This window comes from Neolamprologus multifasciatus, chromosome 4 (genome assembly GCF_963576455.1).
Source record: "Neolamprologus multifasciatus chromosome 4, fNeoMul1.2, whole genome shotgun sequence".
NCBI lineage: Eukaryota > Metazoa > Chordata > Actinopteri > Cichliformes > Cichlidae > Neolamprologus > Neolamprologus multifasciatus.
The window spans coordinates 29,271,839-29,332,786 of NC_140442.1; the positions used below are offsets into that span (position 1 = coordinate 29,271,839).

A 60,948-nucleotide genomic window follows, 5' to 3' on the forward strand; every position below is an offset into this window, starting at 1 on the left:
ATTTCTCTCAAAAGGGGAACTCTGGGGCTTCAGCACAGAAGAGAGGAACAAGTAAGTAATTGGCAAGGCTGAAAGGCAACAGACACGTCTCAGTAACATGGTTACTTCAACGCTCAGGTCAAGACTGAAGGTTCACTCCCTCCTTAAGTAGTGAAAGTCCCACAGGATCCTAGCTCGGTCATTCTCCACCACCCTTGGGGGCGTCTCCTATTTTGACCTCGGGACTTCCAGGCCATATTCGGCACAGATGTTTCTGTATACAATGCCGGCCACCTGGCCAGGGGTATCTTTACACAGCCTGCACCTGGGGTGTTGCCTGGTTTGAGATCTATCTATCTATATAGCCATTGCAAATGTAGGCTTTTGAACTGAGTGCTGATAACAAGTCCCTCTCCATGTTTTCCAAAAATCTAAATCAAATATAGATTTTTCTGACCAAAGTTTTCCACTTTGCCTCAGTCCATTTTAAATGAGCTTTGGCCCAATCCAGTGTTTCTGGATCATGTTTACATGACAGAGCTTTAATCTTTATTCACAGACAGTGAATCCCAGACGTGTTCCTGAGCTCGTTAAGTGATTTATGACACAATCACATCTGTTTTTAATGCAGATCACAATACTGATTTTCACGATTCTCCTTTCTGCACAAAAATTTCTCCAAATTCTCTCGAGTCTTCACGATTTTACATTGAGGAACATTATTCTGACATTGTTCCACAATTTGTACTTGTTTAATAACATTTGGTAAAAGAGAGTAAAAACACAAATGAATGGTTAATTCGATTAAACTAACACACGCAGACAAACACAAACAAGAAGCAGGATCAGCACAGCACATCTAGAGTCTGATCTCAGCTCTGCTGTACGGTGTAGTTTTGGTCTGCTGACTTTATGACTGGAGGGATGTGTGTGTTTGTATGTGTGTGTTTCGTATTTTTCAGAGTTCACTTCGTTCTGACCATTTGTGTTTGTGCCGTATGAGGTTTTGTGTCAGTAATGAAATGTGTGTGTTCCATCTGGGTGGTCAGCCAATAGATTAAGCAATGCAGATGTAAACAACAACCAGCTAATGAGGCACAGTAGCCATGAACCCGATGTTTGTTTGTATAGGGATACATCAAAATGACTGTGTCAGCTGCAGAACCACCTCATGGAGACACTGAATTCTTTTCTGTTTTACTCCAAAATAACTCATTGCCATAGAAACTTTAAAGAAAAAACACTACACAGTGTAATAATCACAACGTCTCAGCAAAAAAGGAGGACTTCTACTTGGGAGAATACAGTAACTCCTAACTGTCCCTGCTGTTTCTAGCAAAGTAAATTGTAGATGAACAGGAACAGGCACGGAAAGAGCCCTTTAAGAGGAACTTCAACTGGACAATTCAAAATAACTAAAAGATAATTCCTGTTTAGTTAAACCTGATGTTAACATGGCTGCTGGGTCTCTATAGGTCAAGGGGGGCTCAAAACAATATGAATTTGGGTTTGTACGGATCAGCTGCAGGATTATTAGGTCAGGCAGCAAGTAACCCAGATAGAGATCCCAAATGCACTTGGTAAAATTTCTGTTCTACTTAAATAACGCCAACTAACTAGCTTCAAATCCTTGTTTCCCCAACTTTTTACAGTATAAGTGGAGAATGCAAATTATTGGCCACAGGTGTATAAAATCAAACACCTAGGTATGCAAGACATTTTTGGACAATTTCATGCACTCAACTGTGTTGGAAAAGTTTGGGTATGGCCAGTGTTGGGAAGGTTACTTTTAAAATGTATTCCATTACAGATTACAGAATACATGCCCCAAAATGTATTCTGTAACGTATTCCGTTACGTTACTCAATGAGAGTAACGTATTCTGAATACTTTGGATTACTTAATATATTATCATGCTGTTTACAACTACATGAATGTACTATTGCTGTGATTTATTACTGTTACTGAAGGTCCGCGGCTCCGAACCGTAGTAAAGGGACCTCTGGCTAATACGGTGGGTTCTGTGTCGGCTCGTAGCCGAAAACTAGCTTTACTTTGTTGTCTGGGTCAACTTTGCTAGCAGAGACAGAGAGAGGCGTTGAAAGGCTGCTCCAACAGAACTTATTGTTTTTGGAGGAAAACACGAACACGGTGTACAGTCGAGTCTTAATAGCTTACTTACAACTGGGCTCGTCAGGCTCTCTTCTTGGCTGCAGTGGTTATTATTATATTTACATGCTTCCAGCTCCCGTTTCTGCTCGATGACAGCTCGTACTTTTCCTTTTTCTCCCTCCCTCGCTCACAGACACATAACGTGTATGGCAGTCCATTCTCCCTGCAGCACGGACTACACTGCCTATGATGCTACATTCTTTAGAGCTATACCTGTAGCATTCTGCCTATTAGCTTAGCACAATAACAACAAAAAGGCCTCTCTCACCCAGGAAACACGCAGAGCGTCACCCTGTAACCATGGCAACCGTAACGCTGCCGCCTGGAACAACAGAACGTAGCTGTCAAACAAAACCCAAACAGTCCTGACCCGCCACAATATGAAACAGGGAAGTACCGCCGTGTAATCCATTTATTTCAACAAAGTAACTGTATTCTAAATACCACCTTTTTAAACGGTAACTGTAACGGAATACAGTTACTCATATTTTGTATTTTAAATACGTAACGGCGGCACATGTATTCCGTTACTCCCCAACACTGGGTATGGCTCTTTTCTTGTTCCAGCTTGACTGTGCATCGGTGTTAAAAGCAAGGTCCATAAAGACATGGATGAGTGAGTTTGGTGTGGAAGAACTTGACTGGCCTGCACAGAGTCCTGACCCCAACCCGACAGAACACCGCTGGGATAAATTAGAGCAGAGAATGTGGCCAGGCCTTTTTGTCCAACATCAGTGTCTGACCTCACAGATAGGTTTCTTCTAAATATTGTAGGAAGCCTTCACATCAGAGTTGAAGCTGTTAGCTGCAAAGACTTTTGGCAGTATGGTGCCAAAAGTGCCAAAAGCTAAATGGCCAGGCTCCGGTATCTGGAGCCTGGCCATTTAGCTCTCCGTCAGTGCTAAAACACAAATGTTAAAGCAAATCCTAAAATCTTTTGGGAGTTAGTGTAAAGAGTATAAAATAGAAGTGATGTGAGCTTGCTTGCGAAAACATGTTAATCGTTTGGGTGCAGAGTTTGTATGACTTGGATTCATGAAAGACATTTCATGCTTTTTCCAAGTGAATCTAAACACAACACATGACACAGTTACATGAATATTTTTTTAGTTCAGCCAAAGAGACTATGTTGTACTTTATGTGACCCGTGGTATGTACCTATTTAAAATAGGACAGAGCCGTAGGCACACAGTCAGTTAAACAGGGTTTAATTTTAATACAAAATAAAAGTAACCGTGTAACAATTAAAAACTCTAATTTATTAAATATGATTAAAAAAAAAACGATAAAATTGTATGATTGCCCGTGAGACAGGATAAGCGCTGCGGGGAACCAGTTAAGAACAAATCCACATATCACCACGTTAACAAAGGATGGCAACTCACACAGAACCCCAAATGGGCACTATAAAAAAAAAAGGCAAATTTCAGCGCCGTCTTCACTCAGGCCCACCGCGGTGCATGCAAAAAAAAGGATTTGTTTTCCATGCAGCGCGTTCATTGTCTGCAACAATATCGACAGCCGCAGCAGTCAGTCTGTCCAATTACACCAGCTTAAAACAAGTTAAAATACACTGATGTGTCGGGTCCAAAGCAGCAGCTCAGTACTCTAAATAAAGGCAGATGACTTACGCTGGACAGTAAAACGCAGCGGGAGTATCCCTCCAACTGTATTGTTTTTGGTACCTGTCCACAAGTTTGTATCACACCCTAATAAATGTGGGTCAGTGGCGATGAAGTCCACTACACGTTTCTGACAGGAGCGCAATGTTTCCCACCTACAAGGGTGCAAATAACTGTAAATCTCTGCCAAACAGCCAGAACTCAAGTGGTACATTTTTCTATAACCTACCGTTCTAACAGAAGGCTAGGGGGCCGCATCAAACTTTCAAAGAAAGAAGTTAAAAGTGCCAACTCGGCTTGGACCAAGCACTCGCAGCTTCAGGTTTGCTAGAGAATACCTAATTGCCCACACCTGAGCTTATGAAAGGGACACAGACCAGCTCCGTCTACCAGGGACGGCTCCCAGACCCAGGTCTCACCTGTCACATTTAGAAATGTTCCTTATATGAAAGAAATAGGAGCAAGACATAGATTTTATATACAAATGACACCCCATAGAAAAAATAAATATTACACATTTCATATTACAGTTTGAATGCTGGACCAGGAGCCTGACAGATTTCAGGATATAATTCAGGAGCTATAATCAGGGTTTCAGTCTTGTTGGCATTCACAGCTATTACTTGAGAGCCAATCACTAACCTGTGTTAAAGGAGAGTGTAAATCAGAGCTTGAGGGGGTAAGAGGTGAAAGGCTAAGAGAGGAAATCTCTCTCACTCTCTCTCTCCGAAAAGACTGTTTAATTAAGAGATTAAAGTAAGCAAGATGAGATTACCGGAGAGAATCTGTGGATTAAGGTGTTCAAACATGACTGCTAGCTAAGGGCACAACATTTATGAGAACCGTTTCAGCTTTGTTCTGCATTGTAAAAATGAAAACTTCCATTTCCTACCTGAATTTTGTCTTTATTTCGATGAAGAAACCCTTTTTTCTGCCTCCTTTTCTTCTGAACAAAGCTGAACAAATGCATGTACCAGCAGCAGCTTGGATAACTGCTCGGCATTAACTCATGTTGTCGATTCCATACTGTGTCTAAAGTTGACTTTGGCTGACATAATGGACAAATATACTGGGCCACAACGCTCAGTTTGAATTCTAGTTCAAACTGAGCACATCTGCCTTTACAAACATTTGTGAAAAAAATGGGTTGTTCAAAAGAGCTCACCAAATTCAAAGATGGTACTGTAGCAGGATGCCAGTGTTGCACAAGTCAGTTGTAAATTCTTTTCTCTCCTGGTAGTAAAGGGTTTTACTGCAGAGTGGAAGTCTTTAAGAACCACTACAACTCAGCCACGAATGGGCTAACCACATGAAATTACAGAGCAGGGTCATCGAGTTCAGAGGCACAAAGTGTGTGAAAGTCGCCAACACTCTGGTGACTCTGTAAGTGCAGATTTCCAAACCTCCCCTGACATTAACATCTGCACAAAAACTGTGCACCAGGAGCTTCAGTGTAGCACGTAGCTCCAGTACATTTTGCCCTACAATGCATTTCAAGTGCAGCTTGTTTTTACTGAGGGATCGTGTGTTTGGCCTGCATAGGTCCATCTGGGTAACCCTGAAGTCTAAGTCATCATCAGTGATGACTCCAATCCTAACCTTATGATATAACCTTACTCACTCTAACCCTATGTTCTGGACAAAAGCAATAAAGGACTTTAAAAAATAAACAACCAATTTATAATTTTTTATTTGTGTCTGTAAGAATCATTATTTGTTTGTCACTTGATTTACAAAATGCTGCTCATTTATTTGGGGTTAGCATCCTGCGTACAGATGGGAGGGATCAAACCACCAACCTTCCAAATAACAGATGAGGTGATGACCTGAGCTACAGCTACCCCAGGGTTAGCCATTACCGTTTAGATATTATCATTTATAATAGATTTTATAATTTGTGACTTTTATTTACCTGGTTTTATTAATCAGATGCAATTTTAAATACATGGTTTAAACAAGTTAACAAAGCAAAGCAAATACCTATAGTAAAATTCTATATAATAATATCCATCCATCTGAAGTTATCCAACACCACGGCGTTCCCAGGCCAGCCAAGATATATAATCTCTCCAGCGTGTCCTGGGTCTGCCTCCTCCCAGTGGGAAATGCCCAGAACACCTCAGACAGGAGGCGCCCAGGAGGTATCCTTGTCAGATGCCTGAACCACCTCAACTGGTCAAAGGAGCTTGCAAAGAAAAGCGTCTGGACTTCTTTAAGTTGCTTGAAGATGTTTCACCTTCATCCGAGAAGCTTCTTCAGTTCTAAGGTCAAATGGTGGAGAGTCCCAGATATAAACCTAGTGGGAGTTTCCCCCCACAGAGGGACAAAAGGACCCCCTGATGATCCTCTAATCACCTGAGCCAAGGTGTGGAACTGGGTGTGGGTCCCAATCAGCCAGAGTTTCGGGTGAGTTCATTGTGAAACCTGGCCCCACCTTATCATGCGAATTCCTGAGGTCAGATGGCCCAGGGTGTGAGTGGGCGTTAAGTCGTCTGGGAGGGATCTCAAAACTGGATTATAGATGGCAGAGAGTTGGTGTCGTAAACCACCGCCTCTGTTCAAAGATGGTCGTTCACAGTGGACATAGATGGCTCACTAGGTTTAAATCTGGGACTCTCCACCATTTGACCTTAGAACTGAAGAAGCTTCTCGGATGAGAGGTGAAACGTCTTCAAGCAACTTAAAGAAGTCCAGACGCTTTTCTTTGCAAGCTCCTTTGACTACAATGACCTGGATGACTGAGAACCTTCACAGACACCTCAACTGGCTGCTTTCGATGTGAAGGAGCAGCACCTCTACTCTGAGCCCCTCCCGGATGGCCGAACTTCTCACCCTATTTCTAAGGGAGAGGTCAGCCACCCTTCAGAGGAAGCCCATTTCTGCCGCTTGTATCTGCGATCTCGTTCTTTTGGTCACTACAAACAGCTCGTGATCATAGGTGAGGGTAGGAACGTAGATCGACCGGTAAATTGAGAGCTTCGCTTTTACACTCAGCTCCCTCTTCACCACAACAGAGCAGCACAGCATCCACATCACTGCGGCCGCAGCACCAATCCGTCTGTCCATCTCTCGCTCCCTTCTCCTGTCACTCGTGAACAAGGTTATAAAATAATATAGTGTGTGATTACAGATAACCTATGCCCATTGTACAGTTTTACTAAAGTAGCACAACTGCCAAATTTTGATCTTTCTTCACGATCTCATCATTTTATAGCTTCTCTGCAGTGGCATCATCAAAAAAAGACGTTTTTTTCCTGTACTTAGCAGTGAAATCTGTGTGAATAGGAGATGTCACTAAATCTTTTCACACTGCATGGTTCTTGTATGTTGAAATATCTTGTGAAAGCAGTGGATCATGGATTGTGGCTATTCTGACTGCTGCTCTGGCAAGTTTAGTCTTGTATCCCTTTCCCCACCCTTTACTTTAATTTTAAAGGTGAATGCACTTACTTGCAAGGGCACATAAACACGTTTTAAGGAAACAGTCTCTGAGCCTTCGTGTAAGATTCTGAGACTAATTTGGAAAAACAAAACTTATAACATGGTAGCAAAATCTGATGAACTCAACTCCGGATTAAATGATGCTTTGATTGTATCAAACCTTCAAACAGGTCGGGTCTTAGACTCCACCTCTCTGGGAACTCCCAGGCCCTCCAAAGTGTGGAGGCCTATCTCCCCTCACCACACTCCCTGCCGGTGACTGATGCCCTCAGGGGTCGGTGTATTGTTGGTTCTTGGTGTCCGGGGCTGGGCGCTCAGGTCATGTGCCAGCTCACTCCCGGTGGCTACTTGGCGGGGCCTGGCGCCTGCTGCTCGGTCAGGCCTCTTCCGGGGCGCGGGGGGCCCTCGGGCCTCCGGCCTCTGTGCCTGCGGCTCGGTTCACTCTGGCACAGCTGGCTGCCGGCGGAGCCGGCGGGCACGCCGGTGCAGCCCCCTCTAGCTTCTGCCCGGTGGCTACTGGGTGACCCCTTGTCTGGGGATCCTCAGCCCTTCCCATGAAGGTGGCACGGATGCCCCTCCGGTGGTCCTCCTTGGGCTCTTGCAGTCTGGGGCCTCTGGATGTCTGGGGCCTGGATCTCCTCCATGCCTGCTTCATGCCCTGGGGGACAGGGCTATGGCTCTCTACATCCTCTAGCAGACCATTACATGGGGAAACCATTTGAATACAAGCGCGCCGATCCACACAGGTGTGCACACGGGTGTTCACTGTTCGTAGACTTAAATCACACCTTTCTTGGCTGCTACTTCAAAGCACATTGTGCGCTGTCTGTGCTGCACAACAACATTCAACATTTAGTATTTACTGCTGTTTACACTTAGCTAGATTAATGCGATGGTGTTGTGTATAGTATGTTGCTTTGTTTTGTTTTTTTTGCTTGTTTTCTCTTTTTCTCTCAACAGGTGATCCCGGAGATATTTTTTCTTCCCCCCTTTTCTCACTGTCCCTCTCCCCTTCTGTTTTTCTTTTCCTTCCTCTTTCTTTCTCCCTTTCCTATCCCTCACTCATGTCTGTCCCGTCTGTAACAACTGAAAATAAAATAAATAATAAAAACAAAGGTCGATCAAATGGACCAATACGGCAATGCCATGATGATCCATTTGGCAAAATAAATCCATTGGGTATCCTTGTTGGTCTTCAGACAACAATTCTGACGGCTAAAGAACCAAATGGGACAGGCGGAAAAAAAAAAAAAAAAAAAAAAAAAAAAAAAAAAAAAACCTTCAAACTGGAAAACTCATCAGAGAACACATTTTCTCTGTGTTCTACCAACAGAAAAGAAACATTAAGAAAAATATCCGCATATGACACAACCAGGAAACTTTTCCATGCACGAAATCACCAAAAGCCAAGCAAATAGTTATCAGCGCAATCTGAATTAGTAGCACTGCTTCACCATCTAACTTGACCAACACCTAAAACACCTTATAACCATGAAACAATCACATTGTTAAGTTTTTTACTTTATAACTGGTTTGTTGCAAAATGGGCCGGAGTCATCTTATTTTTCTCACATTACAATAGTTGGATAAACTGGTCATTTTTAGGGAACTTCTAGATTTATTTGGTGGATATAGGGTTCTGTCATTGCTAAGACATGCTGTGGGAAGTGCAAGTGTATTGTTGTCCAACAATTCAAATGTTTTCATTGACTTCAAGAGCTGCTGATTTTCAAAGTGGTCTGACAGTTAAAGAGTTAAAGAGTTAACTTACAGAATTTTTAAAGCTCTCAACATTATTATTTTTTATGCAAATAAAAGTGAGAAACGTTTCTCTTTTGTTCATGCCTTTTGTAGTTTATATGCAGCATCTGAAGTATGTGATGAAAAGACACAAGCTAATACGTCTCGTGGGGGTGATCTGTTTAACAAAAAGTTAAAGGGAACCTTTAATGCTCATTTTCAGCTGCATTTTTCTTGCAGTTGGAGCTTTGTATGACACAGATGAAAGTAATCCTTAATTTGCTTTTTCTGGGTCATGGTGCAGCTGCTCCGCTCATCCACTGTCATCCACTAGCAGTAAGAAATGATTTCAGCTACTTCCCTCCTCCCTTGAGCCATCTTTGTTCTGATTGGTTGCTATTTGTAAACAGAAGAAGGTTTGAATAACAGGTTAATGCAGCTTCAGCAATCAAAGCCAGAGCAGACCTAACCAGGACATTCCTTATTAAACCACAGAAAGTTCAGTTCAGCAGAGAGTGCTGACGGGACAGTCCACAACAAATAGGAGTGAACGCAGCTAAATAATAATAATGGATTGGATTTATATAGCGCTTTTCAAGGCACCCAAAGCGCTTTACAATGCCACTATTCATTCACACACTGGTGGAGGCATCTACGGTTGTAGCCACAGCTGCCCTGGGGCAGACTGACAGAAGCAAGGCTGCCACATCGCGCCATCGGCCCCTCTGACCAACACCAGTAGGCGGTAGGGTAAAGTGTCCTGATCGAACCGGCGACCTTCCGGTTACAGATACGCTTCCCAACCCCCTGAGCCACGGTCACCAAAAGAAACGACCACAATAGCTCAGGACCTTCTTGCTGTGCGGCAACAGTGCTAACCACCGTGCCAGTAGCTTTTCAGTAAACCTGAACTAAATGTATATCAGACTTAAATAGTTGCATTTTTTTTATAAATGGGAGTTGATTTTGCCAGTAAAATGTTAGCATTCAGCTCATACATGCTGATTGTCCAGTTATGGATTTATGAGAGGACACGCTGCCTGAATGGCATCCATTGTTGAAGCAGTGATTTTGGGAGTTTTTACAGCAAAACAGGAAGAAGCAACGTTGTTGTGGACAAAAGGCTAGCACGTACCTATTATCAGAATGATAGTTAGCATAAATTTGTTCATGGTGTCTTAATGCTTACATAAATAAATTATACTCATACTGAAACCAATGGCTATCTGCTTAACCTCTCTATCATAATCTGTATATTAAAGCTTGGTTCTGCTGGAGATTTCTTCCTGTTAAAAGGGAGATTTTCCTTCCCACTGATCATCTGATTGTTGTGGATTTCTCTCTGTTATTGTACGGTCTTTACCTTACAATATAAAATGCCTTCAGGCAACTGTTGTTGTGATTTGGTGAATTGAACTGAGCTGAATTATATAAAATATGTTGACAAAAGCATAAAATTCACATTTTTTGGCTGCAGCTCTATGGTGACTCATTAATTCAGTCTTGTGAACACAGCCTATGAAACTCAAAGTTCACGTAACAGGACTCGATTTGGTAAGACGTCACCTGGCTGTCCCTGAGAGGACCATTGCAGGTGACATCATGCTGTGCAAAGTGTTGGAAACAGAGCATTTTAAATGCTCAGCATTTGTAGCATTTGGCCACAGTTAATATAAGTTTATAATGTGTACATATAATATTTTATTTGTTGTGATTTGGTGCTATATAAATAAAACTGAACTGACTTGAATCAATTTTTTGGTAGTTTTTGTCGGGGTTTTGTTGTTGTTTTTGGGGGCGTTCTTTGCACTGCATAAAAACTGAGTGCACAGATTTTCCAGTGTGGAAAATGTTCACACTGCTCAGTCGCACACACAATTTAAGGAGTCACACTGATTTGTATCTGTAAGGCTTGGAGTTCAACACTGGACAGGCTGATAAATGGCTGCAATTAGAGCTTTTTCATTAATGTTGTTTTTAATTCGGTCCATCCGCCTAGGGTATTCATCATCTCTCTTTGGCAGGGCGCATGCATGTAGCTGTGTTTGTTTATGCTTGTGCGTGTATGTTTGGACAGTTAAAAAAGAGAAAGAGGAAGAAGGAGACAAAAAAACGAGAAAGAAATCAAGAAACACTGAGAAAGAAACAAATGTCGACTCAGGCTGTTGCTTTTGGCCTCGTGTCTCAGTGGAGGACATGTGGAGTTATAAGCACTGCTTGATTTCAGACACGCACCTGTTAATGTGTCTGTTGTGAGCTTCAGTTTAACAAAGACTTTCATGTTGTTGTTTTTATGTTTGCTTCTTTTTTTCAACCTTTATTTAGCACATTTCTCAAGGCTAATAGTGAATTTTTGATCATTCATAATGTATTCACTGCATAGTAGTAATGATAAAGACTATGATGAGCGCTGGTTAGAATTCTTCTGACAATAAGAAGAAAGAAGAAACATTAAAAAAAACCAGAGGTGATCAAAAAGTAAAATTATGAAATTGTGAGATCTTTAATGACTTAGCTGGATACATACTGCAGTTGTTGCTAATTCGGCACTAGCTACTCAGCATTTTAAATCTCTACCCGGGATTAAAAGGCTTCAGCATTTTCTCCCACTGAAATACGAGTAAGAGGATGATAAATTCAAAACAACATTTATGATTGCTGAGCCAGTATGAACTGGAAAGAATAAGAAAAGTAATTCACAACTAGGGATGGGTACCGGTATCCGGTGCCATTATGGCACCCGTTCTGACATAAACGGTAGTAACCAGACCGAAAAGCAGCGCACATTTCGGTGCTTTATTTTTCCTGAGCTGTGATACACTTTAGATTCTAGCCAATCATTTTACGTTTCCGAGGATAGTAGGCGGGTCCAGGTACGTACGTTCTTTTAGAGCAGAGCTACAGATTAAAAACGCCCAAGGCGAAGCGGTCAAAGTCTGGCTGTACTTCACAGCAAAAGATGCAAACTCAGCAGCTGCAACAAGTGCTTTAAGCTGATACTGTGATGCTGTCAAAGGAGGTAACACCTCGAATCTGATGAAACACCTGGCGACGCATAGCGTTTTTTTTAAAAGCCGAGAAATGCGCCGTATTTGATAGCTTGCTGCGAGACCTCACACCGTGCACATCTACTGCGGGTGTGGTGCCTGTTATCGGACCCGGAGTTAGCAACATCCCCCAAGAACCCGAAGAGGAGCGTCCTGGCCCCTAGCCCTGCCAGTGTAGCAGAAATGATGAGGATGATGATGGAGCAGCAGCCGTTCTTCTCTGCGTGAGTAGCTTCATGTTGTTCGTGTGTAATTTACGTTGAGTAGGCTAACCACGTTATTACATTAATGCATGTAAGGTGAACTGGCAAACACCGTCATAGCTACATGTGGCTGTCTTCTTGTTTGATGGCAGATACTCCCTTCACCCTGGACAAAAAGGCTAAAATGACCAAAGAAAAAGTGGAAAACAGTTAAACATGAGAGGTTTTTGGACAAAGTTTGTGTTTTTTCCATTGTTTAAGCACTGCTTCCAGCCCAGAGTGATACCATATATGCCCCATAGCTGCAGAAAAGGCTAACATTGTTATCTTTTTACAAAAAAACAGCTGAACATGAGAGGTTTTTGGACAAAGTTTGTGTTTTCCATTCTTTAAGCACCGGTTTGAGCACCATTTAAGCACCGGCACCGTTTCAAAAGTATCGGTTTGGCATCGGTATCGGATAAAACCTAAACGATACCCATCCCTACTCACAACATCTCAGATAAATTTATAAGTAAAATTTAAAGGGGTCAAATCATAATTTTGTTTATTATTTTCACTAATCCCAACTCAGTTACAGATATTTGTTGCTTGGATTTTACTCACTTAGCAGTAGAAATAGTAATAACCTGATATGGCTGTAAAATGGTACATTTGAAGAATTCTGATCATTGTTATCGCCAGGTCATAAATACATGTTTAAAGGGTCTATAACATCTTTGTGTGCCAGTGTCATCATTGCTCATAAATGATGTCAGCAATGACACAATGACGAAAACAACTTATAATTCAGAAAAAATGATCTTTTATTGCATAAAATAATGACAAAAATACTTAGAAATTATAATAAAGAAACGTTAATACTCATAATTTTAATGTTTAAGGGAAAAATGAATTACTACTTTTACTAAAGTTTTATAAACAATTGTTATATATTAAGTGACCAGGGCGATTTTGATCAAACCAGAAGAAACATCGGGTTGATTTTTATCATTTCATAGAAACTAGTTAGCATGTTTCACTAAACTATATCACAAATCCATCAGGTACATCCTGGTGTATACACAAAGGGTAATGTTTAGGGGTTGAAATGGGCCAGAACTCCTGTTGGAGCAGAAGCCCAGACCAAATGGCAATCCAGCTGATATTTGAAAAGTCTAGCAGAATGTTTTTCTTGGGAAAAAAGCTGCTTATGGAACTGTTTGAAAAAGTAGCTCAAGAATATTTGTTGGAGCTGAATACAGGCTGAGTCCTCCTTACAGCCCTTAGAGCATAACGGGACCCGGTGTTATAAAGTGTCCTTACAGTTAAACATTTCAGTAAAGTCTCTCAATATGAACAAATGAAGTAAACTGAGAACATTAGTAGGAAGTTGGCATAAATCTGCTTTATCCATAACATGGAGTGCCAGGCTGACATCACAAGGAAAACCCTGACAAGCTGTAATGACGCCATAATGGCACATGTCAAACATGCCATCCACATTAAAACATCAAAACAGCTGTTACATGACAGGAGGACCTGGAAGCAACCAACAGGATACTGTTTTCTTTTTTTATACACGATGCATGTGCATAAGCATGCGTCACATTAATAGCCATTAACTATTAATTTGATGAACAGCTGCAGGAATTAGTAGCTCCCACACTTAACTATCCAGTTAATGAATGCATTTAAAAATAAATAAATAAATAAAAAAGATGACTCCAAGAGCTTTACATTTGTTCAGGTACCCCTGAACCATCCTTTAGTTGTGCTACTACAGGCTTAGCCTGCTGGGGGACTTTACCTTAGTACTTCCTGTCTCATCTCCTTTATGTGCTACTTTCTCAGGCCATTAACTTTGGTGGATTTTTTTCCTGTAATTTGTGTTTGTCTTGTTTGTCTTGTTTGCTGTTTGCGGTCTCCCTGTGCTCCTCTTTTCTGTCTTCTCTATCCCTTCACCGTCAATCCATGAACTTTATTGTGGAAGAAGTCTTTCTATAAAAGGGGATTTCTCCCTCTCCATATTCTTGGTACTATCATTTGTAACTTCACAATATATACCCCTATTGTGCATTGCCTCTTTCTGTGTGAAGACACTGACCTGTGTTCTTCTTCTAATCTGCCCGTGATATCAGTTATCTAAATGCACCTTCAAGTGAACCAGCCCACCAAACCCAGAAACCATCCTGATTCTGACATCCACACATACTCACAGGATTTGTAAATAGAAACACGTTCCCACCCAGTGAAACACGCACACCTACAAACATCAAAGCTAACACACCTGCAGCCTGCATTCACACACCTTGAGAAGAACATAGGGTGTGGAAAATTAAAATGAAATACATCAAAGACAATTACAGAAATTCCTGCAGAACAAACTGGGTTAGAGTATCTCGGCTTTTGGCCTCAGGGGAAACGTGAGGTGACATCCAGCCAAAGATCACTGTGTTCCAGAACATTTCTTCAAGGACGTTACAGAGTATTATATATGATGAGGAAGTAACTCATGGCTTACCTGCCACACATTTAAAAGTGAACAAAAAAGATGTTTGGTAAGGCTTTTAATTGTTCCAAGTCGTGCTCTAAGTAATGCCTTTCTCATCAAAGTGCAGCAGTTTGCTGCTGTTGCCAGGAAACAATGTAGCATCTGGTGTGATATTGTGTGGGTGTGGGTGGAGACAGAAAAGATTTTATTGTCAACAAAGTCAGTTCACAGTGAATGTAATAATTGAATCCACGCTGATTTTATGGATTTGATCACATTTATTCCAACAGAAACCGACCGTCAGAGGTAGAGCAGGGCGATATGGCCAAAAATATTTATCACAATATATATTTGAAAATTTGCGATAATGATATAACTGACGATATCATTTCTGCGAGACAAAATACAACTCCACAACTTTACTAGTGCAAAAAAACCCCCATCCATTTATTTTACTTAAACAAGCAGCTGTTTTTTATGTGCATTAAAGCTATATAAACATTTAACAGTGCAAATGCAAATTCTTTGCTGAAAGTTTAACCAAAAGGCATTTCCAGTAGAAATGGGCTGACATATCCTGAGCATAACCATGTATAATATCCACTGAAGTTAAAAAGAGGTGCTTTGCTACATTAAACTGCAGTGTGCCAAATAAAAAAGTCAAATATGTATTTTTCGGACCATAAACTGCACGGGATTATAAGACACATTAAGTGAAACCAACCAGTTGTTGCAGTATATTAATGACTAACCTCGTATTGTGGAAGGATTATCTCAGTTGTTCTCCTGACTGAAGTTTGGTCCGTTTACAGCATCCTGCCGTGCGATTGTATTTGTCTCTAATCATCAGGTACCTTCACGTTAACTTTTATCGAGTGGAAAAAAGTTAGTGTTCATCCTCCAGCTTCACTGTTTATGTTATGCTAACATAGCTGTGTCGCTAGCGATCACGTAGCACATCATTATATACCAGCTAGCCCAACTTCAGTAACCCTGCAAACGTCACTGCTGTTTAGTTTTCTGTCTTCATTTATGTTGGAAGTGACAGCAGAGCTGTACGTTTGAATTTTTTCAGAAATCTCTCAGTCAGAACATGCTATCATGCTTAGGTAACTAGCAAAACTAGCGAGCTAACTTCCGCTAACTTATAACTCCGTTAAATGTAATGAATTCTGTTTTCATGGATGCCTGGATGTTAAACATCATAGTTACACCTGGTAAAGCAGCAATGCTGATCGTTTTATTAAAGATGGGAGAATTTAGACAGTTTTAAACTCTCAGTGATGCTGTGTGTTCGTTTGTCTTCAGGGACGTAAAGGATGGAGTTTAGGACCCAGATTACTCCCAGATTTACGAGCACTTTAGTCCGACAAATACGGCAATAACGACGGCCGCTTGCATGTTCTACAAAAAGACTGTGCTTTGGTGGGTATCTGATGGACAAACACCAAACCAGTTAAGTTGCACTATTTTTACAAACCAATTCTGGTTCATCCGTTTCACTCAATAATCTGCTTTCCTCCTTCTCATTCTCCGTTACAGCCATGCTTTTTCAGCACTGCGCATGCGCGTTTTACCCATATTCTATTGCGATATTTCATTTTCTTATCGTTGCCTAGCATTGTACCGGTATTACCGTGAACGGTATAATACGGCCCAGCCCTAGTCAGAGGTCTAAGTTATCATAGGTAGTAACACTAACAACCTGTGATGGGGAAGGTCAAAAAGGACTCTTTTGGGGAAAAAATCAGTTTTTCATCTGTATGTTTTTAATGTAATGTTCAGGTAGCACTTTCTTAGATTGTTTTCTTTGTTATTTTGGCCTTGGTTCAACCCTGGACTTTATGCTTTCAGTTTTGGTATTGTTGGTGTAGCAATAACAATAATCGTCACCATGAGTTCCAAATTTGCAACTGGGTTTTTGATTGTGGGGACCTGAGCAAGGACACCCTTTTTTAATCCCTTGTTGTGCTTCCATAACCCTACACTGGGGCGTAACAGACAGTATGATTATTTACTGGAAAGGCAGAGGAGAACAATTTTATTAAAAACAAAAATTAGACATTTTGATTGCATGGAGTTGTGGTTGGGATAGGAGTCCTCACTGGCTGACTGATGACTAGGGATGGGTATCGTTTAGGTTTTATCCGATACCGGTGCCAAACCGGTACTTTTGAAATGGTGCCGGTGCTTAAACGGTGCTCAAACCGGTGCTTAAAGAATGGAGAACACAAAATTGGTCCAAAAACCTCTCATGTTTAACTTTTAAACATGAGAGGTTTAAACGTTAAAAACGTTAAAGAGGTTTTTAACGTTTTCCACTTTTTCTTTGGTCATTTTAGCCTTTTTGGCCAGGGTGAAGGGAGTATCTGCCATCAAACAAGAAGACAGCTGCATGTAGCTATGATGGTGTTTGCTAGTTCACCTTACATACATTAATGTAATAACGTGGTTAGCCTACTCAACGTAAATTACACACGAACAACATTAAGCTACTCACGCAGAGAAGAACAGCTGCTGCTGCATCATCATCCTCATCATTTCTGCTACACTGGCAGGGCTAGGGGCCAGGACGCTCCTCTTCGGGTTCTTGGGGGATGTTGCTAACTCCGGGTCCGATAACAGGCACCACACCCGCAGTAGATGTGCTCGGTGTGAGGTCTCGCAGCAAGCTATCAAATACGGCGCATTTCTCGGCTTTTAAAAAAAACGCTATGCGTCGCCAGGTGTTCCATCAGATTCGAGGCGTTGCCTCCTTTGACAGTATCACAGTATCAGCTTAAAGCACTTGTTGCAGCTGCTGAGTTTGCATCTTTTGCTGTGAAGTACAGCCAGACTTTGACCGCTTCACCTTGGACATTTTTAATCTGTAGCTCTGCTCTAAAAGAACGTACGTACCTGGACCCGCCTACTATCCTCGGAAACGTAAAATGATTGGCTAGAATTCAAAGTGTACGACATCTCAGGAAAAAAAAAAGCACCGAAATGTGCGCTGCTTTTCGGTCTGGTTACTACCGTTTATGTCAGAACCGGTGCTACCAGTACCCATCCCTACTGATGACACAGACATCTGTATGGATAAAACAACACCTAGATGGTTTGCTATGATGTGATGGGTGTTTGGACTCTAATGGACAGATAACATAAAATAATCATGCACATCTTTTAGATTTTATAAAACTAATTTCACATGATTTGTGATCATTCAGATTTTAAATAGAGCTACATATATTTAAATTAGTTGGAGATGGCAAATACAGGGTTAAAACCAGGCTAAATATGTGCCTGCCCACCTTTAGACAGAGCACCAGATGTGTCAAAGATAGGGTTGATTTCTAATGTTATAAAATGTAAATTTTGTCCAACAATGCTTGCTTGCGACTCAAGTGATGCTGAAAATGAACAGAAAAGCCTATGCTTAAAAAAATCTTTTTTTTTACTTCTGGCTGAATTCCTGGATGTTTGAGCTGTACGTCTGCTCTTCCTTTTTCCCACACTGTCAAACTCAGTTCTAACCAAATTATCCTAGACCACTCATTTTTTTGCCCACCTTCCCCGATCCAATCAGCCTTCGTTCCTCTTCTGTTATTCTGCTTTTTTCACTCTCAGATCTTGTGTGATCTGCCTGCTCTGCATTTCTGCCTCAGCCTGGTCGTTCAGAGCCTCCATCTTCATCTCCACTATCACCAGTGACTAGACTCCAGGAAGTGCTGTCCTAATCCCTATCATTGCTGGGCATTTGTTCTTCTATGTTGGGAAATCGGAGTCTAGTTTTTAAGTTTACTTCTATTTCTGAATAAATCATGTTCAGTTCTTCGAAATGACCTCTCCTTACTGAATTAGGCTGTTAGTAGGACAGTTACTCTGAAACTCTTTTTCTTTGCTCGGCCTCTTCTCCTCCTGCCGGGCAGCTCGATAGTCAACATCCTGTGCCCAATACATCTACTATCCCTCTTGACCTGAGCTGTCCCCCTGATATACTCATTGTTTATCCTGACCATTCTGCTGACTCCCAGTAAAAGTCTTAACATCTTCAGCTCTACTCCTGCCCTCTCCGTTTTGTTAGTGCCACTCAGCATACATGATAGCAGCTCACACACTGCTGTCTCGTGTGGAAACTGGTGCTGTTTCACCTGAAGCAGAATAAGATTCAAGGTTCCCACTGAGGAATTAAAGGCTCTTTAAACAAATTATCCCAAGGAAGATTAGTAAAAAAAAAAAAATCCGGCAATTAAAACTTGTAAAGCTAAAGAACAAATAGCATCTCTAAACCATTTCCTCAGGGGGGAAACGTGATGAAACATTTGATTTGGACAAAGAACTACCAGCATTTCACTGTGGATGTCTCAATAAAAGTTTCACAATAGTTTTGAGTCTGTTTCCTGAATTTTCTTTCTGCCCCAGTGGAAGCAACTGCCTATTTTCTCTTATTTGCATTTTTACAGAGGAGGATTCAAAATGCCCAAACACACGTCAACACACACCAAGAATATTGGACTTTTCAATGAGATTTTCTAACAAGATTCAAAATGTATGTGACATTTTCTTTACTTGTGGTCTCACATTTGTACACCCAGTTGCGGAGACACAGGTTTGAACCACATATGTTAACATATACGGACTTACCACCGAGTCGACTGAAGTGTCATTAAGAAAAACAGTAAATACAGGCCTGAGGGTTTCTGTATTAACAAACGGTTCTGGCTTTGTTCCCAGTAGCTCTTCAAAAAAGTGATAATTATGATCATGAGGTATTTCATTTTGAAGTGGTAAAGCAGTTTAACAGAGGTAAATTACAGGCAACTTTTTCTGAATGATACAAGCACAAACATGGACTCGTGCACAATGGAAAACGTCAAAAGTATTTTGTTGACTAATGTGTAATCATTAAATTCTCTTCACATGAAGATACTTACAGACAATTTTAATCAGTATTTTTTGATCAAATGTTGGGTTTTACATTTATTTCTAGTGAAGTCAAAGCATCACACTAGAAGCTGCCCTCGCCAAGTGTTAATATGTGGAGAGCCAGGACTAAGAATGTTTCATGTATTGTTTTTTTTTAGACTCTTACAGTCAGTAGTTATGGTAACAAACTTGATTCGAGTTTTAAATTAATTGGATTTTTGCTATGATCTTTTTTAATATTAGCGTCTTCTTGGATTATTTGACAGGTCCAGGGGACAGACCATCAAAGGTCTGTTTTAGCTTAGTTTAGTTATTGCGTTCACTCTCCTACATACCAATGCTCATTGGTTTCCCCAGCTAGCTTGCAGTCCTCATTCTCCCATGTGATTAATAAATCTATTTTCTTGACTTTTTTTTAGACTTTAAGCTATCCTACAATTCAGTTTCATAAAAAGCTAAAACACTGTTTAAAACAGTTTAATTAAAAACTAAAACCCGAGGAAGAGGAGCCATCATGGAAGGACATGCCCCTGCACGGTATGTGCCACCGGCAGATAGCGGAGGGGGCTGATACCCATAAATCCTACCAGTGGCTGGACAAAGCTGGAATGAAAAACAGCACAGAGGCACTAATCATGACAGCACAGGTACAAGCTCTGAGCACAAGATCCATAGAGGCTGAGGTCTATCACACCAGGCAAGACCCCAGGTGCAGGCTGTGTAAAGATGCCTCTGAGACAATCCAGCACATAACAGCAGGGTGCAAGATGCTAGCAGACAAGGCATGGAACGCCATAACCAAGTGTCCAGCATAGTATACAGGAACATCTGTGCCGAATATGGCCTGGAAGTCCGGAGGTCAAAATGGGAGATGCCCTCAAGGGTGGTGGAGACTGACCGAGCTAAGATCCTGTGGGACGATGAAACACCTGGTGACGCATAGCGTTTTTTTAAAAGCCGAGAAATGCACCGTATTTGATAGCTTGCTGCGAGACCTCACACCGAGCACATCTACTGCGGGTGGGTTGCCTGTTATCGGACCCGGAGTTAGCAACATCCCCCAAGAACCCGAAGAGGAGAGTCCTGGCCCCTAGCCCTGCCAGTGTAGCAGAAATGATGAGGATGATGATGCAGCAGCAGCCGTTCTTCTCTGCGTGAGTTGTTTAATGTTGTTCGTGTGTAAGCTAACCACATTATTAAATGAATGCATGTAAGGTGAACTAGGAAACACCGTCGTAGTTACATGCAGCTGTCTTCTTGTTTGATGGCAGATACTCCCTTCACCCTGGCCAAAAAGGCTAAAATGACCAAAGAAAAAGAGGGAAACAGCTAAACATGAGAGGTTTTTGGACAAAGTTTGTGTTTTTTCCATTGTTTAAGCTGCTTCCAGCCAAGAGTGATACCATATATGCCCCATAGCTGCAGAAAAGGCTAACATTGTTATCTCTTTACAAAAAACAGCTGAACATGAGAGGTTTTTCGACCAATTTTGTGTTCTCCATTCTGTAAGCACCAGTTTGAGCACCGTTTAAGCACCGGCACCGTTTCAAAAGTACCGGTTTGGTACTGGTATCGGATAAAACCTAAACGATACCCATCCCTACTTGTAACTGTCCTCTATGTCTGCAATGTTGCCTTCTGGTAGTTTGATCCCCTCCGTTCTGACTACCTTCCCTCTCTTTGTTACCATCCGACTACACTTCTCCAGCCCGAACGACATTCCAATGTCATTGTTGTATATCCTGGTAGTGTGGATCAGTGAATCGATGTCTCGTTCACTCTTGGCATACAGCTTGATGTCATCCATGTACAGGAGGTGGCTGACAACTGCTCCGTTCCGTAGTCGGTATCCGTAGCCAGACTTGTTAATGATCTCACTGAGGGGGTTCAGGCCTATGCAGAACAGCAGTGGGGACAGAGCATCTCCTTGGTAGATCCCGCACTTGATGGTGACTTTTGCTATGGGCTTAAGGTTGGCCTCCAGTGTTGTCCGCCACATCCCCATTGAGTTCCTGATGAAGGCTCTCAGGGTCCTGTTGATCTTATATAGTTCTAGGCATTCCAGGATCAGGTGTATATATATATATATTCAGTTCACAGCAGTTACCTCAAGGCATCCAAGGGTAAAGTCCCTACAATGTCGCAAATGTGGTGATTAAGAAATGTAATCTTTTTTTAAAATAAATATTCTCTTGTCTTTCCCAGAAGGTTGACTGTCTGATCTCACAGCCCATTTTTCATTCAGTGGGCTAGTTTCAGTTACTGTGCCAGTGTACTGTTTATAAGATTGGGGAAACCTGCAGTCAGCTGAGACTGACTCACTTGGATGAGTGACGAAACGTTTCTCCCACTGAAAGCGCTACGTCCAGATGAACAGAATCAACATTTTGGTTGATTGAGCATGCATCAAGACATTCTATTGTCTTTGTTATGAGACGGGCAATTTTACTACTGTCTTGCATCATGTGTCCTTTTAAAAATTCTTCTACACCTGCTGTAGAACTGTAGAACTTTTTAAAAGCCATATGTTTCCCAATTGTTGTTAAAAGTTTTAAGTGTTCTTTGTTGTATTTTTCTGAATTGAATTCCTGATGTCTCAAGATGCCTGCAGGACAGTGTTTTTCAGATTTTTTCCAGAGCTCATATATGGACTCCAACTTTAGAATGGTCTCTTTCTTTAAAAAAAATCATTCACCTAAATATCACGACCATTCGGTATTCAGCATTTGTCTGGATTCTCTGAATCTGTTATTATTATTATATACTGCAGATATTGAAATGTCTCAAATCTTTAAAATGTTTACTTTGAAGAATGATACTTGTAAACTGACTCGTCCACTGTGGAATGTTCTTGTTTTACCCAATCATGTTATTACTCACCTTAACCCTGAAATGTTTCACATTTTTAGCTTTACGTAAATCTTCAAGTCCTTTGCTTTCTCCGCTCATTTGAAACTTACTTTTGGAATCAAATTTAAAATTAGCAAATACTTATCAAAACAATAATTTGAATTGTCAACTTAAATGAATCATAAATCCAAATGATTTGAAAATCACATATTTTTGTTTATATTTCCATTTTATACAGCTACCCACCATCTTTAATGTAAGGCTAATGCTACAGATGAACTGTGGCTACTTGGCTCAACACACAGCTCTTCTAGCAGTTAAAAGTTGGCTGTTCATCAGAAAAGTCTGCTTTTCTCTGTGAAAGAGTCCCTGCATCTGGTCCATTTGTCAATTAAGACATGCTTTCCCTCAGAAACACTCTTAGTAGTCTAGTTTAAATTGGTTCCTAAATACCCAGGGGTCAGCTGGGGGATAAGGGCAAGATCTGAGAACACAGCTGCTGAGGCTGTTATCATACGTTCTTTCATCAGTATTTTTTTTATTCTTTTTTGTCTGCACTGCTAAGTTCATTGAATGGTCAAACTGTTTCAGAAAGTCCAAATGAAAATGTGGTACAGTAACTGTAATGTCACAGTACTGACTTTGCTAAATATCATGGATTTCTTTCTCACTGTAGAGGTTTTGGCTTCGTACACAGTAGACTGTAAATTCTAATTAAATGGAGAGTCTAAATGTTTGACTTGACAAGGTGGAATGAATTTCTCACGCTGCAAACTGCCCTTACTTGTTTTGGCACCTGAACACCATCAGCTCATGTTTCAATTCTACGGGATTAAATGCCAGAAGAATTTAACCGGCTATCTAAACAGAGTATCAGCTATACAAAGTAAACCCTCGGTAATAGCATCTAATCCCTCACAGGGATTTCACTTTAAATTTTGTCATAATGATGATGTCTTTGAAAGTTTTAATGTAAACTCATGCGGTTGGCAGATTTCTAGCAGATCTTTTTTCTGGGCTGTTGTTGCTGTTGTTGAGGTGAAACGTCTAGTAAAAACATACTTGGATGGTTAAACATATTCTGTATTCCTTTGGTTCACTGGCTGTGTACTGAAATTTTATGATAGTGTCTTTCAGTGTCAACATCATGTTTACAGTACGCAAAAAAAACAGCACACAGGTTTGTTGTGTGACCGGAGTGAATCAGCATTGTGAAAGTACTTTTTAACAATATGCAAAACACATATAAACAATGTGCAATATGCCAACTATAACAATATCCAACTGTGTATTGTGTCAGTCTATCCCTCTTTAGCTGGAGAGCTCAACTCTCTCCATTCACTCTATAGTGCACGAGGAAGCATTATGGCAGCACCCAAATCTCAGCACACAGTCAGTGTGATTAAATGTGACAACCAGCGGTGAAAGAGGTTAAGCAAACAAAACAATGCAGCATTGTGGAAATGCTGTACTGCAAGTAAAATGTAACTATTGAAACTTCTGTGCCACTGCGGTTGATACTTTGTTATTATATATGATATGTTGCTAAATACACTGTTACTGTTACAGATATCAACACAACATGTAGCCAAAGTTTCAAATAATGAGGTCATATTTCCAATTAATTTTTGTCACTTCAGTTGGTCATACAAAATTTAGACAAAAACAAGCAGTTGTCTTAAACAGTTAGCAGTGCAACCTCCCCGAGGTTTCTTCCTGTTAAAAGGGAGTTTTTCCTTCCCACAGCTGCCAAGTGGTGGCTCATAGGGGCCGTCTGATTGCTGGGGTTTTCTCTGTATTATTATATTATTATTGTTGTTGTCTTACCTTCAACTTAACTTGAGTTGTGGCACTATATTATATACTATATATAGTCAACGGTGCAATAGACTCCATACGTGAAATGTGCAATTCACTTGTATTTTTATTTTTATTTTATTCCTATTTATTCTATTTATCCCCTTTGTATATTTTATCTATATATGTCTTTGTACTTATATAGGTGTATATATATATATATATATATATATATATATATATATATAATATTCTGTAACTCTGTCGGTGCTGTGCTTTTTTGGAAACCAAATTTCCCAGAGGAACCCACCCCAGGGATTAATAAAGTTTTATCTTATCTTATCTTATATATAAAAATAGACCTAAATTGAATTGAATTGATGTGCCCCTTTTTATTTCTCCATATCTATACCGTTATGATGGATGACTTGGAGCAAAAGTGATCAAATGAGATAATATACAATAAAAATCTGCAACCACAGAGAAATGTTGCCATGTCACCAGTTATGTTACATTTTGCCAAATTCTAACTAATGCAACATTGCCATTATGAATGTGTTTGTAGGGAGTACCCCTTACAGACAGCTTCATCTCTCAAGAATAGAGAGCCTTTCTGGCATGTGATAATAGGAAAAGCACATTTATAGATGAACAGTGTAGTTACTGTAACGCGTTATTAAGTAACGCGTTACAGTAACTACGTTATTATTGTGGTAACGAGCACGGTAACTAGTTATTATGCCAAAATCAGGAACGCGTTAGTCGTTACTGGGATTTAGATACGGTCGTTACTCGTTACTTTGTGTGGTGGCTATCGCGGAGCTTCCACAGATTCAGTAACATTAGCAAGTGGTGGAGACCAGCAGGTGGATGAGGGAAAGGGGACGCAGAAGGAAAAGAGACCCGAGGCGGCCGCCGGTCCAAGTGTGAACTGAACTTCAGGTAAGAAGTTATGACCTGCAGTCTATCTGGGTCAGATATAAACCAAGTTTAGGTGGAGTTTATTTTCGTTATTCTGACTTTTTCCGTACTGCGTACTAGCTAGCATGACGGAGTTTCTATACAGCTGTGTGGGTGCTAAGAAGTTAATGATGTTGAACTTTATTTTGTTCATAAGTTATTAGAGTTACCAACCGTCCCGTCTGGTATTCAGAGAAAATATTACGCATTTCTTATTGAGTTGAAAAGGAACAATTTGTCCAAAGACACAAAGCTGGAGTTATTCTGTGTCTTTGCTGCACAGCTGCCTCTTCTTCTCTCATCCTCCCCCCTCCCTCTCCTGTTTCTACTTCAATCATGAAAACTGATCAATGATCAGCTGATCGGCTCTCTTGTTTGTTTATCGCCCACTTTGCGCCAGAAAGAGGAAACCAGCCGATGTCGCGCTAAACAACAGCAGCACGTTTAAGCTTGATCAGCTGTTGTTAGAATTTATTTAATATTAATTTCTAGTATCAGCTGATGTTTGCTGGAGCCACAGCTGTAAAGCTGCTGGTCATGATGGTTTGGATATGTGGTGAGAGGGAAACATGAAGATGAAACCAGGAGATGTCCTTACTGAATCATCAGAGCTGAACAGGTGATGGAGAAACAGGTTTACCTTTTAGGTGACATGAATGAGTTGAAGGGAAGTTATGAACTGTTTCTGAGAGACAAATAACCCCAGGATCCTTTTCTGTGTAGCTGACAGCTGGTAACTGTGCAGGGGCGGGTCTAGCAAAGGTTTGCCAGGGGGGCAGGTAGGGCATTAACAGGGAGAGGGGGGCACAAAGAAATACTTTTCTTTCTTATTCTCATTTAAAATGTCTAGCTTTTAAAAAATAATTATCTGAATCTTACAACAAACGATTGATAGATTGGTGCATATATACCATCAAAACAGTGAACATCACTGTCACAACAGTGTTTGTTTTCATTCAAAGGCTTTATGATTTTTCCTATAATGGTGGGCCAGTCTCTAGTCAAAATGCCCGGGCCAATTTTCTGTCCCAGTCCAGCCCTGTATGCAGCTCATCTGCAGTCTGGTGTTACCTACATCTTCCTATTCAGAAGGCAGAATTTCCGAGTTCTGAGTACAATCAAAGCACCATGACTGTAGTTTTTGTGTTGGATGTAAAAGGCGCACATGACGCTGTGACGTAGGCTAGAATCATGGCATTCTCTCGTGGAAATATGCACATTATCTTTTCCTTTCTATTGGTAGGTGGCACAGTGCACTTGTGGCAAGTAAGCAAGCTAGAAGACTGGCAAAGTTATGGAAGCAACACATTAACAAGAGAATTCTGAGTAAAACCAAAGTTACTTTCCCTAGTAACTAGTTACTTTGAAAGTAACGAGTAACTTGAAGTAACTGAGTTACTTTTGATAGAAGTAACTAGTAATGTAACTAAGTTACTATTTTAAAGTAACTTACCCAACACTGTAGATGAATAATGGTGGATTTACATGCTTCGGTTTTATCACTCTTGTACGCTGTGACACCGTCACGAGTTACTGGAACTCCTGCAAAGACAAGAGTTACCTTAATGTTATCAGGAACACCTGTTCTTTTTCTGCAACAACAAGTCAAAACATCTGCTGTGAAAATGATCTATGGGCCACCCATTCCACCTCACTCAGCAACAAAATACACACTAAACATACAGCCATCCTGGCACACCTGAACAAAGGAGCTGTATCCTTCCGTTCGTATGGACATTTTTATCTCTGTTTATCACGATGGTGAGCCTGGCTCGGTAAACCATACCTGGACGGTCACAGTAGCAGATACATGCAGGTGTGCTTGAAACCTTGACCCTTCTTCAAACTCTCTTGTATACATGTGCAACCTACGCAATGTACAAACATGCAAACCCATCACAGTCTCTCTTTCCTTGTCTCACACACGGCATCCCCCCTTTCCAGTCTCTCATTCACACACACACCTAAGGAGACACACGTGGGAGGGTTGACGCCGGGCTGTCTGCAGTGCATTCAGGAGTATTGTTATTAACTGCAGTGTGAATAGAGGCGGCAGTACATCCCCAGCTCTCCGGCTGCTGCAGAGCTGCAGGGCTCGCCTTTGTTCTGCACTCCATAATGGCATGCCATAATTACAGTCTTAGCAGAAAAGATACGCAGGCACCGTCTACCTTACCCCTTGCCTCACCTCACCTTGCTGGGTAACTCCGGCACATGCGGTTAAACGCCTCTATTATGTGTGAACTCTTGTTAACAAGTACGTTTGTGTTGTGTGTCACTGAGATGTGTTCACACTTACTTATTGGAAAATTCTAAGGCTTGTCCTGTTCCAGCTCTTTCTTTCTCACAGTCTTTTAAAGAAGTCATGACTCAAACATTCAGCACGCTAATCACTAATATGTCTTTTCTTGATACATCTGTATGATTGGCTTATCGATGATGGCATCGCAATTGTAATTCAACCTGGACATCTATTGTACCTAAACTGATGAAACTAAAAGCTTAGCACTATACCTGCCAACTTTGTTGATCTTTTCTTTGCAGCCAAATCAACTCCAGCCCACCAAGATATGACGTCTACATAAGCTTTAAATGTTCCCTGTTATAGAAGCCCCAGGAGATTAGAACATCCTTTAAATAATGTATGTTGCATGATGAACATCATCCAAAATCTAGGTGCAGTGATCCTACAAGTCTTGGTTTTTTTGGAGTTGGTAAAAACTGACCCTAAATTGACCTTTAAGCAGATTTTTTTTTTCTGATGGTTGCTGAAATCCAAAATACGTTGGCAAAAACAAAATAATTTAAGCAAAATGATTTTAAAAAGCTGAAACATATCTAGATAATCACACTCAAAACGTGTTATTACAGTGTATTAAACACTGCTCGCAAAGATTAAGGGAATGCTTTTTAATGGTAAATGGACTGGTTCTTATATAGCGCATTTCTACTCTTCTGAGCTCAAAGCGCTTTACACAACTTGTGCATTCACCCATTCGCACAAGCACCGTCACCTAAGTAGCATTCACACACATTCGTACTCCGATGGATGCATCGGAAAGCAATTTGGGGTTAATATCTTGCCCAAGGATATTTGGCATGCAGACTAGGGGACCAACCTTCCGATCAGTAGATGACCTGCTCTACCGCCTGAGCTACAGCCACCCGTAGCCTTAATCAGAGTGAAGCAACGCCTGGGATATTAATCTGGTCAGTTAAGTAGGAGATTGGGTAGTTGATCATTTCCTGACTAGTTTTGAATTTTGCTAATATCACTGTTACCACTGGTAGCATAAGGGAAATACCTGGACCCTACAGAGGTTTGCACAGGTAGTCATTCTCCTCCAGGATGGCACATGACAGTGACATCACATATGACATCACAGCACAGTCTCAAGAGCATGGAGGAGAATACATCCAATAAGCAAGACCGGTATTTGCTCCTTTGTACAAGGAGGAACAGGATGAGCACTGCTGGAGCTACAATAGGCCTCCATCAGGTCACTGGTTTGAATGCATCTAGAAGCAGGTGGGGCTGACAGTCAGCAGTACCATTTTAAGTTGATACAATGAAAGTTCAGCAAAACAGACCAGAATGCCACTTTTTTTTCACTATGATTTCTGGTTTGTCTTTGAATTCAGCCCTCTGTAGGTTGATCATTTTTATTTCCATCAAACAACATGACACCCTTTCATTCCTAGCACATGACGCTCTCCGTATGAGTATGGATATTCAGACATTTTTCCATTGAGATCTGATGTGTTTTTAAAGTATTCCTTTAATTTTTTTGCACAGTGTAGAAATGAGGACAATGGTGGAGAATGCTTGTGGGTTCTCAGTGATCCAGCTCATAGTAGTCTTGAGCAGTGTTGGTCAAGTTACTTGAAAAAAGTAATCAGTAACTAATTACTGATTACTTCCCCCAAAAAGTAATCCCGTTACTTTACTGATTACTTATTTTCAAAATTAATTAATTACTTAGTTACTTAGTTACTTTTTAAAAACACGATTTACAACCTGAATAGGTGATAAAGCGATAGATCTTTCAGCCCAATTCTACTTTTTCTGCATAATCCATCATACAAAATGTAATCAAATGGAAAAGTCTCTTTTTAAAACTTGTTTTATTAGTTTTAATCTTTTAACTTTATGCATCAAGCAAAAATTAAATTATCTGCAACATTCTCTGACTGGAAGAAATTAGTTTAATATTTAAACCTATTTTCTGCACATTCCAGCACATAAAATATTTTTTGTGTGTTTACACTCAGTCTTTCAAATAGATGCAAGTAAAACACAGCAGAAAATAAATAAAGTCAAAGACTAGCGGTCCTGTTGCTCTATTTTCACCTGTAAAGCAGGAGTGGGGCAGGCGGAGGTTTACCCTGGTGCAGGTGTGCAGCGGTCAGTGGAAGAATCCGCGAGTTTCTCTGTGAGTTTCCCATTACGTCGTAGCTACTCGGTGCTTGTTTGGAAGTTTAGGGGTTTTTTCGCTGTAAAAAGAAGTTTTCTTCCCACGCACAACGGACACTAATGTTTTTGTCACTTTTTATGGAATCAAACTCAAAGTAAGTCAGTACTTCCACGCTTTAAACACTGCACGCTCATACTCTCTCTGCACTCGATATATGATCCATTGTTGATCTGCACACAGCTGTTACATCACTGTCATGAGACATTCTTGCAAAAAAAATCACGGTTTTAGTAACGCAGTAACGCAGCGTTCAAAGTTCAAAATAAAAATGTAACTCTGAATTAGTCTGGTGGATGTTAAGAAAACAAATAATTTTGCAAAGACTCAAAGAAATAAAACTTAAAGGAGAGAAGGATATTTTTAAATTGGTGAAGTCTATGACTTAAGCAGGAAAAAAGGGGGGCATGAGAAATATGCTGAGCCATGTCTGCCATTGAATCTCTGGTTTCTTCTTTGAAACGGTGACATGATAGTAAGATGTCATCTTAAACCAAATTAATGGGGTTGGTTAAACTTGGTTCTAGCTGTTTCTACATTTCTACTTCTCAGCCACTACAGCACATCAAACAGCAGCACACAATGGCATTTGTGTAACATTTTTGGCACATCTGTTTTGCAGTTGAAAAAATATGAGATGTGGCTAAATATATAAATATATTAATAATGTGCTTGAACTGAAATAAGCTTAGTCTTTTTTTAAAAGCCACTCTTCATAAAAACACAATCCATGCCACTTGTATCTTTGCACTGTCCTTGTACACACTTAATAGGAAGCACATAATTAGTCTTGGTTCTTATCTAAGCATTCGATTCAATGTGATTTTATTTATACTGCGTCAAATCATCACAACAGTCGCCTCAAGGTGATGTAGACCCTATAAGCAGCAAGAAGACTGTACTGCCTAGTGACTGACAACCTTATTTTGAAAAGAAAAATACTTCCAACATTGGGCTACGCTCATGTAAACATCTTTTACATGAGTTTTAACCCAACATTTCAAACAAGATCATCATTTGTGCTGTGCCTCTAGCTTTTCTACAACTTGTCTGTCACATATAGTGTTGGGAAGGTTACTTTTAAAATGTATTCCATTACAGATTACAGATTACATGCCCCAAAATGTATTCTGTAACGTATTCCGTTACGTTACTCAATGAGAGTAACGTATTCTGAATACTTTGGATTACTTAATATATTATCATGCTGTTTACAACTACATGAATGTACTATTGCTGTGATGAAATATGGTATCTAACCAGATTCTTACTCTGGATGGCATTACCTTGGCCTCCAGTAACACTGTGAGGAACCTTGGAGTCATTTTTGACCAGGACATGTCCTTCAACGCACATATTAAACAAATATGTAAGACTGCATTCTTCCATTTGCGCAACATCTCTAAAATTAGAAATATCCTGTCTCAGAGTGACGCTGAAAAACTAGTTCATGCATTTATTACTTCCAGGCTGGACGACTGCAATTCATTATTATCAGGAAGTCCAAAAAACTCACTGAAAAGCCTTCAGTTAATCCAAAATGCTGCAGCAAGAGTACTGACAGGGACTAGAAAGAGAGAGCATATTTCTCCTGTTTTGGCTTCCCTTCATTGGCTTCCTGTTAAATCCAGAATTGAATTCAAAATCCTGCTCCTCACATACAAGGTCTTAAATAATCAGGCCCCATCTTATCTTAATGACCTTGTAGTACCATATCACCCTATTAGAGCACTTCGCTCCCGCTCTGCAGGCCTACTTGTTGTTCCTAGAGTATTTAAAAGTAGAATGGGAGGGAGAGCCTTCAGTTTTCAGGCCCCTCTTCTGTGGAACCAGCTTCCAGTTTGGATTCAGGAGACAGACACTATCTCTACTTTTAAGATTAGGCTTAAAACCTTCCTTTTTGCTAAAGCATATAGTTAGGGCTGGACCAGGTGACCCTGAATCCTCCCTTAGTTATGCTGCAATAGATGTAGGCTGCCGGGGGATTCCCATGATGCATTGAGTTTTTCCTTTCCAGTCACCTTTCTCACTCACTATGTATTAACAGACCTCTCTGTATTGAATCGTATCTGTTATTAATCTCTGTCTCTCTTCCACAGCATGTCTTTATCCTGTCTTCCTTCTCTCACCCCAACCGGTCGCAGCAGATGGCCCCGCCCCTCCCTGAGCCTGGTTCTGCCGGAGGTTTCTTCCTGTTAAAAGGGAGTTTTTCCTTCCCACTGTCGCCAAAGTGCTGCTCATAGGGGGTCATATGATTGTTGGGCTTTTCTCTGTATCTATGAAGCGCCTTGAGGCCATATTTGTTGTGATTTGGCGCTATATAAATAAAATTGAATTGAATTGAATTGAATTGAATTTATTACTGTTACTGAAGGTCCGCGGCTCCGAACCGTAGTAAAGGGACCTCTGGCTAATACGGTGGGTTCTGTGTCGGCTCGTAGCTGAAAACTAGCTTTACTTTGTTGTCTGGGTCAACTTTGCTAGCAGAGACAGAGAGAGGCGTTGAAAGGCTGCTCCAACAGAACTTATTGTTTCAGAGGAAAACACGAACACGGTGTACAGTCGAGTCTTAATAGCTTACTTACAACTGGGCTCGTCAGGCTCTCTTCTTGGCTGCAGTGGTTATTATTATATTTACATGCTTCCAGCTCCCGTTTCTGCTCGATGACAGCTCGTACTTTTCCTTTTTCTCCTCCCTCGCTCACAGACACATAACGGGTATGGCAGTCCATTCTCCCTGCAGCACGGACTACACTGCCCATGATGCTACATTCTTTAGAGCTATACCTGTAGCATTCTGCCTATTAGCTTAGCACAACAACAACAAAAAGGCCTCTCTCACCCAGGAAACACGCAGAGAGAGAGCGTCACCCTGTAACCATGGCAACCGTAACGCTGCCACCTGGAACAACAGAACGTAGCTGTCAAACAAAACCCAAACAGTCCTGACCCGCCACAATATGAAACAGGAAAGTACCGCCGTGTAATCCATTTATTTCAACAAAGTAACTGTATTCTAAATACCACCTTTTTAAACGGTAACTGTAACAGAATACAGTTACTCATATTTTGTATTTTAAATACGTAACGGCGGTACATGTATTCCATTACTCCCCAACACTGGTCACATAGCCATATTTCAACAAGAGATGTACCTCGATCAGGGGCATTTTAGAAGAAGAAGAATTGAATTGAATTGAATTGAATTGAATTGAATTGAATTGAATTGAATTGAATTGAGTTGAATGATGTGGTGTGCTTTGGGATGTTTGACCTCTCTTGGATAATGCCAAAAGCCTTACAGTATTACAGCAGCTGCTGGAGACCATACCACAATTACAATGAAAGTGAACGGACGACTGGAACTACAAATGAATGGTAACGTTAGTCCAGGGAAAACAGAATGATTAACTTCATGAGGAAAGTGTATGGAAATTTTTGGTTTGAAATCTTGTTGCCCACAAGTGGCTACAACCGATTACTCACACAGGAAGAAAACCATGTGTTTGTTCCCCCCACCCTTTGTATTCCAGTGGTGATTTTAGTCCCTCAACAGAAGTATTAGTATTGCGAATCTGAAAACACTCACAGACTGTCACAAGCAATCAGTTTTTGTATTTCGATATGAAGATGTGCTGTAGTAAAATAGTGTCAGTTTATCTCACTCATCTTGATTTTCTTTCTCCCTGAAGGGGTAAACTGACCTGCTCATGTCCCCACAAGCTGCCTCATTTGAGTCTCTGTCTGTCTGGCGGACAGTAACTCATCTCTCCCTGACAACCGATGACAAATTACCTTCCTTCAGGCCAGCAAATCCATGTGGGTGCTTGAAAGCTGTTATCGGTCTGTGTTATTTGTTGAATAAAAGGTGCAGGCAGAGTAGATCAGTTATAATTCATCTCGCATCTACTTCATAGTATAGAGTGTGGCCAGAATAAAGCATAGCTCAATTTTGGGTTACATGATAAATTTTTCATTAGACTTCCACTGAAATCAACTAGATGACTAAAACAACTTTTATTTTTCAGACTTGCACAACTGACTCTAAAGGATAACTGCACCTCTATCCAGTCCTGGCAACTCATTACCTTTCCTTTGAGTCTGTATTACAAAGAAAAAAGAAGAAGAAGAAAGAAAGAAAATTTGACGACTTAGCAAGACTGTACGACTAAATAACAGCATTGACACAGCGATGGTGGGTGTGCCTGGTGCTCGGAGAGGTGAAATCAGGGAAGGGAGGAATGTTGGCTGTAGATGAAAGCTGGAGCACAGGCTGGGATGTGTAATAAGTCTCCACATATCAGCCTGTTGGTATAATAAGCCGGATCCTAGAGGCAGTAGAAGAGAAAAGAGAAAGATACATGCCAAGACATCTCTCGGTTGGATGCATTCTCTCCTCCTCCTCTTTACTGTCTTTCTGTATTTGTCTGCAGTGCCTTCAAATTATTGCGTTTTCCAGCTGGCACGGCAAAGGCTATATTGTCAAAACAGTACAGTTTCATTCTAATGAGAGCTTTTCAACAACATTATTTGATATTTGTTGGTTCATGTTTCACATTCAATTCAGCCAACTTTATTGGTATCGCAAAAATCTTCCAATAAAAGAAAAGAAATTCAATAGTTTTTATCGGTATCGTTCTAATTCTCTAGTTCTTTAACTGTTAAGTGTTACGTCAGAATCAGTGTCATTTTTTATTAGTCCTTTATTTATCCAGGTAAAAAATCTCATTTTCCAGAGAGACCTGCAGATGTACTACACTGTTGTGTTCACTGCAGTAGCTCGAGGTGAAGCTCGTTTTTGCAACTTATTCTCATTATATTTTAAGGCTACTTACAAAGAAATCTAAATATTGTTATCTTAGAACAGATATATTTGATTAGATTTGTTTTATTAATATTTGTATTGGCATTCAAATAAAAAAGACACATTAAAACATTGCTTATACCAAATGAATCATCTTGTTCTGATCCTGTTTTGTTTTGTTTAATCATCTTGAGATATTTATGTTGATATCTCCCTTAAACTATCCAGTTATAATTTATGATTGAAACCTCGTCTGAAACAATGGAGGCCAGGCAGTTTAATCCAGCTCCTGTAAACTGTACATACCAAGAACATTATGCTGGATTTCTTGATTAATTAATTAACTCATTTTTATCTACATGCACATTTTATGTCAACTTCTCCTATTAATTTAATTATTGGGCTAGAGGTTACAACACACCGGTTTAGCTTTCTAACTAGTTAGCTAGTTATGATGGAAAAGCACCTAGTTAGGTTGAAGTCTGTTCTCGTTTGCTGGTGTTATCAACAAGCTGTAAAACGTGTCGGTAAGGACAAAGATACACAAAGGTGTAAAGCACACAAAAAGGCAGATGAGTCGACATTTGGAGGAAGGCACACAACCAAGTATAAACCTGGAGCCTTGACTTCAAGTCAACTTTTACGGTTCACTTTACTGTCGCTTTCTCTTCATTTTGATTAAAGTTGGGGAAACGATCAGGTCGGAGTTAAAATATGTGTTTTGTGATGTTAACACGTTAGAAAGCTTCAAGTTCAGTGTGTGCAACATCCTCACTGTGTAAAGCTGCCAGTACTAGCACACACTTTCACATGACTGTTAGAGGTGATAATAACTGCTTTAACAAATGGCCTTTGTTTTTCAGACTGATGGAGACGTATCTGAAGGTTTGTCAGTGTCAGCGTATTGATCAGCTTTCAGGTTGAAATGTTGCCTGTTACAGTAACAGGCAACATTTCAACCTGACGTAAAGGTTCAGATAACGACCTATATTTTAGCCAATATGTTGGTTGTCTTGGAGACAGAGGCTTTGGAAGGGCAAAATGAAAGTATACACACGGGTAACCCAGTAAATTTACTTAACATACATTAATTCTTTACTTGAGTATTTTAATTTTATGCTGCTTTTTAGTCTATATTAAATTCAGTAGGAAATGTTTTACATTTTACTTCATTTTTACAGTATTTATGTGACACCTGTACAAACCCATTCCTTTAGAAAAGTGTTGGACTTTTGAAAAAACATTTTTTTTATTCAGCTCACCAATGATAATATTTTTACACAATGTTTCAAATGTTGAGCCTCAGATGTTGCGAAACGTGTGAAAATATTACTTTTCATATATGAGTGCTGTAAAATATCCAAGTACTTCCTCTGGAATCATTTAATATGGCCTAACTCCAAACTCAAAGAGAGTAGTGGGGCCGCATTAAAAATGAAATTGTATTTCTGTATTTATAATACACATATGAATGTACTGTAAGTAATCTGTTCAACTCTGATCATCTGAAAACATTTGTTCCTGCTCCACCTCCTGAGTGTCAAAATAGAGACAAAACACACAATAAATAGTTTGATGATTTCAAAATGATTATTTTAATTTAACAGTAAGGCTGGGAATAGCGCAAAGTCAAAATCCTTAGAACCCCAATAAAGACCATTTTTCCTGCCCTATAAACCTGCCTTTACAAATAAGAAGCGCTCCAAATGACCTGAGTAATCAGCTACTTAAAATACCTCAGCTGACACATCACTGTTATTACCAGTAATGTCATCACTGACACTTTGTGGGCTTCCTTTCATTTCTGCATCATAAGAGAATGTAATCAATACAGTGATGATTCTCAGTAAATTTCATTCAAACCTAAAAGCGTGTTGTGTTAGAGCTTGCAAATGGCTAGAATTTGTGATTATACGTCATTATACAGTAGTAGGTGTTGATTTCCATTATTACGCTTAATTCCCCCTTTTTTAAATTTGATCACAACCGAGCGATCCTGCTGACTTTATCTCGCGTCATTCTACTTTTTTCTTTTCGTTTAATTAGCAGCATGCCCACAGTCCGGGGTTTCCACCGCACATGAGCATAATGACCGTCACTTCAGCGAAATTACAGCGTCCGAGCTTCTGCTCTGCCAAAATCACAAGTTTTGAGTTTCTCTGGAAGGGCAGTGTTTGTTATGATTGTCCTCCAGGTGTGGGGCCGCAGTCAGCGTGTGTGTGTGTGTGTGTGTGTGTGTGTGTGTGTCGTTTCTACATTAACGTTTTGCTTAAATGAAAATGAAAGAAATAGAGAATTGAGAACTTTTTTTTTTGCTCTGACAGTGTGTTTGATAAAAATATTATAAAATAAAAACATTTAAAAACACCAACTTTTCGCCAGCATCTTATAAATAATCATCCTCATCCGCCTTATTTGGCTTTCTGGCAAACAGGAAGAATTTTATTTTGGGAAGGAGTTTAATGAGGCGATCTGTCTGCTGCTCTCAGAATTACTAATGACTTTAAAATAGGTTATGTTTACATTTTATTATTATTTCTGCCAGAGGGCTCGAACATCCTGTACAATAAATTTCTGTTTAAAAAAAATTACTTTAAAAAGTTGCCACCAATTGTTTTAAACACCGGAGGACATTTACGTCCTCGCAGATTAAAGAAGCGAATTGTTTTCAGTGTAATAAATACACATCAACCCAAATAAGCTCGTCAGTCAATATTAATAAAATGCCCTCGTTAAACTGTTGTGATCCAAGCAGTTGTTGACCTCATGAAAGGAAAATATGTCTGCAGTTTTTTATTAATTTATTTCGTACATGTTGTCACACTTGCGGAAAAATGTTTTAATGGCTGTTCTTCACTTGAAGGCTTCTTTCGGCACTCTTAAGGCCCTCTCTCCGCCACAAGCTCCGGGAAGAGCCGGCCGCCCCGCCGCTGCCGGTTGTGATTTGTGTGACACGGTTAAGCCCTGCAGCCAATGAGCGCGCCGCTTGTGCCAAATGGAGGCAGAGAGGGGGTCAGAGCAAACGCGCAGTGCGCTCTCAGGTTCGGAACACTCTCCAGTCCTCTCCGCTGCCAGGAGTCTCTTTACAACAAGCGGGGAATCGAGCGGGAACCTGGTTGTTTTGGCCCGAGAGTAGGAGGAAAACCTGAGCACGTCGAAGGATATTCGTAATTAAACCCGCTGCTCGGTTAAGAGTTCCTGTTTTGTTTTCTCTGTTCGCTGACTTCCCCTGTTGGTCTGCGTGTTTCCCTGCCATGCGTCCCGTCTTCTTCTGTTGGACTTAATGCTTTTAAACACAGAGCGTGATGTTTGTGGAGCTTTCAGCTGGGATGTAGCGGAGGGCAGACCCACCTAAAGTCGCTCCACAGGAACACAGAGACGCTTTGTTTTTAAAGAGCTGCTTCTTAAAGTCTTCTGTTTTCTTGTGGGGTGTTTTTCTTCTTTCTTTTTAAACCAGTTGCCTTATCATGACCCTCATCTGGAGGTCATAGCCGACCCGTCGTCCTCTCTCCCCTGCACATCACTGCCCCTCTCCCCAATGATGACTATGAGCTCCATATCAGACACTTTAGTAACGTCCGATCCGTCCAAATCTGCGTTTTTGGAGTTCGGTGGACACAGCTACCCTGGGCACCCTGGACATCAACAACCTTCGCCAGGCTTATCCCACAACCATTATCCGGTCCACGGACTGCACGCTGTCGGACCCTCGCAGCACGATGGGCCCTTCTCCTCCGGGGCTTCCTCTTACGGTCGCCCGCTGGGATACCCACCCTACCACAGTCCAGTGAGCGCGCATCACCCCGGTGCCTACCTGCCTTATCAGCACGGGGGTCACAGCGGCGCGCTCGGACACACCAGACTGGACGATGCGGGTAGGTTTACGCACAGAAATGAAGAAATGTTTGCTCATTTCCTTGTTTCTACACTTTGGTCTTTAAATATGTTCGTGGGATTTTAGTTTAATCTATTTTTCAGTTTAAATGTGCTGAAAGATGCAATAAATAAATAAATCCTACAACAAGCTAAAATACATTATTATTAGCTCGATGTGTCATTTTTAATAGTACTACAGTCTGAAATTGATCACAGAGGACATTAAAAGAATAAAACACGCAAAACTAATCAGGATAATCACAGCGGATGAACTCGGACCATTAAAATTCTTGAAGTGGGTCTACAGAAACATGAAAATAAGCCGCAGCGGAACGCAATAATTGGATCCACACACAGGTCGGCCACAGCGTTGTGTTTAGCGTATTTTGGGGTTGGCCGGGAGATGTGTTTAAGGCCTGCGCAGACTGTGTGACTCTCCGGCACAGGCCCTGTGGTGTCCCGCGCTCCCCACCAAAACCCAAAGCCTCATCCTCATGCAAATATTAGCCGTCACGTTTCCCTCTGAGCAGACACCAAAGCCTGTGATCTGACGTATCACCACAATAAACAGGACTGACTAAATACGAAATGGATTAAACAAAAATATCATTTTAAACGAAAAAAGGTGTTTTATAAAAAAAAATTAGCTTTTTTTTTCAAAGTGTAACAAAACTAAAATCCAACCAAAGCGAAAAAACTGATACATTTACTTCATATTCTTATTTATGTCTTTGCTTCATTGACAGGCACGTGCAGTTATTTTGTGTAATATGAGAGATTAAAGCTACGAAAAAACAATAAACGCCAATAAAAATAAAACTCCACGTCTGATGAAAACGTCTCGTCAGAATTTGGCAGCAGGAGCTGTTAACAGATACGATTGTGACTGTTTTAAATAATATCCCAGTGCAGATCACTTTACTTTCACATTTTCACATTTTTTTAAATTTTGCTCTTAATTTTATATTTTTATTTTCATCATTATTATTTAAAGAATTTATTATTACACAAAAAATTGCGTACATTTAAACTAAATCTTTACATAGGATTATTTCTTTTGTCTATACTGAAAATGTCCTTGCCTCACATGCAGTATTTACGGTTATTTCAGCAAATATTCACCTTAAAAATCTGGTGGCTTATTTCACCAGTTTACAAAACATTGAGATGACAGGACAGACAGAGACTCTCAGAGAGACAGAAAACAGCCGTCTTGTATAAAAAAAATACAGCAGAAAAGCTTAAAAATGAAAATAAAATTCTGAAAAAGTACATAATGTTTTTATGTTTTCTTAAAAAGAAAAGAAAAGTTCTCCATAAACATGACGCAGGTGAACATGACGCAGTACTTTCATCAGGTTTACTCGACTGGTTTCATAAATAAATTCTGCTTCTGTGAATGCGCATCGACAGACGAACAGATGGATCAGCTCAAGGCCCATTTCACAACGCTTTACAGCAACTGCAGTTTATACATTTTTAAAGCAGATTTAGAATCAGTCGCAGGGAAAGTGATCAGTTACAAAAACACAAATAAATACGACAGATTTTCATTGGTGCTCACCGAAAATCAGTCTTCTTGGACTTTTGCTGTTGGAGTTTCACACCACGCTCTAACTCACCCAACACATACAAGTTAAACATCACTTTACACGGTAACTGTGTTGTACAAATCTTGGTCTGTGAGGACTCTGCAGGGCTTGTTGACATGGATCTTTTTGGACACTTTGGTCACCTTTATAAAATGTCCAGTTTCTTGGAACAAGGGTCACAGCTTAAAAACATACATATACTTTTTATTATATATGGATATGTGAGCCAGATTGAGCCAATAAGTGTTTTACACACTAGCACGTTTTCTTTCTAAAAGAAACCTTCCCCTGTCAGGTCGTTTCAAAGCGCCCACTGTGTTTCTGTCCCCCGCTGCTGCGCGTCAGCTCAGAGCGTAGCGCAGATACAGAATGCGAGCATCTTGTGGGGCCTTGGCTTTTCTACAACTGTTCTTTCCTGCCACTGCAAGCTGTGAGCTCATGTCATAACAAAGATCAGAGGGGGTGTACGTACGCACAATATAGCTTTCCTGAAAAAAATACACAAATACAAAAAACACAAAGAAAAGCTGGATAACTGTGAGCCAACATGGTTTGAAAAGGACCACCACTCACTATCATTACCTTACAGTATTTAGCACATGTCATAGTTGTGATGCAACCCGATCTTTAATCATTACATAATATCAGTGGGTAAAAATGAGCTGCTGTGGGTTAATTTACTGTAGCTGTAGTCGTTTTAGCCAGCATCAGCGGGTTATTTTCCTCCAGTGTTACTTCAGGTTACTGGATTTTTCTAGCCTTGAGTACTGGCTGAAGTTAATTACTGCTTCTGCGCTGTATCCATTTTTAACAGAGCTTATTATTCATTGTTGTTAGTATTTTTGAATCCAAAATCTTTGAATGCCATTTTTTTAATCAACACATGTAGAGATGTCTTTTTTTTATCTTTGAATTGTAGATGTTGGGACAGTTTTCATAAAATACTTTTCAATGTTATTTATACTCTTTGTACAATTTCTAATATAATAAATGGTTAAAAAAGAATTTATGTCAAAAACATTACAGTATAAACCACTTTTTTTGGTCCAACATCAATTTTCAGTGTTCACACATGAATATTTTATATCTCGTAATCATCTAAATGTTAAAATGATTTTCTACAGTCTTTTTGTGACATAGAAGAGCCCAGCTTGAAATCCCACTGTTAACGTTTTTCTGAGCACCGTCCTTCTGTCCTCCCTTTGAACGCAGAGCATGAGAAGCCCACAGCGGTGATAGAAAATGGAGAAGTGAGGCTCAATGGAAAAGGGAAAAAGATCAGGAAGCCTCGGACCATCTACTCCAGCCTGCAGCTACAGGCACTCAACCAGCGCTTCCAGCAAACCCAGTACCTCGCCCTGCCCGAGAGGGCTGACCTGGCCGCCAAACTGGGCCTCACGCAAACACAGGTAACGTTTGGTATGAGCTATTCACACATGGGCAAAGCATGCACAATCAAGCAGTGTAGACGGTCCCTAAATGTGAACATTCGTAATATGTTAGGCATTAAAATGTGAGCAGGATGGAATGACACTTTAAGAATACGTGTGAAGCGTTTTAGGAATATAATTAACCCGTCTAAGGTAAAAACATTATTGTCTATGATGTGAAGATTTGAAAACATTTCCAGTGTGAAGTGACTCTAATAGAGGGTGTGAGTTGCCAACTTCACCCTATTTTCCAAAGTATGCATGACACAAAATTAGAGCTACTTCTTAACCGAGCAATCACACCTCTGATTGTTTTCTTTGTTCTCTGCTAAGCCCAAACAAGACGAGCGCTGGTACATTCATGCCGACTGAATCCAACATTCCTTCATCTGTAAATTAGACATCGATGTAGCCAAACATAAGTGCAACATGGCTTGAAATCTTCAAATACATGAGACGGGGAAAAACATTTGAAAATGGAGAGCAGTTTGTCTCCACGTGTCACCAGAACAGGTTCAGAATTGGTTCACCGGGACTTTCTGCCTGTTTTGCATCTCTTTGAAACGCGTGTGCGCACTCATACACGTGTGGAGACACCAGCAAACGAATCCCAACAGCTGCTGTTTTGTCTGTGAAGCTGCATCGTGTTGTTGTGGCCTCTAGGTAAAGACGATTTAATTGGATATTTTAACATTTATTTATAAGTCACATTTGTTATAAATGTCTATAAAGGTTGAACCACGTTAGTCAGCAGCAATCCAGCTTTTATCCAGTCAACAACGCTTTGATATTTGCTGTTCTGAATCTTTACGTTACAGGTCAAACCCCCCGATCCTCAGTTTTATCATAGCGTTAGAAAAACAGGTAAATGTGTGAATGAAGGTGCATTTTCTTCAAAATACGAAATGTAGTAACTTACACATTTTGCAAAATACATGGACTGCTTTAGAAATAGGAGCCCTAATTATATATTCAATGCAAAAATATTTTATGTACAGTTGGAATCCACAAAGAAACGTGGAGTTGGTCGTAATGATTCGCGTATACCTCCTTAGGCTGATTATTCCACCTAACATCATGCAGTGCTTTGAGTATGACCGGACCCCATGAAACTAATTGTGGGGAGTGGAGCATGCTTGCGTAGTACAATGTGGAACACATTACTAATGATTAAAGGTCGATTTTGAAGTATTTATTTAACAAATACAAAAAATGTAGCACTATATACATTTGGCACTGACCATTTTAGGATCAAATATACTTTATTTTATTTATTTACTTTTTTTGGAGGGGGGGGAGAGGGTAGATTCACATTTCTTTATAAGGCACGTGTTTTTTGTGAGACTCAACTTTATGGGACAAGTGATAAAAAACAAAGTGTGACACCTGGTTGGTCTAGTTATGAGACATAATGAACGTTTTTAAAACTTAACGATGCAAATGACACAATCGTAACAGAACAGATGAAGAAAACACTCCAGACCAGAGAGATGCTTTTCACTCCAACGTGTTTTCTTTGAATAAATCATTTTTAATGACACTGAAAAACTGTTGTGTTTTTCATTGGGGGGTTATCAGTGATAAATCTCTATATCTGCGTAACTGACAAAGAAAAACAGTGGAACATGTTTTACTAACTGCTTTATTTTGTCAGTGTCCGTGTTTATTACTGGGCCTGCTTAAATTAGCGATGTGCTCATTTTAGCTCTGGTTTGCTTTGTCGGCCAGTTTTCCTGATATTGTTCAACACAAAACTTCATTTCAGACGTGCCAAGAAGTAAATAATAAATAATAAAAATACAATTTTATTTATATAGCACCTTTCAAGATAAAATCACAAAGTGCTTTACAGAAGCAGAAAACAGACATTAAAATCTAAAACAAAACAAAATCAACCAAAAGCGAGTTTAAACAGTTTTTAACTGCTTTTTAAAAGACGTGACTGAGTCCACAGATCTCAAACTCAACGGGAGCGAGTTCCAGAGTCTGGGAGCCACTGATACAAACGCTCTGTCACCTTTTCTTTTTAACCTTGTATGCGGGACAGCCAGCAACCCCTGGTCACAAGACCTCAGGGACCTGCTGGGGTGATAAGGAAGAAGATCACTTAAGTAAGTTGGAGCTACACCGTGCAGGGCCCTATAGGTCATGAGTATGATCTTAATTTGGACCCTGAACTCACGAGGTAGTGATGTTAAATGTTATGTTGATATTCAGCTGCAGTGATCCGCTGCTGTCAGCTAGTGTAACACTGACTCAATGCGAGAGAAGACTGTGTCGTCTCTTTTGTTGCACCTCTATTGCCAACTTAATGTAATTCATTCATCAACTTAAAATAAAGTAATGGTAACTTTGTTTATAATTTCATATAGTTGATCAAATTAAAACTTAGTTTAACACTGTGACGTCCAACAGCTGGTTAAACTGGTTGAACTAGTGATTGTTTGAGTCGAGCTAGTGTTTTTGCCATCATGTTAGGATGTATTTACAACCAAATTGATCTACACTAAGCAAACTGACTACCAAGAGGAGAGTCAGTCATTGTCTGTAGTTTCTTAAATATGATAAATAAGTTTGTTTATAAGTTGGTTTAGTCTTCAGCTATTTTCTAGTTAATGAAAACTGAAAAAGTGGAAGTTTCACATAAGCACAGCCAACAACAACAGAGTCTGACATCATTAAACATTTTGTTTCTCTTGGGAGAACCAGTGCAGAGCTGGAAAACAGGAAGTAATCTCCCTGTGAGTAACTGGTACATGACTGTAGACAAAGTGGCCAACTCTGTCAGTCAGCAGAGTCGCTGTTATTTATGGATAACAGGAATCTATAACAACAAATAGCAGTGCCTTACTTCCATGGGCTTATGATGCTCTGTGTGGAATCATCACAGATACATTGCACCTGTCCAAAAGGTGAAGAATAAAGGTTTGAATAGACAGCAGGTGTCCGACTGGGGAAACATTAGATGACACTGTTTTGGAATATTTGAAATGCGACTCATGCTCCTGCATGTGTGTGCACACTCAGCAACCATCAGCATTTGATGTCATCAGCTGAATTGTCCTAATCCCATATGAATTAACTGCAGCAGCTATGTTTACACAAGAAGCAAGAGATGATCCGTTCATTTGTCTTCATCTTTTGTAGTGGTGTAGTGGTTTTCTTTTTTATTGTGGTCTGCTACAAGTCATACTCACATGCGTGCTCATTGAGGAGCACCATTTTTTAACTCGCTCCTTGTTCTTCGAGGTGTTTTGGATCAAAGGCGGTCAGTTTGTACGGCATCACAGCATGATTCAGCTGATTGTGGAGTGCAATGAGAGCACATGTGATGGTAGTTTGAGGAATGGCAGCACATTTGTATGTGGGGTTGTGATGTTTAGCGTGTGGGAGTCTTCTTTCTGGGAGTTCCCATTTCAGAAACACAAAGTTACTGAAGTTACTTTTATTAGTAACACATACCATTTGTTACATTTGTTGCATTTCTGTAGGCTGGGTACTTGTTGCCCTTTTATCTGGATTTTTTAAATGTCCAGTTCTGGTGTGTAAATGTTTCCACACTCAGAAATTCCACAATAGAACAAAAAAAGCAGCATTTGTTAAATATACCCTGTGCAAAATGCCACATGTTGAAAATGATGGTGCCTTTTGTGAAATGTTCATATCCAGCTTACAGTTGATAGTACAGTTGGTGTACACGGTACAGTTGATGTGGTGATGTGGTTGGAAAAATGTTGCACTGAGCGTTGTTGAACTTCAGCATCTTGTATACACAGCCCACTATCTTCAGGGGATCAAAAGTATTTGGGTAAGACACTCATGAATAAAAAGGTTTACTGCCTTCAGCTTTGACACAGTCTTCCGCTTCTTTAATCAAGAGTTGCCTTGCCTGTACGTTTCAACCTTGATTTTTATTTTTCATCCAATTCTTGGTTCTATTATCTGTCAGTGCGCCCCAGTAGCTACAACTGTAGCTGCCTCCACCAGTGTGTGAATGGGTGGATGACTGGGTGTGTAAAGCGCTTTGGGGTCCCTAGGGGGGACTAGTAAAAGCGCTATACAAATACAGGCCATTTACCATAGCAAATTTAACTTTAATTTTTCAGAATGTGGCAACAGTAATGGAAACGGGTCCAACTAGCCAGTAAATAGACAGATGGGAACAAATATATTAAACAAACCAAGAGATTAACTAGATTAGGTACAATGTTTTAACACTCTGAGGTCAAAGTCATCCTCAGTGTTAACTCTAACCCAAGCCCTATGTTATATATTATATATGTTTTTAGGGAGGAAAAAATGACTTTTCTGGAAAAAGAAAAGAGCTTTTGCTGTGTCCGTTAGAATAATTATCTTTGTTTCCCCTCGTACTTATATGTCAGATCATGTCAGGCACAAACTACGATACACTGAAAAATGATCTGAATCAGGAACTGAGGATGAATATTGGCTTATATTAATAATGTATATTATTAATGTCATGTAGAACTAAAACCCTGCGATTCTTGAAGTTGTATCATTTTCTTTCATTTTCTCTAATAAATACTTTCTATTTTGTTTACTTTCCTTTTTCTTGGTCAAATGATTTTGAAACATAAAAACCTCTGATGTTTTAAGCTAGGCTAACCAGTATTGCTGTAAATATAGAGAATCGCAGGTAAAATATGTGCAGTAATTTTATACAAAAAGCAACTTTATATTTTTAGGCTTGTTTTCTCTCATATATGACATCATTAACAGAAGACACAGAACAAGTCCTACTGAAACCCACAGCCAGCCTGTGTGCTTACATGTATTGGCCCACTGCGTCTGCTGTGCATTCCTCACGTACACGGGTGCACCCCGTGCATACACCCACGGCCACGTAAAGAACGCGCACACACACACTCACACACACTTGAAGATAGCGATCATGCCATTAGGCTGACCACTTTCCATCGAAAAATAATGTTCCCAACGCAGCTGAGAAATGGCACGTAGCTCTGTTCTAATGTTTTTCCTCGAAACGTTCTCTATCGCTGTCCATCTCTCTCACACACACATACACGCCGTCTATACAACTTCCAAATGGAAGACATCTGGACAAAAAAACTTTTTTGACTTTAGTATATGCAGACATTTAAGTTTGTTAATTTTCACACACACTCTGTGTCCCTCAGTGGTCTTTTGCCTGCCTTTCAGCCACCGTCTTCCCTTAAAGTCAGAGTCATCAGCCACACACTCAGAAAGCTGTCAGCTCCGTGTTGCTGCTGGAATATGAAACCAATAATTACAGATGAAATGCTCTCACTGAGGATGCTGTTGATTGACTCCTGGCCTCTTAAGCTACACTCCAATCCTTCAGGTTTTCATCCACAGTGTAATACTGCAGCGGATTATTATATAGTGTTCAATGCAGTGTGTGACTATCACTTTTTATATTAAGATTAATATTATATTAATTTAATAATTGAACTGTAATATGATTTAAAACCTTCCTAAATGTTGCAGCTTGAAGAATTCAAAGTGGATAATTTACAATTTAATTCGTTTTAATTTCTGAAAAGCAGCATTATCGCCTTTAATTTTCACATATTATATCGTATATTTGTGGAGTCTCTATGCTTTTCACAGCTGGTGACTGGCGTCAGTGGATATATTGGAACAATAGAGTTTGAATTAAATGTCAAATTTCACTCTGCATGATTTCTGGCTGTTTCAGTTCAAAAGCTGGACATTTTGGGATTATTGGGAAAGGGATCATTTTTTCCACATATTCCGAATCAATTACAGCACTCTGAAATTAGAATTTTTATAGATTAAAATATCTTCCATAAAACCACTCACAACAGTCTTCATAAATACCCATAAACTCCCCGGGTAATGATTCCTAGGACTGGAGAAGAAAACACTTTCAGGGCCAAGAGTGTTTTCTTTTCTTTTGCTCACTCTTTTATATTTCTTCTCCTTTGTTGCTAGCCAGAACTGTGCTATGGGCGCAGGTTTTTCCCCCTTACAGCACAGTTAAAACCCATTTCAGACAAAAAGACTTCACTGGCTCTGTACAATTATACATGATTCACTCGTTCCCGCTAAGCTGACAGGTTGCCCGACAGGCATATTTGCGCAATTTGATGCTCAATTTGCAAGCATGCTGGAAACAAAGAAATGCCAATTATATTAACAACGTAACTAAATCATCTGTAACCACAGATAAATGATTGAAGTGATATTCATCTAAATACTTTGAGATATTTTAATTATATAATGTCTGTAGTCACATATTAATATTTTTGTATGAACCTGCTGGCTAATATACTCACAGGATTAGGTAATATGCTGACCTCAGTTTCCATTGAACCCATTCGTTCTATAAGATGCAGGCGTTCCAATAAACAGCTTTATGTGTCACACCAAGATCGTTTTTATAACCCTAAAGGAGCTGTGTGCAGAGTAGTGTGGGTGTGACAGTGTGATTCAAGTACCTTATCATGTGCTGGTGTTTTTAGCTGTAGGAGCTAACTATAGTTTCCCTGTAATATTTATATAATATAACTTTCTGCTTCTTAACTCAGATAAAACTGAGGTCATTGTACTCGGCGCTGAAAAGCTTAGAAATATGGTATCTAACCAGATTCTTACTCTGGATGGCATTACCTTGGCCTCCAGTAACACTGTGAGGAACCTTGGAGTCATTTTTGACCAGGATATGTCCTTCAACGCACATATTAAACAAATATGTAAGACTGCGTTCTTCCATTTGCGCAACATCTCTAAAATTAGAAATATCCTGTCTCAGAGTGACGCTGAAAAACTAGTTCATGCATTTATTACTTCCAGGCTGGACTACTGCAATTCATTATTATCAGGATGTCCAAAAAACTCACTGAAAAGCCTTCAGTTAATCCAAAATGCTGCAGCAAGAGTACTGACAGGGACTAGAAAGAGAGAGCATATTTCTCCTGTTTTGGCTTCCCTTCATTGGCTTCCTGTTAAATCCAGAATTGAATTCAAAATCCTGCTCCTCACATACAAGGTCTTAAATAATCAGGCCCCATCTTATCTTAATGACCTTGTAGTACCATATCACCCTATTAGAGCACTTCGCTCTGCAGGCCTACTTGTTGTTCCTAGAGTATTTAAAAGTAGAATGGGAGGCAGAGCCTTCAGTTTTCAGGCCCCTCTTCTGTGGAACCAGCTTCCAGTTTGGATTCGGGAGACAGACACTATCTCTACTTTTAAGATTAGGCTTCAAACTTTCCTTTTTGCTAAAGCATATAGTTATGCTGGACCAGGTGACCCTGAATCCTCCCTTAGTTATGCTGCAATAGATGTAGGCTGCCGGGGGATTCCCATGATGCATTGAGTTTTTCCTTTCCAGTCACCTTTCTCACTCACTATGTATTAACAGACCTCTCTGTATTGAATCGTATCTGTTATTAATCTCTGTCTCTCTTCCACAGCATGTCTTTATCCTGTCTTCCTTCTCTCACCCCAACCAATCACAGCAGATGGCCCCGCCCCTCCCTGAGCCTGGTTCTGCCGGAGGTTTCTTCCTGTTAAAAGGGAGTTTTTCCTTCCCACTGTCGCCAAAGTGCTTGCTCATAGGGGGTCATATGATTGTTGGGCTTTTCTCTGTATCTATGAAGCGCCTTGAGGCGACTTTTGTTGTGATTTGGCGCTATATAAATAAAATTGAATTGAATTGAATTGAATTGAATTGAATTGAATTGAATTGAATTAATATTACTCCAAGCTTACTCTCTGTTAGTACCACATTGAAGTATAGGCACATACGTGTGCTGCCTGTTGTTGCCTGGTTTTATGTAATCTTACACTGCTTATTGTTTTGCTTTGTTTTTGCCTGCCGCAGGTATCACATTATCACTGCTACATCATTAGGTATCACCAGTGTTGGGGAGTAACGGAATACATGTGCCGCCGTTACGTATTTAAAATACAAAATATGAGTAACTGTATTCCGTTACAGTTACCGTTTAAAAAGGTGGTATTTAGAATACAGTTACTTTGTTGAAATAAATGGATTAGCCCAGTTATAAGTAAGCTATTAAGACTCGACTGTACACCGTGTTCGTGTTTTCCTCCAAAAACAATAAGTTCTGTTGGAGCAGCCTTTCAACGCCTCTCTCTGTCTCTGCTAGCAAAGTTGACCCAGACAACAAAGTAAAGCTAGTTTTCGGCTATGAGCCGACACAGAACCCACCGTATTAGCCAGAGGTCCCTTTACTACGGTTCGGAGCCGCGGACCTTCAGTAACAGTAATAAATCACAGCAATAGTACATTCATGTAGTTGTAAACAGCATAATAATATATTAAGTAATCCAAAGTATTCAGAATACGTTACTCTCATTGAGTAACGTAATGGAATACGTTACAGAATACATTTTGGGGCATGTAATCTGTAATCTGTAATGGAATACATTTTAAAAGTAACCTTCCCAACACTGGCTGTCACTGTTAACATGTGCTAAACCTTTTAATGTTTCCAAAAACTAAAAACAGAAACAGTTGTGCAGAGAAAAACTGCTTCCTCGCTGAGTTCAACTTAAAGGAAGCACCTAAGCCTAAGATAGCACCTAGATTTAAGGAGCCCAAAGCTAATGTCAGTGCGCCCCAGGGCAGCTGTGGCTACAATGTAGCTTGCCATTGCCAGTGTGTGAATGTGTGTGTGAATGGGTGAATGACTGAATGTAGTGTAAAGCGCTTTGGGGTCCTTAGGGACTGAATAAAGCGCTATACAAATGCAGGCCATTTAATGTTAATCTACTCATGCACATCACTTACCTTTGGTCATCACAGCTGTTAGATAGCAATGACTTTATAATGATTCAGTTATCAGGTCATCTATATCGAAATCTTTTCTTCTTGTCAGTAACCGTGGTGAAGGATTCACTCAGGCTTAAGGATGATCTGATTAGATTTTACTGTGATCCACTGTTAGCAACACATTGAGGGAATTCCTTCAAATTTGGCAAAAAAAAAACAACTCCATTTGAACTGATTAGTTTTGTGGTTAATGACAAAATTATAGGAGAGATTGTGACAACACCCACCTTGATTTTTAGGTGATTGTACCGTTCATTTGGGCTGCTGGGTTGACGATACTAATAAAGCACATATTATATGTGCCTTGATAAAGACAGTTGTAAACTCCAACTTGACTTGTTGGTAGTCGTATACAGCCACAAGGGTGCAATGAGAGTTTAACCTGATTTGATTTTAGTTGTGAACAAAGTGTTTTTAGATGTATATTTATGGTTAAAGACTCACCCACTGTTGTGTTGGTTACTGGTTTTTAAAAAACTCAAGGAGGAAAAAAAGAGGACAAAATAAGAACACGATGCTGCATAATTATTTTAAATAAAACTATTTACTGAGCCCATGACCTTAAAATAAAACAGTCACCCTATGATAGTTTTGGTCTTTATCTTGTAATAAATCACTAAATCCAATCACAGCGTTTCCTGTTTGACTCTTAACTCTTGTACTTTTTCTTTTTCTAGGTGAAAATATGGTTCCAAAATAAACGATCTAAATACAAGAAGATCATGAAGAATGGGCCCTGTGGACCCGAGGTGGAACACCTTGCCCCTCCACCACCAGCCTCCTCCTCTCCGTGCTCCTTGTGGGATATCAGCATGGCTGCCAAAGGTGCACCGGTGCACTCGGGAGGATATGTGAACAATTTTGGACACTGGTATCCCGGACACCAGCAGGAACCCATGCCAAGGACTCAGATGATGTGACAGACGGGGAGATGCGACGCTTCCGGGACAAATTGCGGAATTATTCCGGCAGGCTGAACTGAAGCTCTAAGAGACAAGGACATTTTTTAGAGTCTGAGCCACTCTGGAGGCAAAAATATAAGCAGCAGCCATGCAATAAAAGTAAAGTGGACAGATATAGGGGAAACTGCTAAAATAGCTGTAAAATACACAATATTAAAACAGAAAGAAATACTACAATCAGTACATTTTTCACACGAGCTGAATTTACTATTAGCTGTTAGCGGTGTGTTGATGATGTCTGATAAGTCTTGGAATGAGGGACAAAGTGGCTCAGGTCTCATTTGTAAAATATAACTAGCGAGTTATGAATATTGATAAACTTCTCCGAGACTCAGCTGTGAGGAGTGAATCATCAGATCCACCAGGCTGAGCAGTAAGTGTTCGGTACTTACACAAAGCCATAGCACTGTGTATACCTGTTTGAAGTATTTCACTGTCATGTTTTTGGTGTTTACTTTGCCAGTTGCCTAATATCAAACTGCGCGTATCCGACTCCAATTTAAAGCGAGACTGCATTTGTACTGGTGACCACGGGTCCAGGAAGTCTCAGTTACAGTATAAATATGGTAAATGTAGCTTTACAGTAGCAGTAGAACTCAGCTTTTCATTTGTATGAGGAGGAATTTAGCTTTAAATATATTTTTTTAAAAATAACCTTACCTAAGTTAAAAAAAAAAGCCTAGTTCTGCCTCCAGAGCAGCTCTGCCTGCTACGACATTTTGATAAAGCTACAAGTTAACGCTATAACTCAAAGCTAATGCCAACACTGCTTCCGGACATTTCCGGAGGCTTCTTTTTTTCTTTGCCTTTTATTTGGGTTCACACTCGGGCAGGTACACGTGTAAAAAGAGGGCGTTTTTTAATGAACACTTTGGTTTTTTAATGTTAAATACAGATCAAATTAAAACACAGATGAAAACAAACGTTCTTGTGATGCTGACATTTGTGTGTTTGTGTTCTGTGCAAAAGGCAAATATAAAAAAGTACTAATAGCACTTATATAGTATATAGTGTCAGTATAAAGAGTCATTTTAGGGCGTTTGCCTTTCATTTCTTTCATTTCTTTCATTTCTTTCTTTTTTTTTTGGCTCACTGTTTTTTCATTTTTATGATCCACATAAGTGAAAAATTGACTAAATTAAAATAATTGGGCTTCATGCTTCTCTCCACTCAACTCATTGTTCACTTCTTTCCTCAGAAAGCTTTAGTGGGATTGGGGTGTTTGGTGGAAAATAATAGGCTGAGTTACATTTTTATGAACTTTTCATTTTATTTCTCCAATGAATTACAAAGACCGTCTCCATAAGTTTCAACTTTAAATTCCAAACTTTTTTTTTCAACTTAACGACCTCTTAAAATCCCAAATTAACATTTTGCCAATAGCAGATTTAGGTTAGCCTTTGTTATCTGAAATAAATCAAACCTATCGCTGATTTTGTTTATTTGACCTAAATCCGTGGTGGACGTAATTTATCTTTGCACCTTTGATAGAATATCGAATTCTGGCAACAGTAACTTGTTGCTAAAATAACACATCCCCTCCTCAGTTTAAGTTCTTTGTGCGTCCCTGCGGCCCAAAGCCATTTTCTTTAAAGTCGTAAATCAGAAGAAGCAAGTCACGTCTTTCACCCCTGCAAACATCTGGAAACGCAAAAAGAGTCGTCAAACATTGTCAATGATTTTATAAAATGACCGCGTCAATTATAGGTAATTTAGGACACAGCTTGTTAAATAAAGCTTTCACTCTGACGCTGTAATTATCTGTAATTGTCAGTCAAGGGAATATCCTTCTGCCTCCAGCCCTCGAGGGAGAAGTCTAGGAAGTAGTGGATCGCATCAAACTGGATTACTGAGGCCTAATCCTTTCGCATCAAATTGATTTGCTGAACGGTTTTTGAAGATTTGCATGAAAACACGAGTTTCATGTTTTCTTCGGACCAGAAAAAGCAAATCCCTACAGTGCCGTGATAAACTTCCTAATTTCTTAGTTTTTTTCATCAAATACATTTTAATGTTAGACAAGGTAAGATGAATAAATACAAAAGCAGTTTCATTTATAACGAGAAATAAACTATACAAACTTATCTGGCCTTGTGTAGAAAAAACTTCCCTTCTCTGTTAAATTATTAATTAACTGAGATTAATAACATTTTTCTGGAATGCTGAAATAATTTCACTAGCCTCACTATTTACTGCCAGATCTGCTAAATAAAGAAATCTCTTAAATAAAACCTGTCTGACAAAGGCTAAACTATTTCATAAAGCAACTCATCATTCCACGATCTAGGAGATGAAACCTAAGAACAACTGAGAAACAAAGTCTACCAGTCATCTATCATTCTGGAAGGAGCTGGAAAGCTATTTCTAAGGCTTTTGGACTCCAGTAAACTATGGTCATTATGAACTATGGACAAAACTTGCAACAGTGCTGAACCTTCGCAGGAGTGGTCGGTCGACCAAAATAGTCCCAAGAGCACATTGGTGATTCATCCAGGAGGTCACAAAAGAACCCAGAACAACATCTAAAGAACTGCAGGTCTCACTTATCCCAGTTAAGGTCTGTTTTCATGATTCTGCAATAAGAAAGAGACGGAAAAAATGGCGCCCATGGGAGAGATCCAAGGAAACAACACTGCTGACCAAAGTCTTGATGATTCCCAAGACTTTGGGGCAAAATATTCTGTTGACTGATGAGAGAAAAGCTGCACTTACTGGAAAGCTTGAGTCCTGTTACATCTGCTGTAAAACTAACACAGCATTTCATTAAAAAACCATCATAGCAACAGTCAACATGGTGGTGTTAGTGTGGTGGTCTCGGGCTGCTTCGCTGCTTTAGTGTCTGGATGACTTCCTGTAATTGATGGAACTATGAATTCTGCTCCGTAGCAGAAAACCCTGAAGAAAAATGTCCGACCATCAGTTTGTGCCCTGAAACTGAAGTGTACGCAGGTTATGCAGCAGGATATTGATCTGAAACAAACCAGTAAGTCCACCTCTGATTGGTTGTCAAAGTTGGGACTTAAATTCGATTGAGATGCTTTGATGTTATAACCTTAAACAGGCTGTTCATGATGAAAAACAGTGTGGTTGAATTAAGAAAGAGAGGACCAAAATTCCTCCACAGAGATGTGACTCCTTGCCAGTTACCGCAAGCACTTGATTGCAGTTTTTGGCGCCAAGGATGTTACAAGCAGTTATTACATTTAGGGGGCAATTACTTTTTTTTACATACAGTAAGGCCAGGTACGGTTTTACCCTTTCATAAATTAAATTATCACTTAAAAATGGTATTTTGTGTTTACTATCTTTTTATCTGTAAGTTATTTTTGTCAAATACTAAAAATGTTTTTGCAAACAATATGCAAAAAAACAAGAAGTCAGGAAGCATTATAAGGTAGTACATGCCATTGTTGTAATAGAGTAATTGGTGAAACTCAATCCAGTGCAAGTTTATTTACTGTATGAAATGCCTGTTCACAACAACAATCCTCTCAAGGGTTTTCATATAAAGAGCCAACATTATTATAGTAGGAAAACTCCAATCAGCTCACAGGTGATGGTGGGAAAGAAGAACTCCCTTTTAACAGGAAGACATGTCAGGAAGAGGCAACTACATCCACAAAGTATTCACAGCGCTTCACTTCTTCCACATTTTGTCATGTTACAGCTTTATTGTAAAATGCATTACATTCAATTTTTACCTCAAAATTACACTCACATTATCCCACAATGACAGGGTAAACAAATAAATAACAACGTTTGTGAATGTAAATTCATTTTCAAAGAACTTCATTATTCTTCTCTCTAGATTTTTAACAATATGACATTGTTTTTGTTGTTATTAATGACACACAATAACAATACTTTGCTTCTAAAACTAGCATTTATGCATTTATGTAAGGTGAAAGTCCAGTTAAGCTGAATGCTGTGGTCTCTCACTGTGAGCAGCGGCTTCAGAGGAAGATTATTCTTCAGACTGACCTGTGTTTCAAACGTGGTTTTATAAATAGTGTGGAGAAGAAAATTACTCTTTTATCATGTAAACCAAAGATTCTGTTCAAATGACACATTAGCTGTGAAATTTAAAGTTGTGCCAAGGTGGCATAATGGAGGCCACCGCTCTTTTTTTATCCTGTCCCCTTCCCCCCTCACATTCAAACTGCCTACTGCTAAATATCTTTTATGTTACCAGTGTTGGGGAGTAACGGAATACATGTACCGCCGTTACGTATTTAAAATACAAAATATGAGTAACTGTATTCCGTTACAGTTACTGTTTAAAAGGTGGTATTTAGAATACAGTTACTTTGTTGAAATAAATGGATTACACGGCGGTACTTCCCTGTTTCATATTGTGGCGGGTCAGGACTGTTTGGGTTTTGTTTGACAGCTACGTTCTGTTGTTTCAGGTGGCAGCGTTGCGGTTGCCATGGTTACAGGGTGACGCTCTCGCTCTGTGTGTTTCCTGGGTGAGAGAGCGCCTGTTGTTGTTGTTGTGCTAAGCTAACAGGCAGAATGCTACAGGTATAGCTCTAAAGAATGTAGCATCATGGGCAGTGTAGTCCGTGCTGCAGGGAGAATGGACTGCCGTACACGTTATGTGTCTGTGAGCGAGGGAGGGAGAAAAAGGAAAAGTACGAGCTGTCATCGAGCAAAAACGGGAGCTGGAAGCATGTAAATATAATAATAACCACTGCAGCCAAGAAGAGAGCCTGACGAGCCCAGCTGTAAGTAAGCTGTTAAGACTCGACTGTACACCGTGTTCGTGTTTTCCTCCAAAAACAATAAATTCTGTTGGAGCAGCCTTTCAACGCCTCTCTCTGTCTCTCGCTAGCAAAGTTGACCCAGACAACAAAGTAAAGCTAGTTTTCAGCTACGAGCCGACACAGAACCCACAGTATTAGCCAGAGGTCCCTTTACTACGGTTCAGAGCCGCGGACCTTCAGTAACAGTAATAAATCACAGCAATAGTACATTCATGTAGTTGTAAACAGCATGATAATATATTAAGTAATCCAAAGTATTCAGAATACGTTACTCTCATTGAGTAACGTAACGGAATATGTTACAGAATACATTTTGGGGCATGTATTCTGTAATCTGTAATGGAATACATTTTAAAAGTAACCTTCCCAACACTGTAAGTTACAGATGAGCTGTGCTCTTCCTTTCTACTCTTCCTCACAGACTGTCATCAGACCTTAGAATATCACAGGGTCTTTACTTTACAGTAGAAAACACAGTGAAGTGCCATTGTTGTGAAATGAGGCAATAGAAATACTTTCAAATCATTAAAATGAATTAAACTGAGTCGTCCACTGTAAACCATCTGTTTATATCACATCATATAAAGAGTTACGGTTGACAATAACAAACGCTTGAAATCATTCGTATAGTGCTTCTAAATGTGTAATTGTGGGTTGGGACAGGAAAATATAATCCGTTATTAATGACACTGCACCCTTCGTGCCGTTAAATGAAGAAGCAGAGAAAGGAGTCATTTGCACCTGAGCATGAAGAGGCTTGATTTTTCAGGAAGCGATTTAACTGCAACAGTAAATTATTTTACACCACTTGACAATTTTCTTCCTCTTCCTCTTAAATCGAGACAGTTGACTGCTGTCTTTTTCACAGTAAACACATATTAGAGTACCTGAGCATTATGCATTGTTCACGCCAGAAGTCTAATGGACTTATTTACATTAAAAGCCCTCGATTCGTATGGAAGAGGAGTGGAAGTTACAAGCGGTTTTCTCCCAACCATCAAACAGCCGTTGGAACAAAAGAAAGCCCGCACTGGAAATTTTTAGGAGACCTCAACTGATTTCATCTGCTACCAAGAGCAGCATCCTGTTGCCCCTGGCAGAGTTCACACCATAGAGTTTTATGGAATACTTCAGACATGTCGGATTGTCCTAATGAACTGACAGAAGCCTCCCGGAGGCTGAGGAACCATGGCAACATAGCGGTGTCTGCTGAAGTGTTGGCAAATGAAGGAGGCAAGAAAAACTGAGAGCGAACCAAAGGGCCACACAGACACAATAGCAGATAGAGCAGAGCGGGAGCAGAGACCTTTAACCCTCCGAGGACCAGTTCATCAAGTGTGACGACTCCGACACTAACTCTCACCTCTGGCAATCAAAATGTAATTTTTTAATTTTTGTTTTGATTAAATTGGTCTCTCAGTTCTTAGCAATCAGGGAACAAAGAAAAGTATCATTCCACGTGACACACATAAACAACCATTCACATTTTTCAAAAAGAGTCTGTTTCAGTTGATCGCTTTAGGGGCTTAAAGAGACCAGATGTCGATAAAACCCACTCATCCTCAGGCAACCAGTCATTTATTAGTTCACCATGGTAACTAAAACAATAGAAGAGAAGTCTGTGTTTACAAAAATTAGAAATGCTCTGTAGTTATCAAATACCTTAACGGATTTAAATTTGGCCATCATCTTCGCCTTGTATGCCTTTAATCTGTTTTCAGTGCAGCTGTTGTTTTTGGACCTCTGGAGTCCTATTGTGTCCCCCTGCACCAGCACAGTATAGCAAAACTATGCTCCTTCAACTCGGTCGTCATTGTTTCCTCAGAATGTCGATAACCTTTCGATAGATCTCACCATTAACAGTATCCCTGGGGAATGATGTCACGGTGCAAAACCTCATGCAACCTCGTGCAACCTTTATCCTGCTGGATAAAAGAACAGGAGAAGCATTCTTCTGGTTTAGCTGCTCATCTGGTGTGCTGCCTTCAAACTACGAAACTCTGCACTTTTTAATTAAAAATGGCAAAAAATTGCTCAGTCACAGCCGAAGACATAGTTGTTATACTAAATAATTCTCCTCGTGAAATTGGGTGTGTTCGAAACTGCTTAAAGGGAACTACCAACAAGTGATCTAAAAAACAAACAGCTATGTGGAAGCTGTGTGGATGTACCTGAGAAGATCAACTTGAACATGAGACTAGCCAGATTTATGAAGTGGTTATATTGAGCTGCTCTCACTACTACTGATCACATCTAATGAATCAGCTAGCTAACTCTAAAATAATGGTCCTGTATAAGGTACAAATCCCAGTTTCCTGGGTAAAAGTCATTTGTTTGTTATGCGTTTCCAACACTGTTTTTCCAAAAACCTTTTAACAAAAAGGTGATTTAGGTTTGCGTCCAAGTTTGCAAGCACAAACCCAAAAAACATTTTGACTGAATGAACATGTCTTTATAAGTCACGTTGAAAATTTGTTCCAAAACAAACATTATGCTAGCATGACGAAAGATACTCGGTTGTTTGCTGGATGCCTTTCCTTGACTAAGAAAAGTGCAATCATTAAGAGCTCTGAGCATAGCCATGCTCGTCTCATTGCTGGGACTGCAACAATGGACAGTTAGCGTAATACTTCATAGTCATGTTGCTGTTTGTGGTAAAGATCTTTACCATTTGTGGCCAAATAGATGTCCCTGAACTTTGTGTCATTTCTACAAACACTCATTTAGTGTTTTGGAAGTTACTGGAGGGAGACCTATTCAGACATTTGCGGATATGATGGTTGTTGATTAAGAAAACACTTTTGAGGGGATGATGATGACTTTAATACACTCTTTGAATTATTTTAATTAAAATGCCCCTTAGTTTCACTTTGGTAATTCTAGTCTATTCCCTGCACTACATGTGAAGCTTTGCTTCCACATACCTGCAAATATCACTTGGGTCCAGTGAGATGCTGCTGTTTTCCTAACTCTTCAGTACCACTAACAACTGCTGTCTGCTCATGACATGTAGGTACAGATCCTGTGTGCTGACTTTGCCTTTTATTCTCCAAGCCTCCAGGCTTAGCCTGCCAGCTGCTGTTGATAAAACACAGATCCCGAAACACAGGAGCATTTCTGATATTTCCTAAAGTCCTTTTCTTATTCCCTTAATAACAGACAAAACTTTGAGGATTATGTTTAAAAAGCATGTTCACATTGTTTTTGAATACAGTCGGTACACAAGAGGATTCAAAGCTTCTGTTAAATGACTGAGCACTTTTGTTGATACACTTTCAGCTACAGTGTGGTCACATTTATAAGGAAAGGAGGGCTGAGGACGGTAATCTTACACAGGTCCAGACCAACATAAACTCAATACACTCTTCAGGGAGAAAAAAGGGAGGAGGAGGAACACCTGAAGACATTCTTTGTTTCCTCTTTGCTCGTTTAGAAAACTGAAAAATACCCACAATAAATACATGCAAACTGGTATTAAACTGAATAAGCAGGGAGAAGTTCATAGTTTGATTTGATTTGATTTGATTTGAGTTGAAGTTGTATCACGATCGATTTCATACATATATGTCAGTGAGGCAGTTTGAGCCTGGACCACACCTGAGGAGGCAGAGAAGTCATTGCAGAGATCCGATTGACCCAAAGCAGCATCTAGCTGTGTGTCTGTGTATCTGGAGGATGTGTTGAGCTACAAATGCACTTGTTGCCAAATGCAGTTGTCTGACTGGTCAAATCAGTTCATTTGGAACCTCCAAAAATAAACAATTGAACTTGGTTAAAAACAAATTAATGCTGCAAATTCGTCCAGTGAACTGAAACAGTAAGAACAAACGAGTCTGAAAATTTTTTTAGGGCGTCTGGTGTGTAAAGACATTTATACAGAGGGGGATTCGGGGCACTGGAAAAAGAAAAAACGCTTTTTCTTTTATCTTGGAATTCTTGATTAAAAAAACAGCATTATTTTTTTCCCAGTGGCCCTGATCCTCTTCTGTACCTTTACACTCTGTTTAGAGAAAGCAGAAAGTATGTTTTGGGGGGAAACGAGAGGAGCCTCTGATATTTTTGATTTTATTTAGAAGAATTATTTTCTGTCCCCTGATTGCCAAGACCTGGGAGGACAATTTTTAAAGATGAAAAAAGATACATACTAAGCTCAGGTTAAATTGAGCTAGAATGAGTTGCAATTCTGGCATGAGTAATTAAACCTAATAGGCAGATTACTACATAATATACTTAAGTGAGGTAATTTTTCCATGTATATTGTGGCCTTTGATGAAACCTAACTATACAAATATAGAATGCAAATACTTGTAAAGCACAACCTTACAGTGAGTGAACAGAAAACAATCAGTACTGCAAGAACCAATTAAATTCTCAGTATGCTTGTCCTCTCACAAGCTTAAATGTTGGAACTTAAGACATCTACTAATGGATATACATGACTCACCTAGCTAATGACTAGAACCAGCCGTTTGTGTGGCTACAAAATATTGTAACCGAGTGAACCATAAATAAGCAGATGGGCCAACAGCAAGTTAGATCAACTGCTACTTCCTAGCTGGATGCTAAAGGCCTAACAAGGCAGTTACATATCTAGCAACTTGCTAAGTTATCTGGACTTGTTATCAAGTCTTTTTATCAACAACTTTTTTTATATTTAAGAAATTATGGTACAACAGGCATGTGCAGGATGAATAGGAAATAAAGGGGGGAAATGTTCCTTCTTGCGTGAGGACTAAAAAGTAAAAACTATAAAACTAAAGCCTTCACAACTTGCTACTGGGCAGATGACAGCATGTGACCCCTTAGAGAGTAGAAAGCAAATAAAGAGGGGGATTCATGAATGAGGCATATTGAGGGAGCGAGATGAGAAAAAAACACATTAATTAAAACAAGTAATAAGCAGCAGGGGTCACTTTTTATTTGCTTGTTAAAGTTGACCCATGCAGTGCACAAACACATGCATGCTTAGATTTTAAGTGCAGTTGAGATACTGCAGAACCTTGGCTGTTTTTGCCCGAGTGTATGGG

General features: G+C 39.9%; 1 protein-coding gene across 1 annotated transcript; it reads left to right on the forward strand.

The window, feature by feature from the left end:
- The first annotated feature begins 37,349 nt into the window (after positions 1-37,349).
- On the forward strand, positions 37,350-60,579 carry LOC146520771 (homeobox protein Dlx4a-like). Its single transcript, XM_085157741.1, has 3 exons — positions 37,350-38,343; positions 41,149-41,345; positions 50,871-60,579. The coding sequence occupies exons 1-3, from the start codon at positions 38,007-38,009 to the stop codon at positions 51,111-51,113; spliced, it is 777 nt and encodes a 258-aa protein (XP_085013867.1). The 5' UTR covers positions 37,350-38,006; the 3' UTR covers positions 51,114-60,579.
- Positions 60,580-60,948: the final 369 nt, after the last annotated feature.

Excerpts from the sequence above, each read along its gene's own strand:
- LOC146520771 (XM_085157741.1), top strand. The coding sequence starts at position 38,007 with ATGATGACTATGAGCTCCATATCAGACACTTTAGTAACGTCCGATCCG. Across the intron at positions 38,344-41,148 it reads CACCAGACTGGACGATGCGG|AGCATGAGAAGCCCACAGCG; the intron begins GTAGGTTTACGC and ends CTTTGAACGCAG. Across the intron at positions 41,346-50,870 it reads TGGGCCTCACGCAAACACAG|GTGAAAATATGGTTCCAAAA; the intron begins GTAACGTTTGGT and ends TTCTTTTTCTAG.